The 60,948-nt window shown below is 32.0% G+C and overlaps 1 protein-coding gene and 2 long non-coding RNA genes across 6 annotated transcripts; 2 read left to right on the top strand and 1 right to left on the bottom strand.

Moving 5' to 3' along the window:
* The first annotated feature begins 18,185 nt into the window (after positions 1 to 18,185).
* LOC139523707 (uncharacterized) lies at positions 18,186 to 27,049 on the top strand. Of its 3 annotated transcripts, none has more exons than XM_071317922.1 (2): positions 18,186 to 18,325; positions 26,056 to 27,049. In XM_071317922.1, exon 2 carries the CDS (start codon positions 26,058 to 26,060, stop codon positions 27,042 to 27,044), a length of 987 nt encoding a protein of 328 aa, XP_071174023.1. In that variant the 5' UTR covers positions 18,186 to 18,325; positions 26,056 to 26,057; the 3' UTR covers positions 27,045 to 27,049. The 3 variants fall into 3 exon arrangements, with proteins under 3 accessions (XP_071174023.1, XP_071174021.1, XP_071174024.1); XM_071317920.1 differs by lacking the exon at positions 18,186 to 18,325 and adding an exon at positions 21,344 to 21,454; XM_071317923.1 differs by lacking the exon at positions 18,186 to 18,325 and adding an exon at positions 24,894 to 25,150.
* An 8,314-nt stretch (positions 27,050 to 35,363) lies between these two features.
* Positions 35,364 to 42,607, bottom strand: LOC139523708 (uncharacterized). The gene is made up of 3 exons (XR_011664670.1): positions 42,392 to 42,607; positions 40,684 to 40,767; positions 35,364 to 36,740 (listed from the first exon to the last, which is right to left on the bottom strand). It is a non-coding gene; the product is annotated as an uncharacterized lncRNA (long non-coding RNA).
* Positions 42,608 to 49,125: 6,518 nt separating this feature from the next.
* LOC139523709 (uncharacterized) lies at positions 49,126 to 54,044 on the top strand. Of its 2 annotated transcripts, XR_011664672.1 has the most exons (3): positions 49,126 to 49,455; positions 52,074 to 52,159; positions 53,262 to 54,044. It is a non-coding gene; the product is annotated as an uncharacterized lncRNA (long non-coding RNA). The 2 variants fall into 2 exon arrangements; XR_011664671.1 differs by lacking the exon at positions 49,126 to 49,455 and having other exon boundaries at positions 49,872 to 52,159.
* Positions 54,045 to 60,948: the final 6,904 nt, after the last annotated feature.

Here is a 60,948-nt window from a genome sequence, read left to right on the forward strand (position 1 = left end):
AAGAACCCAAAGAATACAATTTTTGTTGTCTGCACATGACTGCAACATGTTTTTTGTGTAATTCTTTTTAAAAGAGAACTAGCTCATGCACAAAAAGGTAACTAAGGATATTTTGAAAAATGCATTGTTTCAATAGAAAAGCACATCCATGCATTAAATTCTACAGTAGACATGAAAGGCCATAATAACCAAATTACAGAAAAACTGCAAGAACATCCAAAAAAAAATGTGTATGCATAATTAAACAAAACTAATTATGAATGAAAAAATAAAACTATGAACAAATTATATGAACAAAGGGTTTTTAAATACACTTTGATAAATTTTTCAATGAATTTTTTTTTTAATGAATGATAAAAATTTTACAGATTTTCAACTTACTCTCTTGATCAGTTTTGTTTACAAAAATCTAAATCATACAGCTAAACTAGCAATTTATTCAGACTACTCCTTGAAAACACAACCCGTCAATGAATTATACTTATAAGCTAGAAATCGATTTCTATATGCTTTCTTATTTTCAATTTTTGACAGAAAATAAAAACTGATTGGTTGTGGCCTAAGTGAAGAAATTTGAAATTAAAGAAAAAAATCATTACAATATGAACAAAAAAAAAATAACAAAATACAAAGACAGCATTGGTCAAGCTATAAAGAACTAAGGTACCCCAATGGCCATGTACCCCATGTACACTGGACTTACCCATGCTATGAAATATCTAGTTTTTTGTTGTTTTTTCTGGAATTAAAATTAACTAAACTATCTAGTTACCGCTATAAAAACTAATTAACTCTAGTAACATATTCTAGAAGTTTAATTTTCATTTGAAAAAATATGTATATAAATCAATACCAAAGGCAAACCAGATGCTCCGCAGGGCGCAGCTTTATACGACCGCAGATTTTGAACCCTGAACATTGGGGCAAGTATGGACACAACATTCAAGCTTGATACAGCTCTGAATTTGGATTGTGATTAGATAGTTGACACAACACAGGTTTCTGACACATAATAAATGTGGTCTAAGAGCTTAAACTTAAAAACTTTAAATTCTAAATTGGACATTACCTATTATGGTCCAATATCCAAAATCAAAATACATGGTAAGATTCAGCATATCAAAGAACCCCAAGAATCAATTTTTGATGAAATCAAATAAAGTTTAATTTTGGACCCTTTAGACCTCAATGTGGACCAATTTGATAACCGGGCCTAAACATCAAAAATCTAAATACATGGTTAGATTAAGCATATATCAAAGAACCCCATATATACAATTTTTGTTGAAATCAAACAAAGTTTAATTTTGGACCCCGATTTGGTGCAACTTGAAAACAGGGCCAATAATCAAAAATTTAAGTACATGTTTAGATTCAGCATATATCAAAGAACCCCAATTATTCAATTTTTGATGAAATCAAACAAAGTTTAATTTTGGACCCTTTGGGCCCCTTATTCCTAAACTGTTGGGACCAGAACTCCCAAGATCAATCCCAACCTTCTTTTTATGGTCATAGACCTTGTGTTTAAATTTCTATGACGACGACGACGCCAACGTGATACCGATATACGACCAAAAACTTTCATTTTTTGCGGTCGTATAAAAACCATAAACAAATCATTCTTAAAACAGAAATTTCTTTTAGCAGATTCATAACAATATAATAAGACTTTTATATGTCACATATGAATATGACTTGCCATTAAGTGAGAAAATAATATTAACAGTACAGTTTTCCTACTACCCTTGAACCAAAATAAAATAATGGTACTAAAACACACATAAAGACTATGTTCTATTAGAAAAATCTAGGACTCTTTAGTCTCACTACAAGTACTGGAAACACATTTTTAGTATCAGCAAAAACATTTTCTCAAGAAAATTGCACACACAGCTCATTTAGTTACAAATCAGTCTTGTTGGTACTGAATAGCCATTACATAGGGTAATTGACTCATGTTTCATTTCCACAAGACTCGCCTGTAAAGCTTGTATCAAATAAATTGAAAGGTCAAAACAGACATATGAAGATAACACTTAAATTTTGCTAAAGTGATTTAAGCCTGAGGTTTAAAATAACTTTTAAAACACTTAATTTACAGTGCTATGTTTCAAAGTGAATCAGTCAATCACCCATATTAATCAGCATTCACAGTACGAAAATCACTACAAAGACTGATTTTGTTAGAATCAACGTTATGTGTACCATATATGCTAGCAATATGAGTGTTTAGTAATAATGTAAATTCAGAAATTATTGCATGCATTCATAAATGCCAATTCTTCCGCACTGGCAAAAATGGAAACCAAATTTATGATATTGCAAAGGTTTTATGAAGGAAATGGACAACTGAAAGTATGAATGGAAGTTTTCAGAATTTCAAACCTGACACTGTCGAATTTTTTGGCATTAAAAGTAACACCGCAATAATTTCTGAAGCTATGTCATAGTATCAAACAACTATCAATGTACTAAGCAGTGTGACAGTATCAATAGTCTTAAACCTACCACTGGTATAGTAATTTGTAATTTGACGGAACCCATTTCGTTTGTTGAAACAGCGAGTGTCATTGACAAAGCAAAGAAAGGCAAATCTGCTGGATTTAATAATTTACCAGTTGAAGTTTTGCAAAATAAATGCTCAACTTTTTTTGTACCATTTATTTGATTTTTGCTTTAGGTTAAAAAAAAAACCGCCAGAATTATGGAACAAAATTATTATCAATCCTATACCTAAAGCAAACATGACAGATCCGCGCGACCCGTTGTCTTACAGAGGAATTGCATTAGCTTGTGTTTCTTATAAGCTTTATTGTAATATTTTAAACGAAAGGCTTACGCAATGGATAGATGACAATAACTTATTAGTCGTCGAACAAAATGGTTTCCGTCAAATTCGAAGCACTATAGACCAATTATCTTCTCTTACAAACATAATTGAAGTCGGAAAGAAGCTTCGTAAATCTACTTTTTGTGCGTTTATTGATTTTAAAAAGGCATATGATACCATCAATAGAAATATACTATGGTTCAAGTTGAATATAATGGGTGTGGCTGAACATTTTTGTGCTGCTATACAGTCTATTTATTCAAGTGTATTATGTTCAGTACGATTAAACGGCCATTTATCAGAATGGTTTAATGTTAACAATGGTCTTAAACAAGGATGTCCATTATCTCCCTTGTTATTCAATTTATATATTAATGACCTAGTTTCATTCTTGAAATCATATGAGTGTGGTATTGATATTGATGATGAAAAAGTTTGTATTTTGCTTTATGCTGATGATGTGGGTTTTCTTGCAAACGATGAAAAAGAATTACAAATTCTGTTAAATGCATTGGATATATGGTGTGGAGATAATTGTATGACCATTAATTCCAAAAAGTGTAATATTGTGCATTTTAGAACACCTTTTGTTAATAAGTCACATTTTGAATTTAAATGTGGGAATGATATCATTGAATATTCTACTACTTATACATATTTAGGTTTAATTTTCAGTGAATTTTTAGATTATAATGTAACTGCTAAAGCTGTTTCAGCTTCTGCAAATAGAGCACTTGGCCTTGTTATAGCTAAGTGCAAAATCTTAGGTGGTGTTACTCATAATGTCTTTTCAAAATTATATGAGAGTTTGGTGCTGCCAATTGCGGAATATGGTGCTGGTATTTGGGTTGCCAAAATTTTTTCTTTTATAAATGCCATCCATAATAGAGCTTGCAGATTTTTTCTTGGAGTGGGTAAATATACTTCAAATGCTGCAGTTGCAGGGGATATGGGGTGGATACCTATCTTTCACAAACAATGGCAATGCTTACTTCGACTATGGTGCCGTTTAAACAATGTGAGTTCTGATCGTTTAAACAGAAAAATTTTCCTATGGGCAGACATTATGAGTAAAAAACATAAGTGTATAAAAAATTGGAATTTTTACGTAAGGAAAACATTTTGTGGGTATAATGCAGAACATTTGTGTATCATTACAGACTATGTTGATAGTACCTCAGTTGTCAATACTGTTATGTCTAAAATGTTTAGTAAATATGTCGAACAGTGGCAACGCAATTTACAATCAGAGAAAGCTTTATGTGGTAAAGGTGGTATAACAAACTTCGTACATATAATCTATTTAAGAACAGTTTTGAAACGGAAACTTATTGTAAAATTCCAATGCCATTTTCGCAAAGGAGTTCTTTTGCCAAATTTCGATGTGGTGTAGCACCACTAAGAATAGAACCGGGGAGATGAGAAAAAATAATTTTAAAAGATCGAGTCTGTGATAATTGTATGAATATTTTAGAAGATGAAGCCCATGTTATTTTATCGTGTCCTTTATATGACGATTTTAGAAAAAAATTATTTGATGAAGCAACACATTTTAATAGTGATTTTATGTCTTTTGATGATAAACAGAAATTAGTGTTTTTATTTACAGATAAAAATATGATTCGTAGCTGTGCCAAAGCCTGTAATCTTATTTTAAAATAGACGTAGAAATGTTTTATACTGTAAATAATGTTAATGTCAATATGTTTTATAATAGATGCATTCTTTATATAATTTTTAATATTATAGTCTCTTGTAACTCTGTACAGAATGGCTCTCTTTTTATATTTATATATTTTTACATTTAATGTAATGCTGTATTATATATTATTGAGAGATGAGACTTAAATAAAATATTGAATTGAAATTGTTCAGTGTTATTTTTGTTAAGGAACTGACTCCATGGATCAGGAAGGTTATTGTCTGTCTTTAGACTCTCAGCTGTATGGATACTTCTGGAGTTAATGTTTAAAAGATGGCACACATTTGCTCCGTAAGTAGACTTCATACTTTGGTAAATAGCATCCGCTCTGAAATCAAAACCAAATAAGTTAATTCAATTATCTATAATGAACAGTGTATTCAGTTACATGTAAACCACTTTTAAGTTAAAATATTGCCTTGGTGGGTCATGAATATAATTTTGAGTTTGCGGTTAAAAATTCCAAGTATCAACTGATAAGATTTTTATTTTTATTTTTAAAACTTCTTAAAATGTGTACTAGATGATCAAATTGGTATAAATAGAATTTATTAAAATCTAAGGTATCAACTGAAAATTAGTCTGAACATTTATTTACCCCATATAAACTAAATATGAAACCACACTCAGCATAAATTTACCCATTACTAATACGGAATAGTAATTCATATCACTTTCCTTTTGCTAAGAGAATTTTAAATAACTGATAAGTAAGTATTTTCATCCATTTTAAAATGTATAGTGTAAATACAAGTTCCTGTTTTTAACTAATTTTAGTCTTACCCTATTCTAACTCTGTTACTATTATTTTTTTTTAATTTTTAAGTAGAGCATAAAATTTCTAATAACGCAATTTTAAAAATAGACAAAAAAATTTAAATGGAAAAGAAGAAGAAGAAGAAGAAGAAGAAGAAGAAGAAGAAGAAGAAGAAGAAGAAGAAGAAGAAGAAGAAGAAGAAGAAGAAGAAGAAGAAGAAGAAGAAGAAGAAGAAGAAGAAGAAGAAGAAGAAGAAGAAGAATATTCAAACGTCTGATGGGCTTTTAAGAAGTTATTCATGGTAATTCAAGTTCTTGAAAGCCAACCGACTAAACAGGAGGAGATTGGTTGAATGTATCGTGTCATTTTGCGGTACCACGATTTCCCGAAAAATACAAGAACCTTTATAATGTCCCAAAAACCGAGCCAAAAACAAACTGATATATCCCGATAAAAATACTTTTTATGGTGTTATGCCTCTTTTTTATGGTGTTATACTACTTTTCACAATATTAAATAATACACTTTGATTATTTAATTGATTAATTAAGTAAATGATTGTTTGATTTATTGAATGACTGATTGATTGATTTATTGAATGACTGATTGATTGATTAATTGTTCTGATCATATGCTTTAACGCCAATTCCCAAATTACCGGCTGGTGATAGGTTGGAGAAACAGGTAAACTGCGTTTAAAAATTCCATTGAAAAAACCTCTGGATATACAATCTGAATTCACAATAAAAGAAGATTATACGAGGTTCTGCTAATCTCAGCTGTTGGGTCGTTCTATCTAGCGACCTTGATTCAATGTATACCAATTGACAAACGTTCAAATTTTCGGATATATTCTCTTTTAATCTCACATTGTGATGGGAGGATGAGAAAAAGAAGAAATACATGTCTAAATTCATGACACAAAACTGCCAGAAAACGCACAGGAAAATTCGACTATTGGTAGTTCTAGAAACGGAATGGAACGGAATTTCATTGAAGGTATCTCGACATAAAAAAAAAAATCCTTTCATTCATAATACCATGTATATTTAAGAAGACAGACCTTCCATCATCCTTTCCGATAATTAGAAACATTTATTCTAATTAAAACTTTTTATATTGTAATTCCGTTCTGTTCCGTTCGACAAAATATCGAGCGTGGAACATTTCACTGCACGTTATCTAATTTGCTCGACTTTTTTAAGTTTATTTTGTCTGTATTTTAAATATTACTAGAACACACCCGCGAAATCGCGGGCATTCAGAGCGCAGTTGAAATTATGTACAGTGTTGAAGGAAGAATTTTGTAAAAGATTTAATAACTGGAGAATTTCAGGAAAAGTATCAAAAGTCATTTTTTTTTCTATTAATTTCAATATGAACATACATTTAGTATTTTATGAACATTCAAGTCAGGAGCCTTTTATACAGTGGTTGTCGTTTGTTTATGTGTTACATATATATTTTTTTTCGTTCATTTTTTTGTACATAAATAAGGCCGTTAGTTTTCTCGTTTGAATTGTTTTACCTTGCATTTTCGGGGCCTTTTATAGCTGACTATGCGGTTTGGGCTTTGCTCATTGTTCAGTGAAGGCCGTATGGTGACCTATAGTTGTTAATTTCTGTGTCATTTTGGTCTCTTGTGAAGAGTTGTCTCATTGGCAATCATACCACATCTTCTTTTTTTTGTTGTAACCTATGAATTTTTGTAAAAGATTTAATTGATGGAGAATTTCAGAAAAGGTATCAAAAGTCATAGGTGCTTTGGGACAGGACAATTGTTTTTTCTAGCCAAGCTCCTCGTTTATTTTTCAAAAATTCCCATTCTTTTTTATAACACATGCATAATATTAACGCTTAACTGTATCTAGACTTGCTACAATTCCCTTTCTATTATTTCTCTCTGATTAATTTATATGTTTACTGATAAGTGCCAGCCTACTGATTGCCCTCCTGCAGATGTCAGTATAATTGTAATCTCCTAGTTATAGCAGTAAAATTATTAAAGGGGCAAAATTGAAAAAAAAAGAAAAAACATAATTAGGAAGGGACATGTAGCAAGTCTACTGTATATCATGAACATTCATTACTATAAATACAGTGTATTTGCTTTTTACTTTCAATTCTCAGTTTACTAATCGATCCACGGCGATCATTGCTATATTATACAGACTCTCTCTCTATTTGATAAATTCTGTGACCGCTGTGGATAGTAAACTTGAAAATGATAGCAGATAGAAAATACACTTTATTCGTAGTATATGTATGTTCAAAGAATACAGAAAAACGCAAAGGAACGGCGGTCATTGCTATATTATACAGACTCCCTCTATTTAATAAACTCTGTGACCGCCTTGGATAGTAAACTTGAAAATGATAGCAGATAGAAATACACTTTTTACATAGTATATGTATGTTCAAAGAATACAGAAAAACACAAACCGGAAGTCTAATATGACTTAAAATTTCACCCAATGACGGAATCAATATCCGGATGCATTCGTTTTTCTCCCAAATAACTCAATCTGAATAATCATACCCGCGAAATCGCGGGCTTAAATGCTTGGTTGAAAGTATGAAAACTATTTTAGGATGATTTTTATGCCCCACCTACGATAGTAGAGGGGCATTATGTTTTCTGGTCTGTGGCTCCGTTCGTCCGTCCGTCCGTCCGTCCGTTCAGGTTAAAGTTTTTGGTCAAGATAGTTTTCGATGAAGCTGAAGTACAATCAACTTGAAACTTAGTACACTTGTTGCTTATGATATGATCTTTCTAATTTTAAGCCAAATTAGACTTTTGACCCCAATTTCACCGTCCACTGAACATAGAAAATGAAAGTGGGAGTTTCAGGTTAAAGTTTTTGGTCAAGGTAGTTTTTGATGGAGCTGAAGTCCAATCAACTTGAAACTTAGTGCACTTGTTGCTTATGATATGATCTTTCTAATTTTAAGCCAAATTAGACTTTTGACCCCAATTTCACCGTCCACTGAACATAGAAAATGAAAGTGGGAGTTTCAGGTTAAAGTTTTTGGTCAAGGTAGTTTTTGATGAAGCTGAAGTCCAATCAACTTGACACTTAGTAAACTTGTTGCTTATGATATGATCTTTTTAATTTTAAAGCCAAATTAGACTTTTTACCCCAATTTCACGGTCCACTAAACATAGAAAATGAAAGTGGGAGTTTCAGGTTAAAGTTTTTGGTCAAGGTAGTTTTTGATAAAATTGAAGTCCAATCAACTTGAAACTTAGTACATATGTTCCCTATAGTATAATCTTTCTACTTTTAATGCCAAATTGGATTATTACCCAATTTCACGCTCCATGGAACATGGTAAAGGATAGTGCTAGTGGGGCATCCGTGTACTTTGGACACATTCTTGTTTGCAAAAGATTTATGTCTGGAATTTCAGAAATGATATCAAAAGACATATAAGTACATGGAAACAGGACAATATTTTAAAGCCCTCTCTCTTTTTTTCAAATTCCGTTATTATTTTGTTTTCTGTTATATTCCATTATTTTCGCGTTTCTGTATAATATGAACATACGTATGTATACTATAAATAAAGTGTCGTCCTGGACATGCATGAAATGTTTGCCACTGTACGTTTTAGCAACCAACAATCAATCAATCAATAAATATAAATAAAGTGTATTTGCTATTATAATTAACTATTAATTCTAACTTTTCTTCTTACTGGCGATCATGCATGCACGGCTCTTTAGAGTCTATATAGTAAAGTTGTATATTAATCATAGTATACATGCAGATAAACACGAAATTGATTGTTCTGTCCCCGTCCGTGTTCTTATGAAGATAGTGTAAGTTAAAAAAAAAGTTGTTATTACGATCTCAAAACCACGAATTGGACCACGCTCTAATTGGCTTATTTATTTTTCATTTTTGTTATCTATCATACGATTAGTTCTCAATGTTAAAACCGGTAGTCATGACTGACTTAAGGGGGCTCGCGAAACTAAATCAATTTTTTTAATTTAATATAGGATTTCGCAATATTTCTTTTCTAAATAAACTTTATCTTATACTAAATATAAAAATGAAATAAAAATATGGGGTCACCGTTCATTTACGCTCACAATCTGCCTTCGAAAGAAGCATACATTTTTGTTAATGTCCTTTTTTTCTGTTGAACTAATAGACCACTTTCGAGTTCATCCGTCACCGGAAAAAACTCGTCAATTATACGCGCTTTTATCACCGTCATTTGTGCGTTTAGGGGCGTCGTCACTTCCCTTCCAATGTTGAGGCAGTGGTTGGAAAACTATAATTCTATATTATACGAATTATTCGGCAAATTGAATTCTCAAAATTGACAATCAACACTGCTGTCATTAGGGAATTGTCAGTAAGTACCTACAGAGCAACCATTATTTCTAGTTTATCCTGCACAAAGACGATCACTAAGACGCTTGATGAACGTAAATAGTGCAGGGATACAGGCGACCCCTTCTATCTGGTAAATGACGTCATAAAGGCGTGCATAATTGACGAGTTTTTGCCGGTGACGGATGAACTCGAAAGTGGTCTGGAGAAATAGTCGTAATATCGAAATAAAAAAAGAACTAAATTACGGAAATCGCTTAAATTTTACAATCATTTAGTTAATGTACAGCTTATTCGAAAACAACAATAAAAAATATAGGTCACCGATGAGTTAAAAAAGATATTTCAATTTTAATGCCAAAAAATGGCATTTTTGCACCAAAGGGAGATAATTTGGAGCGTTTTCAATGATATCTACATTTTAAAAGTCACCTGGGGCCAACACGAATTGATTTTTTGAAATGATTGTTGTACCATAAGATGAAGTAACAACTACTTAAGGTAATAAATAAAATTTGTAATGAAAAATAAATGTTTAATGTTCTTCTAAAAATCTTATACCCGCGTAGACTGGGATCCCGCTATATATAATCACCTTGTTCTATAAATATATGAAATATGATGCACATTTATCTAGACAGGCGAACCAGTCTTATACTCGCGAGCCTCCTTAAAAGTCGGTCTGATGACGGAAACATATCCGTACGTCTATATTTTCGTTTTTCTCCCTAAATAACCCTAACTGAATTATCATAAGAATGGCTGACAAATGCGACTATGCGTGTACCTATAGAACACAGAGGCATGAGGATTGGTTTATTGTGGAAGAAAAAGAAGCGACACATATAAATAAAGTGTCGTCCTGAACATGCATGAAATATTTGCCACTGGATGTTAAGCAATCAACAATCAATCAATCAATATAAATAAAGTGTATTGCATGGCTATTAACTATTAATTTCTTCTCCATGGCGATCATGCATGCACTGCTTTAGAGTCTCTATATAGTATAGTAGTATATTAGTCATAGTATACATGCAGATAAACGCGAAATTAATTGTTCGGTCCCCGTCCGTGTACTTATGAAGATAAAGTAAGTAAAAGGTGGCACGGTAGTATTTCCTGGCCCATAAGGGATAATGATAGCCTTTTTAGAATTTTCACCACTTTCTATCACTGCAAAAAAATCTACATTCACAGTTAACTGAAGTACTTCCATTTTACTATTCAGAAATGAATTTGAATATGTATCATGACCGTTTACTTTTTTTTGCTATTTTTAAAAACCTAAGGCCGCTAGTACTTTTAGGTCTTTTATGGTGCAGTGAATACAAAATTTAAAAAAATTCTCAAAAATTCATTTTCATTTCTACACCTGATTCATCCCTCAATTTGGGAAAGTATGTTATGTTGAGACTGTATTTTTTGTCCAATCACACTGTTTATATACATTTACCTAAGTAGGGTACACAAAAGAGCAACCTAAATTCTGGAATGCAAATACTACCGTGCCACCTAAAAGAAGTTGTTGTTACGATCTAAAAAACCACGATATGGACCACGCTCTGATTGGCTTATTTATTTTTCATTTTTGTAATCTATAATACGATTGGTTGTTCTTGTGCATGTTTAAAACCGGAAGTCTAATCTATGACTAAAAGTCAGTCTGATAACGGAAACAATATCCGGACTCCTTTTTTGTCGTTTTTTCTTCCAAAATAACTCAATCTGAATAATCATAAGAATGGATGACACATGCGACTATGCATGTTACCTAAAGAACATATAATTTATTGTGGAAGGAAGAGAAGCGACACACAAAATGAGGTCTTCTCGTTTAATAGTATAGATAAGCGATTGCTCAACTTCTGTATGTTGGTGTATTGAATGATTGTAAGGTGTAAATGTTTGTTTAGGAAGTATTATCTGTTTTTGACCTAATTTAATTGGATCCTTGGTCATTGTTAAGTTTTAGTAATGACGTTCTATTCTCTTATCCTATTAGCAATATGTATAATATAAACTATGATTACATTTGGTGTTTGGAATTATTGTAAGGTGTACATGTCTGTCAAGCAGGGTTTATCTGACCTTGTCATCATGTTCATGGTTCATAGGCCAATGTTAAGAATCCTTCGTTAATTCTGCTTATCATATACTATAATAGTAGGGTGCCCAATCAACGAATTTGATCAATTTGCCTTAACGGAATAACACACGGCTATATTTTATCTCATTGGAAAGAGGAGAACAAACCTCATCGAAATACCACTGTCGTCGTTGTCTGTCGTGGTCACGTTTTTTTATAATCAGGGTCGAAGGTGGAAGCAAAAATTCCAGAAAAATGCACAGTCACATTTAGATAGCTTGTTTCTCCTACATATATGCGTTTGGAGCAAAATAAGAACAACTAATTTATAGAAAAATGTCTTTTTTATCTGCATTTAGAACTTAATTTATATTTTTTTCTCCAAAAATGACTTTAGATTGACTTTTTTGGATATAGGGTGAAAATTTGAAATTTTAAAACAGCTGTTAAATAACTGCGACCTTGACCTATTTCAATTTCTAAATTTGAATATTTTGTATTCTATTCAGTACGCTTAATTTTAATAATTTGTCGAAACCAAAATGTGTTTTTCATGTCTTTTGATAGTAAGGTGTTCGTCAATTTCTAGGTAAATATGAAATTGCTGTTATTGGGTGTGAAAGGGTATATGTAAATGATTTGTTTCGAAATTTGTATACCATTCACGTCGAACTTGGTTGAACATAAAACTCTGTGTATATTTTTGCTTTACAGAAGTAAAAAATACTGCAAATGGAGAAATAGGAGGGGGGGGGGGGTTAAAGTTATGAAAACAAAACGTCTATTAGAAGCAGGTAAAAATCCCCATCCTACATATCACTCACTCACTCATCCTCTTCGTGCCTGTCAGCACATAAGGCCTCAACCAGTACTCGCCACATTTGCCTGTCTTTTGCCTTCTTCTCGATCTCCTTCCATGTTTTCCCAAGGTCTTTCATCGCTGATTCTATCATTCTGCGCCAGGTCTCTTTTGGTGTCCCTCTTTTTCGTCTACCATCAGGTGTCCATCTCAAAGCAATCTTGGTGATATCCTCATTTCCTTTCCTCAATACGTGGCCAATCCAACGCCATCTCTTCCTTTTAATATCTGTTTCAATACAACACTGATTGGTTTTGTGGTACAGGTCTTTGTTGGAAATAGTATTGGGCCAGAATATCTTACAGATCTTCCTCAAGCAGGTGTTATGGAATGAGGAAAGCTTTTTCATGTCTGATTGGATAATTCTCCAGCATTCTGCCCCATATAGAAGGACTGACTTCACATTGCTGGTGTATATTCTGATCTTTGTCTTCAGACTGATTGACCTTCTCTTCCATATAGGCTGTAGTTGGCAGAATGCATATCTGGCTTTGCTTATTCTGGCTCTTATATCTTTTGCTGTTCCATTGGTGTTACTTAGCATGCTTCCAAGATATGTAAAGTCCTCAACCTCTTCTATGATGTTATGTCCCAAGTACACTGGTTGAATTGTATTACTGCTGATGTTCATGAGCTTGGTCTTCTTCTCATTAATAGTCAGGCCTATACTTTGTGCTGTTTCATTCAGTCTGGTGGTTTTGTTCTGCAGGTTGTTTCTGTTGCTGGAAAGTAGACAGATATCATCTGCAAAATCTAAATCCTCAAGAAAAGAATTCATGGTCCATCCTACATATACAGATGACTAAATGAGCAACAATTGACTATAATGTTTACAAGTATTCCAAAAATATAACAGCATGCAAAAAAAAAACCGAAAAAAACTCAAACAAAGGCAAATAGTAAATTATGATCGAAGCTACTAGGTTATATGGTCTCCTGTAGATTAAGCCCACCAACCATGGTCAAGGTCAGAAACCATATGGCATTTTTTATATTTTTTTTACATATCTTTCCCCACTAGATGGACTATGAATGTGTGCCATATTCCGGGTCTGAAACGTGACCGAAGGATTTGATTTGTACATTACAATTATAACAATACTATCTATTAAAAAAAACAACAGTAAAAGTTATAAAAACCAACAAAACAACGATCTTCAAACTAACTGGACTATTCAAAACATACAAATCGACAAAAAAGAGAAATGAAGTTAGTGACAATTGTCCTAGTTAATGACCTGAAAGTGTTAGCTACAAAACGATTAACGAAACGAGATAAGGCCTGTTTGAATCAAGGCAGAATGATCACTAATTTATGTTTTAACTTTCTATTTTCTTCGCACCGATTAACATTACACGAAAGATGTTTGCAGGGGCGGATTTAGGGGGGCAGGGGCCCCGGGCCCCCCTTTTTTGGAAAAAAATTGGTTTGCTTATATAGGGAATCACTATATAAAGCGTGACTGGAGCGGTCCCCCTCTTAGGTCAGTCAGTGGGCCCCCACTTATGAAAATTTCTGGATCCGCCACTGATTTGACACACATATGAGCCATGTCTTATTGATGCAATCAGAGTAAAAACCCCGTGAAAGTAACACGCAATCAATTTTCTTTCGTATGGCGCGGAATCAGGATCATAAATATTGATTTTAGTATATCCTAAAATGAATCAGTATATATACTAAATTACATTTTAGAATACCATAAAATTGATTTTAGGGTATCTTAAAATGATTTTAGTTTATACTGAATTGACTTTAGGATACCCTAAAATCAATTTAGGGTATGCTAAAATGTAATTTAGAATAAACTGAAATCATTTTAGGATATACTAAAATCGATATTTATGACCCTGATTCCGCGCCATACTTTCGTTCAAAATGTGGTAAATTTCAGCTAAAAAATAATCTTACTAAAATCATGAAATACTTATACTTAAATTATATAAATCTTTTCAGCTTTCGTTATATGATAAATTTAGTTTAAACAATATTTATTCGGATAAATCAACATTAAACATATTATACAATGAAATAATATTAAGGATTCAGAAACAAGCAATTTGCTTTTACAAATCTGTCTCCCTTTACAGACATAATACACTTATTGAACAATACATAACTATAAATACTGGCATGCTCTGTAATAAATATATGAATATGAAAAAGGTGAAAAAGGAAGAAAAAAAATCATGAGAAAAATAAAATAATAATAATAATAAATAAACGTGAATAATTGTAATTTATACAGTGTGAAATGCTTGAGTTCCTATTGAGTGATGAGGCATTAACATCAATGGTTAAAACGTTTACTTTAAATAATATGTTTTTGCACCAAACTGAATAAAATACTATTTTGCTCATCTGAGAGTACCGTTGATCCAAAAAGCAAAGTTTTTGTGTTTACTTGGACAGGAAGAACTGAAATAGAATCTAATAGTTCATGTCTTAAATTAATGTATGATAAATTTAATTTTGAAGCTAAATGATAAGTATCATTTGAACAAAAAGCACAGAAAGCAATAATTTTATTTTTCGTGTTGAAGATGGCCTGTACAAGGATTTGTATAGTAAGACTATACAAATCCTTGGCCTGTATGATGAGGTATCTTTGGTCACCCTAAGAAACCACAAAATTTTGAAAAATGTGACCACGGGAGTTTACGACGACATTCAATATTTGAAAATATTATGATTTTCCAATAGTTTGCATATAAATATAGCCGTGTGTTAGCCGTTAACTTAAACTCGTGAACTAGACGCCTTGTTCGATATTGGGCACCCTACTATAAGCAATAGTCTCTATATATGTCGTATGGAATGATTATGAATGTATATCATTCCTTATTTTTATTAACTATGACTGTATTTGCATTGTATCACAGATCAAATTTATTCGTTCATTGTGTGTAAATTTGTGTTACTACATTTTTTGATTGAGTTAATGTCATTCCAATTGATATTTCCTGATGGATCTTGCATGACTGTAAGAGGTGTGCCGTATCCTGATCTGCTTCTCCACAAAGACACATTGAAGATGGAACAACTTTTATGACTTTGTGTAGATGTTGGTTGAGTCTGATGTGTCCTGTCCTCAGTCTAAATATGGTGGTGTGTTCAGATCTTGTAAGCTGATGGTAACTGTCTTGTTGCTGTGGAGTGTTGAACAGAGTCATTTCTCTGTGAAGCAGACTGGATGTTCTTCCTGTTGTTGTTCAGCACCATACTTTGCTAATTTATCGGCTTGTTCATTACCCCAAACTCCACAGTGTGAAGGTATCCACTGAATTACTGTTTTTACTGTCTTACCCAGGTTTCTGAAGGGTACTTTTCTTCAAGCATACTCATTGTCAGTGTTTTCTTTACATTGCTGGTCTGTTCATCTTTGGTGGTAATGAGCGGAACTGAGGTCTAGAGGTGACATTTCCAAGTTTATCTTCACAAAGGTTGTTATCAATTGTGAAAGCTATGGGTTCGATATATTTAGGTAGAGCTACCTGGTGTTTTCTTTGTAATGCTCTTGTCTCTAATGTAAAGCTGGATCTTTTGAGTCTGCCTGATGAGAGTTGTTTCAGTCTGGTATTCATTGGGTGGTCTTGTGAATACATAATATTTGGTGGCCTGTATCATGGCTTTGCACTCCCTAATTGATATTTTATGGTCCAAATACTCATATGGTCCGGAACATATATATATTATATATATATATATATATATATATATATATATATATATATATATATATATATATATATATATATATATATATATATAAACGTCTGTATAGTAGTCAACGATTTTCCCCACGAGGGCGCTGGATCGTTACGAGTAACGATACATGTACACAATAAATAAATTATATAAACGCCTAAAAAAGTGTACACAACAACTCCAAATACAAAAAAAGGTAACTATAAATGTAATTATTTATAAATATTTCGGATAACAGATATCCTTCGAAGGATATCTGTTATCCGAAATATTTATAAATAATTACATTTATAGTTACCTTTTTTTGTATTTGGAGTTGTTGTGTACACTTTTTTAGGCGTTTATATATATATATATATATATAATATATATATATATATATATATATATATATATATATATATATATATATATGTTAGCGGCAATAAGTGAAATTAGGCATTAAGCTTAAATCCTAGGCAATAAGCTAATGCCTAGGTAGTAAGTCTATTGCCTAAATAATGTTAGACATTAGTCTTAAATCCTAGGATTTAAGCTTAAATCCTGAAAATTGTGTGCAGGCATTAAGCTTAATGCCTAAAATATAAATGCGAGTAAATAAAAGAAATTTATTCATTTAAATAACATTATAAGAACTGAAGTTTGAATCTACTGGATTAAAATCACTTTTAAAATATGTTATTTATGTCAACTCGTCTAAACATCAACCCAACAATGTTAGATCTGTAAATTTGCTTTCGCAAATTTTTGGTTCTTCCCTCGCCGGGATTCGAACCCATGCTACTGTGATATCGTGACACCAAATCGCCTGCACTGCAGCCGTCCCGCTAGACCACACGACCACCTGGGCTCTCAAAAAAGAGCTTTCGCTGGCCGTGTGTTACCTTTCCTCGTCAGTTTTAATCTAGCGGCGTACTACAGTACATGATATATAAGTCATGAAGATGTTATTGTTACAGATCAGCTAAATTATCTATAGTAAAGGATCCTACAAATAATGTAATATACAGTCACAGAAAATAATTATATTTATAAGTACGTCTGAGTCAGTGACAACTCTTCAACAGACGTATCCATCGGATCGCATTACATTTATAATTTAACCTTGACCTCATTTCATGGTTGATTGACTGATATTAACTTATCATTGTTAGTCTTTTTATAAACTTTTAGCAATATGTCAACTGTATTTGGTTAATGTAATGACTGAATGGTGTACGTGTCTGTCTGACTTGGTTTATGTGACCTTGACCATATTTTCATGGATCATTGATAATGTCAAGTTTATGTGATACGTAAAGTAAAACATTATCTACCGGACTAGCAACATACATTGAATAGTAAAGCAGGAGAGACATTAGGGAGCTACCATTTGATTTTTATGGGGGGGGGGGGGGGGGGGGGGGGGCTAGGATGAAAAATTTTGTCCTTCATTTTTTTTTTAGCTGTAATCTCTGTCCTGCCTATTTATTTTTCACTCTGTTCGGTCCTGCCTTTTTTTTTAGTTTATCCTGACTTTTTTTACCTAAATTGTCGTCCTGACTTTTTTTTTTTGCAAGTGTCTCATCCTGCCTTTTTTTTTACTCAAAACTCCTGTCCTGCCTATTTTTTCAAATTTCATCCTAGCCCCCCCCCCCCCCCCCCCCCCCCCCCCCCCCCCCATAAAAATCAAATGGTAGCTCCCTTACTGCATGTGCACTCTTTTCTTGATTTGCATATAATTATTTCGACAAATTAAACCAAATTGACTTCTTGAAGCCGACGTCCTTTTTAAAGCTTGGGGAAAAAATCCAAACCACTTTTTTATACTGTCGAACGAAATGTAGCTAATGTCACTTTAAGGAAGTAAAGATGTAGCTTAAGTGTGTGTTAACATTCCAGAAGATCTATGATTTAGTCACACTATTTAAAACTAACAATACCTGTTTATAAACATGAAATGAAACTCCCGTACGATTACATTTAAAAGTGACAGGGAAATATTTGGAGGTGTCTTCTAAGGATTACTGCAAACAACGATTAGATTTAAGGTATGTCAATATTTTCGTACAGGTGTTTTGAATTTAATTAATTTTTTGAAAGATAAGTTATGTTTTTAAATCTTATTAAAAAATATTATCCTAATCGGGAATTTCACGTTATCATTATGACATGCAGTACACCCATGTATTAAATTTGATGAAAACAATATAATTTTTTGAATTTGTAATTTTACATTGATTGAACCGACATTATACCGAATGGGATAGAAGATGGTATGTAAAGGGAACTTTGACAGCAAAATCCGTCACTAATCTATACGGCTCCGGTAGTTCGTCCGTCTGAAAATCGCATCCTCTCACCCCAAGCCCCTTCTTACATTTTTAAACATTGAGCGAACCGTTCATTTTCATGATATGGTAAGGCTGTGTATTTTCTCTTATTTATTTTGTGTTTATACTATTATAATTATTTACATTATTATAATGGGATGCAATCTCCATCAGAAATGTGGAATATTTTCACACAAATTAATGGATTTTTATTATGTTGTACCCATTTCTCCTCGTAATTGAAATAGGTCAGATTTATATAAATTTCAAACTCACATTTTTACCAACGTACAGAATATGTTCAATCTCGATTATGTAATCGTCGTAAATTGATATCTTCATGTCATCAAACGGATTTATAACAGGATTGAAAAGTGCATATTTACACGAGGAAATTTTAAATATTTAACGATTTATTTATTGATCAATTAATTACTTTTTATTTGTGTGCTAAACGTCCAGTGGCAAATATTTGAAGGGTCACTTACTTAGAGGTTCCTGCGAAGTGGGTCATATATAATGTTGCGTCTTGAATATATTTCTATTTTGAAAAGGATAATACCCAAAGTCCTTTTTTTAATGACAAGAAAAAATAGATTGAAAGTTTTTTCTATGTGTTTTGAAATGAACAACAAAACAAGTCAGGTGCATACAATCATACTAATTATAATTTGTCCAATTTTCGTGTTGTATTCACGCTTCTAAAGATGATTACTTTCACTTTCTCCTTGTCTTTTATAAAACTTGAAAAGAAAATCTTTATTTAAAGAATATAATAACTATAATTACTGAGGAATTCTTATTTCTTTGTCATAAAATCCGATTTAAAGTTTGATAATATGATGTGTTTGGCATATCGAGAATCTGTTTGTAACAAAAACCCTTTCATACATCAAAATAGTGTTGGCAAACAGACAATCACATATTTAGAACAAACATACTTTCAAAATAAAAAGTAAGACTTTTGATTTATGGTCTTGCGACTATCACATGGAGGTTTATATATAGGGTTGTGTTGGACATCTTTGTGTTTTATGGATACTACAGTCCAGCCCTGGCTTTTTTTTTAAAGTCGATTCATTATTTATCATAGAGTACTATTTTTAGTGGATAAAAAAGTACCACGAATTACAGATTATCTACATATATAAGCTTGTATGCAGTTTTTAGCAAAGCCTAAAAAAATCAAATATTCACGAAAGTGACAGCTTTAATTAATTCACGAAAAATTGCTCCCCAAAAAGTTAACGAATCTGCAATATCTAAAAAAAAGCCTGGTGACCAATATTTTTTACTATCGTGTTAATTGACTATATTTTGGTAAATAATTAAAAAAAAATCTATGTATTTTAATTTAAACCCCATCTATTGTAACTAACTAAATTCAAATTGGATTGATATTTTTTTTGTCGGGTATGGTGTGTACACTTCTTACCATTTACATTTCATGCGTAGTCACGTATTATCATTTTTTTAGGGGAGAGGGATTCTGGTCAGGGTTTTTTTTTGTGTTTTTTTTTAATTATAAGAATGTAAGGAAGTGATATGATTGCCAATCAAACAACTCTCCATCAGAGACAAAATGACATAGCAGTTAACCACTTTAGCCCATTACTGATTAGGTTACCATACGGCCTTCAACAATGAGTAAAACCCATACCGCATGGCCAGCTATAAAATATGTATTCTTTAATTCCATCAAAAGCTTAGTCTTTTAATAATATTCATATTTTTGGAAACGTCAATACCATTTGAAATTACTCTGAAACCGTTCTGCTTTTTATATGTTGGCAAACTTTTATATTTTAAATGAGTAATATTATCCAATAAAGATTTTTGGTTACCTTTCTAAACTTGAACTTTATAAAATTATATATAATACATATGAGAAATGCATGTCGAATGATCAATGAAGAATTCAAAATAAGAACTGTTTGAAGTTTAAAATCCGCCAATTTGAAAAAGAGATCCATTGAATGAATTATTTTCCCGGACTTTTTAAAAGTCAAAATTATAATTTAAGCATTTTCATGTTGCATAGTAATAGGAGTTGAATGTTATTTGGGAAAAGCTTAGAAAGTTTATTATTTTTCACAAAGTTACCGATATTTACACGTGATGTTTTATGTCTATAGCTAGGTATACATACGATAATCATTTGTGACATCTTTTGATGGTAGCAGTAAACATGGATTTCATGATTAAAGACATTGTACTTCTACAGGTACTTAAAAAAATACAACAGGGAAACAGTTTAACTATTCTATTGAATCGCCATTACCTTACATAGTATTGCTCAACGTACCAAATAGGGGATACTAAGATTAGACTCTTGAAATATATTCTAAACTTTAAACCTTTCAATATGCATACGTGAAATTAAACTATGAAGAATATGCCATGGAAACAATATATGGACGTGCTCTCTTTCCGAATATCTGTAAAATAAAAGAACATTCACTGCCCTAGTGCTAGAGTCAATATCTTTTACATGGTATAAATGTTTAAATTTACATTTATTTTTTCATATCTACCCGAAATAAAAATATTGAATTACAATGAAAAGGAAAAATTTTAATTTCTTTAATTTTATCATAGCATGATATTATCCGTATCGAATCGGTTTTCTAATAATCTAAGGTAAAACTAATATAGTTTAAAAGTATAAAGAAATTCGTTGGACCATACCTAAATGTATTTTAAACGAACGACAACATTTCAAATTAAAATAAGCAAAAAATGATGATTCACAGTTTAACACTTTTAATTCACTGTATTTTTGTACTATTTATTACACATAAAACTCATCCCTTTTGTTAAGTAAGATGACTTGGGTGACGTGTCACGGTAAGTTTGTATTAAATGTTAACATTTTTTTTCTTTTAAGGACGTGTTATGTAACGTTGAAGGATAAAATATAATTATATTCCTTGTTGAAATCTTAATTTCACATTATATCGCCATTGCACGTACTGATCCCTACCATTATATTTTCACTGCACCTAAATGTTATTTTTCTATACGCTTTGCGACAAAGGTGCTCTCAAACTAATTCACATCAAATATTGAATATCTAGTAATTATGTCAACCTGAATTCACTTATCAAAAAAAGGAAAATAATTTACATGGGGAGTATATTTTTTTTATTAATTTTTCAATTCAGTGTGGACTATCTTCTTCAATGTATGTTCATGTATCATACTGTATGGAGAGGATAGAGTACATGACTTGATATGTATGTTTTGTTTGTTGTGCTTTTGTTCTGTAGGTTTTAAAAGCTCTTTATAGCTTATGTTTGTAATTGCACTGCTTATATCGACTCTAAACAAAGCTTTATGTCTTATGTCTAACTCCTTCTCAGTGGTACAAATTCTTGTTCGTCACTGAAGACTCATCATGGTTGCCTCGAAAATCTGTCATATTTTCATTGTATTGTTTCTCTTTGGTGTCACATATTTCCGAAATATCCTTCTGTTTATTCCAAGATAGAAACTTGTGTTACTATATTTTCGTTTATTTCTGTTTTGACGTCTTCATTTCACTGCATTATTCGTACTAGTTATGCGAAGATCATTTTTGGTTTTTATGAACATCTAAGATATTCTTTGTTACAAGGCCCATCTTCTATCTTAAAAAAAACAACCTTGCAACAACTCTTATTGCATAATTTATACTTTAGTGTGAAAAAACAGCAATTTTGTTGACTAAATTGAGCACAAATTCAACATTACACCTATTGAAAGATTAGCAAAAATATAACCCAATTTGAAGTCAGTATAATAACAAATGAACAATGATAATTGAAGGTGGATTAGCAACTTAAAACAATAAGATGCACAAACAAATAAAACTAGAAGAAAAAACAGTTTGTACTTCAAATGAAAGCCAAACTTTTACTTATAGTAAAGTCGTATAGGCTGAAAAGAAAGAGGGGGGCAAACTTAGGGGCGATCCACAAACCTCGACCTATTCTCAGTCACATTTTGTTCATAGTTAATTGGTGGGAAAGTTCAAATTTACATATAGACTCGTATTATAACCTGATTTATATCATGTCAATACAAGTGATGCAAGTTAAAAACATAGACATTAGATTAGAATTTTTAAAGTTTGCATTATTTTGATAGGATTTGCTACTGTTATTATGAAAAATTAGTCACTTATTTCACGGTTAATTAACCATCATCTTGATACATAATACAAATAGTAATAATTTAGTAAATAATACAACGTAGAACGTGAACGTCACCTGTTTATTAATAAAAAAAACCAAAACATAATGAATAAATTAACTTAGAAGAGGTCGTTTTGACAGTTAACAAATTATAATATATTAATCAGTTTAAAAGTGTCCAAGCATGTCAGCCCCATTCTGCACTAAGTCCAGATCGTAAACACACATAACTCACTAATGTCCAGTAAGAACTCACGAAAGTTACCAGGCTTATAATTTTGAACGTCAGCTTACGTAAAACTCAGACTCAATCAAAAGTCAAAAGGTCCAAATGAAACTAAAAATTGAGCATAGCCATCCAAAAATCTTAGAAATTTTGATAAATACGCAAAGGTTTCGATCAGGGATATCTATCTATATATATATATATACAACTATTATATATATATAAATTTACAGATCTAACATTGTTGGGTTGATGTTTAGACGAGTTGTATATACATTATGTACACAGCCATGTATCACCATCATTAATGGCGATCCGATGGATACATCTGTTGTAGAGTTGTCACTGACTCAGACGTACTTATAAATATAATTATTTTCTGTGACTGTATATTACATTAATTTGTAGGATCCTTTACTATAGATAATTTAGCTGATCTGAAACAATAACATCTTCATGCCTTATATATCATGTACTGTAGTACGCCGCTAGATTAAAACTGACGAGGAAAGGTAACACACGGCCAGCGAAAGCTCTTTTTTTTGAGAGCCCAGGTGGTCGTGTGGTCTAACTCGTCTAAACATCAACCCAACAATGTTAGATCTGTAAATTTGCTTTCGCAAATTTTTGGTTCTTCCCTCGCCGGGATTTGAACCCGTGCTACTGTGATATCGTGACACCAAATCGCCTGCACTGCAGCCGTACCGCTAGACCACACGACCACCTGGGCTCTCAAAAAAAGAGCTTTCGCTGGCCCTGTGTTACCTTTCCTCGTCAGTTTTTATAATCTAGCGGCGTACTACAGTACATGATATATAAGGCATGAAGATGTTATTGTTACAGATCAGCTAAATTATCTATAGTATATATATATATATATATATATATAACTCGTCTAAACATCAACCCAACAATGTTAGATCTGTAAATCTGCTTTTGTAAATGTTTTGTTCTTCCCTCGCCGGGATTCGAACCCATGCTACTGAGATATCGTGACACGGGAAATGAATCTTCTGTGGATATTATAGGAACAATTTATGTTTGTTTTTGCGGATGCTTTTTTATCATTGCTATAATCGAGACAGGAAATCTTTCACATAGATATGAGAAGACATCGTATCAGTGCACAGTTTTGTGTTGTTTATTCTTTAGTTTTCTATGTTGTGTCATGTGCACTATTGTTTTTCTGTTTGTCTTTTTCATTTTTAGCCATGGCGTTGTCAGTTTATTTTAGATCTATGAGTTTGACTATCCTTTGGTATCTTTCGTCCCTCTTTTTTTTTGCAAGCATGAATCAATATATAAATAAATGAGACTTGAATAAACTTTATATTCAAAAAATGATAATGCACCATACCGTTCTTAAGTATAAAAAAGTGAACCTATATTAAACAAAGTTTCAAGAACAACATACACCAAATTATTAATAGTTATAGTTTAAACATTTTGTATTGTTCAAAAAGGACAACGAATTAGGATTGTCTACAAACGAGTGGCGTTTTTCCAAACCTTGATGATATGTTCCAGTACCTTTGGCTTTTATCTCAGCATTATATCTTTTAAGAGAAGTTCTGTAATAGCATGCCGAATATTCTTCTAAACTCCAAACGTCGAAAACAAATTGTCTTGAGTTTTTTGTTTTGATAATAGCTTGCTTAATCTGTAGAGTAATTATTCAAATTGGATTTTAAAAGTTTCTTTTAGGTTTTAACATTTGATATTTTCAATATTTTCATTTGACAGGATGTCGTATTGCGTAATGAAAATATTATGTTAATTTTCAAATTTAAATGTAAAAATGTTCATACAAAAAAGTGCACACTTAAAATTTAAAAGATAACATTATTCAAATTCATTCTTCCGTGTATGATCACATGTATAGTTATTTTCAAAGAGATGATGTTAGTTAAACATCAATTGCTTTCATTAAACTGCATAATTTGCATACCTGTTAAAATGCCATTTATACAAAATAAATTTCACATGTACGTATACCTTGGCTAGTAAAGCACAAATTCTAATTGCCTGTGGTCCTGGAAAATTAAAATAAACATAATATCTCCTTTTTACTACGAAAAGAATCAAAAGTCAAAATTACTGTAGAGGACGACATAGTCGGACGACAGTGAACTTCACACGCGGGTAAGTGCTGTTCTGTATATTCGCAACTTATTTAAGATATCTGGAACGTGTTGTATTTTTTTTGTGCGTTTTACTTTTACGACGATGGTCTAGAGAGTCACAGTTAGAGGTTTTGGTTAGCGGTAAACTTGATATAACTTCATCCACATTTTGTGTCTGTGCAATGATCTGGTATATTGACTATGTGCTTTTTGATGCTGTTTTTCCTCGATTGTTTTAATTTTGTTTTCTGATGAGTCGGTCATTTGGTTGTTTGTGTAGTCGGCTATACATATAGTAGTGAACAAAAAAAATATAGAATTTTCATAAACAAAAATGAGGTTTGTGAATAAAGAGTCATAATACATAATATAACTATCTATAACACAGGGGAAGCGTTTTCCATAAAAAGTATGAAATCAAACAAATCTATTTACGTACACTTTTTGACGAAGACATAATCCTCACTCCTTAGTTCTTATGCATGTTAAATAAATAACCATATTGAATGATAAGTCTTCTACTTTTGTGAGATTGATGGGCAGATATTCAATTCTGTCTTTTTTCTTTCTAGTATATATTTGACACAGATATTCACTGATATATTGCACTTTACGTAGTCACTTTCAAATATTCTCCTATTTGTCATCAAATATCATTGCTTTTATCATACAAACATATTCATCACCAAAATCCTCCTCTTCAGAAAATAAAATGGTTGTCCTCTTATAAATATCTTTATAAACGGCATACCATAGATGAACATCTATGACCATACACAGCTGGTAAAATGTTTGAGGAGGAAGCTGGTTATTCTTGTTAAAATGATACAAACTCTCAATTATTTGAAAAAAAGTATAGTGTAAGAGAAATTAATTCTTGTTTCAGATGTCTATATGTGTATTTTTTTTATACCTTTCGTTTAGATATGAGTCAATGGTTGTTGAAAAAGAAAAAGAAACATACAGAAAAGTCGACCAAAATCAGGAAAACAGATGCAAAACCAACCATAGAACTACATCAGCATACCTTTAAACAAAATAAATCTTCATTTTCTCTACAAAAATGTCAAATGCAATCAAGACAATGCAACCATAGAAAGGTAGACGATATTTATGGATTTTCAGTGAAAGACTGCAAAACGGAAGACAACAAAAAGAGCAGAAATCCCCATGGTCAAGATGATAAGATTTATAATGATCCATGGGATATTCATTGTAACGTTTTAAATAATGATCAAACGTGTTGTAATGTTTGTTTATCAAAAGAATTAGAACATTCAGATGATGACAAGAGGACGAGAAATACTTCTATAATAGGAACAAGTGCGACAAAATCAAAATCGAAGCCAGGGACTCGCGACAAAGTTAAAAATAAAACACACAGAAATGAACGTCCTGAATATCTAGAAGACAGTGACACCGGATGTGAATTTTCTAACAGTAGCGACGAAGAAAGTGATTACTATGAATTTTTAGAGAATATTGAGCGCAGATTAAAAATAGACAATTCTAATTGCAATCCCGTGATAATGCCAAAATGGGACTCGCCCTTTTATGAAAAAGGCAATCAAAATCGGCCAGTCTTAAGAGGCAATGGCTTCAACGCAAGATGTGCCGATGACGTAATATATAATTCTGGATCTGATCACAGTAGTGGATTCTTTGAAACAAACAGTACAACATTAACAACATATAATATTCCAAATAGTAATATAGTGCCAAAAACCTGTAGTAGTACAGAGGACTTGGATATGTTTTCTTTTCCAGTCGACGAACCAGAGACTATAAGTCAAGAAACGAAATTAGTCAAAAGAAATCCTGGCAAAGTGTATCAAACAGGTTATGGGTTTAAGGGAAATCGTTTATTAGGCGATTTGATTCAAATGAATTATGAAAAACAGCAGTTACATTGATTAAATCAATTAGCCCTTTTAAGTGGTGATCTACAACACATTGTCATGACTGTGATATAAGTATATGCATATATTAGAACATTTGTTTGTCTCTTGCCTTGCAATGTAGACAGGGGACATCAAACACCAGCTTCCACCAGTCTGTACATTCGGTCTTGTAAGCGTTCTCATGTTTGCACTTCTTATATAATTTTCATCAAAGGTTTAAATCAGCAAGGTTTCTTAAAATTCAGAATGTGCAAGGTAGTATTTATGATAGCTCACAAGAATGCCATGTTACATCAAATCTAAAACTTGTAATAACGACTTGCATATGTAATATAAAGTGAAATAATGTGTTCGAACAATAATTTCGTTCGTGATTTTTTTTTACGTAAACATTTGCACTGAAAGTAATAATACGTGTTTTAGGTATACTTTTGAAAATCTTATCAGTGTTATCAGGTTTTTTTATCGAAAATTAGCGCTCTTTCAATATTTTTGTTTGAGTTATGCCCCCTTAGAATCAAACAATACACAGAGAATTTTATGTTAACACGATCACACCTCTACATTTTTTATTTACTTACTTGTAGAATTTAGAAATTCATATCACCAATTTCTCAGATGAGTTCGTAGATAAATACCGACCAACCTTTTTATTGGAGAACACTACTTGGAAATTAAATTATTCGGAAAATTTCACTGTCAGCGCTTTAACGCCTATATTTTATTTTGCTTTTATTGAACACATATCAAAGTTGTTTATAAGCTATCCTTCGGACGATAATATAACTCAGTGCCTATCATAAATACCGATTCTTATGAAAATCAGACGTACTGAATTTTATTTGATCTTTGATAAAGTTTAACAAACACTGGATCGATGAATGCTGATGAACGATTCGTTCCCGAGGATATAACTATTCCAGAGGTCAGATCTTGTTTATACAATATTTTTTGTGTGCATAAAACGTCAAAAGCTTTTTAAACAAGAATTTTCAAAACAGGCATACTAAAGCTGTCAGATATGGACCAGCTTTATTTTGGAACTTCTGGTTTAAACGGCCTTTACCTTTGGAATTGACTTTATCCTTCCAACTTTTTCCCTTAGAGGGCAACTGATGAGTTATATATGTCGACGTACTTAATTGCAAAACTAGTTTCTACTGGAGTTATGCAAATAACAAATTATGCGTTAACGTTAAATTGTAATGTAAGCGCTATTGAACCTGCCAGTTTTTCTTCTTGTAAAATTATTAAAGGTTTATATATATCAGCAAGGAATATGATGTGTTCGAAAACCAACACATATCAATTAGTTTTAAGGGAATATTACCTCTTCGAAATGTAAGTCATATGGAAAATGGCATTACAAGCGCTCTCATGCCTAGACTTCCTGCTGATTTTTATGACTAAAGAACTCAATTTTTTTTTTTTTTTTTTTTTTTTTTTTTTTATTTTATTGCTCTTTGACAAAAAAATTGAAACTTCGTACATATTTGATGTTTGCAAATATGAAATAAACATATAAAACATTTTACAAATGAACAGTTTGATAAATATATGCAGATTGATTCAAAGACGTTTGTTTTTTCAGTAATCGAAAGAGTTAAAAAAAAAAAAAAATAGCGAACGCAAAGGAAAATTCTGAATGGAAAGTTCCTTATCAAATGTCAAAATCAAAAGCTCAAACACATCAAACGAATTGAAAATAGCTGTCATATCCCGGAATTGGTACTGACATTTTCTTTTTTCGAAAATTATGGATTTAACCTGGTTTTATAACTAGCTAAACCTCTCATTTGTATAAGAGTTATAAGATTATACTTTCATTATATTGACAACAATGTGTGTGACCCCCCCCCCCCCCCCCAAAAAAAAAACACCCCAAAACAATAGGTAAAAAATGTCAGCCATTGGGGTACAGCAGTCAACAATGTGCTATACATTTGTAATCTTAATCACTAAAAAACAAACAAACGTGTCAATAAAGAAAAACAAAATGACACACAGACAAAGCATACAGACAGAAAAAAAAATAAAAAAGAATAACCATATATATAGTTAACTACCACAGTAGCGGGAGTCACACGTACGGAAAAATGGCAAATTGACACTACCAAAAAAATGGATCAAACAGTATAGGTTAATAACATAAAAAGACACATAAATGAACACTATAACACATGATTAAGATGATAAACAAAGTCAGTACCTAGAATATTTACTTTAAAACCATCATGTACATAACATGAACTTTACGAATATTAAAAAACAAAAAATTAAAAAAAAGGTTTGTCACATCTTGCTTTGGCTAGTTATGCCTTCATTGGAATAGCAAACCTTACTGTTTCGAAAACTTTAAAAAGCAAATTTTACAAGAAGAAAAAATGAGATTTCATGAGAGGAACAGACTTATACCAGATGCAGTGGCATGGCCGAAGTACGGTAATAAAAGAGAGGCAAAAAATACCAAAGGGAAATTCAAACTAATAAGTTATACATGAAACTGATAAAGCCATGGCTAAAAAGTCAAACAACAGTACATAAAACACATCATAGAAAATTAAAGACTGAGCAACACTAACTCAATCAAACACCGGTGGTGATCTCATGTACTCTGGACTTGCCATTTCCATACATCCATAAAAATAGTAATGAACTATCAATACTGGAAACACCAAACCTTTTTGAAAATGATTTTAGCTATAGTTCGACATTGATTTTAGCATACAATCTTCTAAGGCATCACCCATTCATCTTTCACGTTAGGGTGATAAGACATCTGTAAAAACAAAAAAAAAGCTATTGTTCAAGGACAAGAAACAAGTATCAGTAATTTTTAATTTATGATACTTGTACCAATTTTTTTTATAATTTTGAAACATTTGTTTTTAGTAAATCAAAACCTATGCCCCCCTATCAAAGGATGTATTGTCGATGACTAATGTAATATCAGAATCAGAATTATAAGCTTGTGTTTATAATTGCTCATAAAAAAGAGATGTTATACAAGATCTAATCTTAACTATGACTTGATCGGTAATATCTTTCTTTTTTTAAAGTATACGAACAATTATTTCTATTGGTTTTACATAAACATTTGCAGAACAATTGAAATTTGTGTTTTGGATATACTTTGAAAATCTTATCAATGTTATTGAAATTAACACTGCTTCTTCAGAACCAATGTATTCAAAAATGAAAAAGTGGAAACATTTTTTTAAATGTTATCGTATATTTCAGAAATTGTTTGGTTTAGAATGGATGGTTCTTTTAAATAAAGTAAAATAGAATTCGGATTTAAACACTAAGATTTTCTGATTTTCGTATTTCTATAGACAAAAGTAGATGAGAAACGGACCCAAACAAGAAACAATCTTTATTTTCTGTAATGAAAAAATAATTGATGAATTTCATTTAACATTCAATGTTCAATGTTCAAATGCAAATACTATAAGAATATGTAATTGTTTCTTCTAAGATATCGTGCAAAATTGCCCAAAACCACGAAATCATCAGGCATTTTATCATTGTGAAAGATCGAAATATACAGTTATCTATTCGATTAACACACATGCTGCTTCATACATTAATATTTAATTCAGTATCATATTGTATTTAAAAAAATGTTATCTGGATGAAAGTTAATTAAAAAAGGTGCTTCGGTCACACAAAATGTATAAGGTGTAATTTATATTCATTTGAACTGACTCGACTCCATTGCTAGTGGTCTGTCAGTTCTCCGAGTGTCTCTCCAACCTGGTACTGGTAGTCATAACTTCGATACTGATTGAATTATATAATAATTTATGTTCCTGAATTCTGCGTTGATAAATTGAAAAATTACTAAGAAGCTACAGTTCCAACTCAACCCCTCTGGCACAATGAACTGAGATGAATTGAGTATTCTTTTGATGTTTCAGTTTCAACAATAAATCTCCTGACGTTTCGACGCATTTCCCTTTCCCTGACTTTCAAATGTTTGTAATTGAGCGTTCCTGTTAAAGGTAAGTCAAGAAGGAAGTTACGAATGTTTATTTTCATTTTTATGTATGAGCGTTAATCAGTAAAACTATCAGATGAAACGAGTTTCTTGAGGTTATAATGTTAAGAAAAAAATCTTAACTAATGCATACATACAACTAAAACTTATTATGTGTTAACCTACCATTGATATATACTTAAGGAAGCAACTGTTTCCTATTATGTTAACACAACTCCATAAAATTGAGAACGGAAATAAGGAATGTGCCAAAGAGACAATAACCCGACCTAAGAGCAGAAAATAGTCCAACGCCAGCATTTTGTCTTCAACACAGCGAGAAAAATTCTGCATTCGGAGGCGGGCTCCAGCTGCACCCCAAAACATAACTAAAGCTGTGAAAATGGACGTCATACTAAACTCCGAAACATTTATAAGAACTAAAATTAAAAAATATATACAAGACTAGCAAGGCCAGATGCTCCCGACTTTGGACAGACGCAAAAATTCACAGCTATCAAAAGAATCAGATTATATCATATACCTGAATTCAATTTGTTATTTATCTATGGAACAATATATGCAGACATAATCTACGAACAGACACTTACATAGATAGATTTGAATACACATTTCATCTTTAATAAATCATTAAAGCTCTGGACAAAGGGAAACCACACCTGCTTATAATGATTTTTCAATATATATATATATATGTGTGTGTGTTTAGAGGCAATCTTCTTCATTTTAAATTATTCTTAATCTTAATCTATACTTAACTAAGTCACTTTGTGTATTTTATCTTACATATGAATAAATAACGTATATTGTTAAACATATTTCATAGTGATTCTAACCGTAAACTTCGGCAGCTATTTGTCTTTCGAGTCTTTATTACCTCAACAAACAATCAACACAGAAGCATAAAGTGAATTGGAAGAACGATATTAAAATGTGTTTTTTCTTCAAAATTACATTTTACCGTTTAGTAGAAAAAAATGGAATCACAAAATATTGAACTCCGAGGAAAATTCAAAACGGAAAGTCCCTAATCAAACAGTAAAATCAAATGATAAAACACATGAAACGAATAGAAAACAACTGTCATATTCCTGACTTGTTACAGGCAATTTCAAATGTAGAAAATGGTGGATTGAACCTGGTTTTATAGCGCTAAATATCTCACTTGTATGACAGTCGCCTCACATTCCATTATATTTACAACGATGCATTAACAAAACAGTCATATTAGTAAAATTGTAAAAATAGGGTTACAGCAGTCATCACCGTGTCACAATCTCAATTAGAACCAAAAAAATGTTTCTAGCAAAGAAGCATACAAATGCATCTATCTAATTTAACAACCACATTCATTGCTGACTTACATATGTATTTTTAATCAACCCATAAAGGATTAAAATATTTTAAGTCCTGTGACTGCATGGCACGCAGAGTCGCGTGTTTGACGTCAGAATGTAAACGTCACACAGGAAGTGATATGAAATAATTTTCTTGTTCAAAGTATTTTAAAAATTATGATAGAACAATAACATAATGACATTATAATAGAAAAAAAACACAATGGCATTATAATAGAACAACCACATAATGGCGGGATGTTCAAAAGTACAGAGCCACGTATTATGTACCAAAGAAACACAAAAAGTCACACATTCAAAACACACCAGCAAAAATGAAAGATAATACAAACAATACATTGACGGCATGTATAAGTAACGAGCCAAACGGATATCACCGAAAACAGACCAAACAGTAAAAGTAATATTGATAATAGAACAAAAAACAAATAAAAGATCAATATAATACAATATTAAGATGATAAACAGCGTCAGTATCAAAACCATTAAAAATAAATAAGATATGTATTTTGTAACGTTCTACTTGACAGAGTAACAAAAATAGAGTCATAGAAAGTTCCTGGACCGAATGCGTTCAGATCAACGTCATTATCCGGAATTCAGTTTGCGGAATTTAATAGCGAGTATGACTGCCTCTCGCACCGTCCACAGCTTCACATCTACGACGCATAGATTTAATGACACCTAACGTTATCCAGTTTAGAAGCATGGATGAAACCGCGTTGTCTGATAACAGGCAAACATATAGAACCATTAATTTCATCGCTATATCACAAAACGTCCAAGTTACCACCAACGACTTTTAAATGTGTGCGACCGCTATTACATATAAAGGCAACAGTAGTATACCGCTGTCCGAAGTTCATAAGTCGATTGAGAAAAAAACACATCCCATCTCATAGAATGAAATTCAAAACAGTGTGGCTGTGGCCATTGATTGACACATTAAATTCATTCATTGACTGGAACAATTTAGGTGAACGTTTGTATGTAACGACCACTGCTCACTATGTACTTTTTAAAGACACTTAAACTAAGGGGTCACCAAAGGTTCTCAACACCTTTATAAAGTAATTCGAAAAATATTCAGAAATAACACGATATTTTGATTTATATCAATTATATAAATCAAAACATAAAGGTTATTCCTGATTAATTTGTGGAATTATTTTATAATTAAAGGCGTTAAGAAACCTTTGGTGACCCCACAGTTTAAATGTCTATCGTAGGTACGTCGTGAACAGTGGTCGTTACAGACAAACGTTCACGTAAATTGTCCCAGTCAATGGATGAATTTAATGTGTCAATCAATGGCCACAGCCACACTGTTTTGAATTTCATTCTATCATCAAACATCCGCTCCCTAAACAATCCGTAACCATAACACTAGGGTCAGTAAAACGCTCACCTTGCCATACTGTCAGTCGTCCATCACTAAAAACGGAAAACAAATCGGGACTCATCTGTTACAGGATATGCTGCCAGGTGTGTAACCTCCAACGTCGTCTTGTATGAGCAAATTCCAGTCTTGCAGCCCTATGAAGCTGTCCAAAGAGTGGCTATACGTCTTGGAAGCAGTCCATGTGCTCTGAATCTGAGTGCGGTATTTCAACATTCAATGTACGGTTATGCAAATTGTAAATTACATATCGCGCGGTCTTGACATTGCGACATCTTATCGGGTCTACTGCTACGTGGTCTATCATTTGTTGATCCATATTGTTAAGGCAAATTATTGTCCTTCCCTATGCCTATATCACCCTGCTCTGTCGCTCAGTAAATCTCGTATCAAGACTTCAAAACGAGACCAGGCATTATCAGCGACGTCACAATGTGAAAGGAGAAGTTATCAGCGACGTCACAATGCGAGGGGAGACGTTATCAAGCTTGCTTTCGTCAATAAACTCATCATAGATACCAGGACTAAATTTTGAATACACGCCGTCGCGGGTATCGTCTACAAAAGACTCATCAGTGACGCTCGAATCCAAAAAAGTTAAAACGGCCAAATAAAGTACGAAGTTGAAGAGTATTAAGGACCAAAATTTCTAAAAGTTATGCCAAATACAACTAAGGTAATCGTCAAGCGTAAAACTGTCTTAGGAAGAGGGGAGAATACTAGTAATAGAACAATAAACAGATAATAGAACTTTCTTCGTAAAGATATCGAAAAACATCAGCCGCTCGACACAATGTGACTCTTTTTAGCTCGTTCGACACGCTCACTCGCTAAAAATTACATTGTGACTCGCGGCTGATATTTTACGATATCAATGTGTAGAAAACCCGATGATCTATACTTATCAGTCTAGATATTGTTTTTCTTAAATGAAAATTATTTGCGACGTCAGCGTACACCATCCAAGTTCTGACCATTCAAAGGTGTTAATTTCCTTACCTGATGTAGTACGCAAATTATTGTCACCAAACAATTTCAATGCTTCATTGGTTCACGGTGAACTAGATTGTTGGATTAAAAGGTAAAACTCAGGATTTTAATTAAATGTTTTTGAAAAAAAAGTTTGAACGGATGCTTTATGACGTTGGATACAGAAATAAACAGTGATAAATATATACAAAAACTTTAAATTGAAAAATATAAAAATATTGACAAAATTCACTTTGTATCGTTGTATTTGTAGACTAGTGATTTAATGAACCGATATAAGGGCTACTTGTCATTTGTATCATTATGCAATCATCAATATTATGTGGAAAAGGGGGGCAATTGCACGTGTTTTACAAAGTGTGATGGTAGAGGGGTGCAGCATGAATAAGATATAACATGGTGATCCTCTAATTAAGACATTTCTAAAGTTAAGGATAAATTAAATGATTTTCTTTATAGAAAGTCAATGTCTATGTGTTTTATATATTTAAACATATTTTAGGTTCATGAATAACAAATTCCTGAAATTACATTCCATTGAGTAATTCATTCGCTAATTTATAAATTTAGAATTTGTCATAAAACAGTCTCCGGGACAAGTTTGCAATTCCGCTGAGTGCAAAAGTTGTCACCTTAATTTTTGGAGTTAAGTCAAAATGAAGTTGATAACTTGGTTGGTATTGGTTCCCTGATATTTGTCCTAAAATTTTTTGGCTCTAGCACCACTGTTGAAAAAGTTATGCCCCTTTTTTCAACAATTTCCTCAGAGGAAAAGTAGTTTTCCTCAAGGGAAATCAAATTTCCTTAAGGGAAAAAGATTTTTCCTCAAGGGAAATTGTTTTTTCCTCAAGGGAAAAAGATTTCCCTTAGGGAAATTGCTGCATAAATATTTCCTTTGAGGAAATTCTATTTCCTTAGAGGAAATTCTATTTCCTTTGAGGAAATTCTTTTTCCTTCGAGGAAATTTGCGGCTTCAAATTTTCCTTTGAGGAAAAACTTTTTCCTGTGAGGAAATTTGTAGCTTCAAATTTTCCTTGGAGGAAATACTTTTTCCTGTGAGGAAATTTTTGACAAACACTTTTCCTTGAGGGAAAATTCAAGACAACAAATTTCCTCTAAGGAAATCATTGTTCTTCAAATTTCCTCTAAGGAAATTTCTGAACATCAAATTTCCCTTAAGGAAATGATTTCCCCTATTTTTCCTCTATGGAAACTTCATAACAGTACAAACAGTATAAATATAATTTTTCATAGACTGAATTATTGATACAAAAGATAATTAAAACTTTAATACAAATTTTCATGGTGAGTATTAAACATACAAACATGACAAAAACAAAAGGCTGACTGTTAATAACATGTTTAAGACAATACAATAATAAGCAAAACACTATGAATATCATACCATTTGTGATGTTATTAATATTGTGCTCACATTTGCATATAACTTGTCGTTTGTTTCAGCTGCTGTGTACAATTATTCGACCCCCCACATAACAGTTCAGTGCATAAATAATTCCATCAATAAGACATCATCTTTCAATTGGCTGAATAAATTTTTGCAACTTGTTCTTCAAACATCTTCTCTGTATATTTGATATGATGGAGCCATGTACATGAATGGATAAAGCAGGTGTTTATTTCGACAACAAACATGACAAAGATACTATTTTTTTCTTAATTTCTCCATAATCCATCAGTGAATATGTAGGTTGTTACATTTTACACAATTGTGTTCTTGCGCATCTTTGATAGTACATGTACTCCATTTTGTTTATAGCAATTTTGTAGAATTTTTTCTATTTCTTTTTCCAGAAAAACACACAGTGCAGTTCATTTCACATTAATTAATTTAATTAGCACATTATCATGATTATGTAGAGAAGTATTAACAATTAAGTTTCCTCTTCAGTATAGACCTGCAGGACCTGTTGATGATCATAAAAACCAAGAAATCTGACCTATAAATACACAAAATTAAAAAAAATATGTTATAAATGGAGAAAAAAACAGTAATATAAATAAGCTTATTTTATCATGTTTTAATAAAAATTTTGAGAAACTTTCATTTGATATTCTTACTTATGAGTTCTCTTATTTCAGTGCTTTGTGTCCAAGATTTAATATTCGTTGTTTAGTGGCTTGCAGTGATATTTAAAGTTGAGCCACTTGCAATAGTTGTTATAGAATGTTCATATGTTGTATTATTTGAACCACTGTCCTATATTATGGTAAGGTTGATTGTTATTGACTTTGAATATGTTGAACTTCACAAATAATACACGATGGTCTTGATGTATAGATTCTGCGTACTGATGTTGTTTATCATCTTAACAACGTGTGTTATAGTTCTTTCATTTGTCTTTGTACTATCATTAATATTACTTTTACTGTTGAATGGTTTTATGTGATATCCGTTTGACGTGGCTCTGTACTTATACATCTTGTCAATGTGTTTGTATTGTCTTTCATTTTTTGGTGGCGTGTTTTGTATATGCGACTTTTTGTATTTCTTTGGTTCTTATAACGTGACTCTGTACTTTAAAAGATATTGTTCATTTTATGTCATTATGGTATATTTCTATTATGAATTACAAAATACATTGAACCATAAACGTCAAAATCATTCAATTGCGTAGTGGAATTATCTATTTGTGGATTCTTATAAATTCTATATAACTTTTGGACAACTTTCAATCTCTGTCTATTTCTGAAATTTATTCTTACATACTTTTAATTTTTTTGCCCTATATGCTAACATTGCCTATGTAAATTTTAAAATTGTTTGTATGCACATTGAACGACAAATCTATGTGACGTATAAAACTTTCCGACGTCAGACACACAAATCAATGAACATGATGAATGTGTTTGTAGATAGATGTGTTTGTGTTCTGTAAAATTGTTCCTTTTAAAATTGTTATACGATGATGACTGATGTACCCATATTTGTACTATTTTATTTATTGTGTCTGTTTAGTTATAACGCAACAATGTAAATATAACGGAATTTGATGAGACTGTCATCAAAGTGAAAGGATTAGCGCTATAAAACCAGGTTTAATCCACCATTTTCTACATTTGAAATTGCCTGTACCAAGTCAGGAATATGACAGTTCTTGTCCATTCGTTTTTGATGCGTTTTGTTATTTGATTTTGCCATGTGATTATGGACTTTCCGAATTGATTTTCCTCTAAGTTCAGTATTTTTGTGATTTTACTTTTTCTTTTGGATTGTTTAAATCTTTTCATGTTGGGATCTTTATTGGCTGACCTATAAAGGAAGTGTTGTCTCATTATTGAAGGCCGGCCCATCATTGGCCTTTAATTTCTTGCATTCACTGCATTGAACTCTGGTGGATAAGTCACTCATTTACCATACCACATCTTCTTATTTTTATATATGTCATCATTTAAAGGCAATTATTTTTATTACTGTAATTCAGAAATTATCGAGAGGTTTTTAGTAATGCGAATAATGTGACTGGGTGAGTATCGCAAAAATAAGAACTCATATTTTGATAACAAAAACATATATATATATATATATATATAGATCTTTATGCAGATTTTTTTTGTAATCACAATAAGTTGTCCATTTGTGAACCAGGTGCTCCGCAGGGCGCAGCTTTATACGACCGCAGAGGTCGAACCCTGAACAGTTGGGGCAAGTATGGACAAAACATTCAAGCGTGATACAGCTCTGAATTTGGATTGTGATCAAATTTTTGACATTACATGGTTTTTTTTACACAAAACAAATGTCAAGATTTTACAAATCAATTAAAGATTTCTTCTTATTTAAATCTAAAATTAAATAGTTGACACAGCATAGGTTTCTGACACAGAATAAATGTGGTCTAATGAACTTAAAAGTTTTTTTTTGCCTTTGAGCAATTCACTATGCTGTTGAATATTAATCCTCTCAAAAAAATGTTTGAAGAAATTTTCTTTTTATTTATGAAATCTGAAATGAGAAAAATTTAACCCCCCCCCCCTTTTTTCACATCCCCGTTTCCCTTTTTCCAAAACTGATATCAATTCAAATTTCTAATGGAGTTTGCAACAATAACTACTCTTTTAAATACATCATAAAATATTAAAATGTAAAATAAAGTGCTTGTTATCACTGAATGGTAAAGATTGGTTGGTAGTAAAAGTGAATATACATTGTTTATTGTATAAAACAATAAAAAAAACTTCATCAGCAACATTTTATATTGGCAAATTTCCAATGAAGTTATTTACATAAAGTTATTGGCAAATAAAAATAGAAAATGACATCATAGTCATGTCTGGCAAATTTCCAACATACATTATCTAAAACATTTTAGATAAGATAAGGAAAAAAAGCTTCATCAGCAACATTTTATATTGGCAAATTTCCAATGAAGTTATTAACATAAAGTTATTGGCAAATAAAAATAGAAAATGACATCATAGTCATGTCTGGCAAATTTCCAACATATATTATCAACTACTATTCTATACAAAGAAAGATAACTCCAATTGAAAATTAATTGCTATTGCACAATATTGTGCAATTAGATATTTCTTGCTATTGTGCAATACTGTGCAATTGAAAATTTCTTGCTATTGCACAATACTTGATATGGAATCCTGATTTGGACCAACTTGAAAACTGGGCCCATAATCAAAAATCAAAGTACATATTTAGATAAAGCATATCAAATAAGCCCAAGAATTTAATTTTTGTTAAAATCAAACTTAGTTTAATTTGGACCCTTTGGACCTTAATGTAGACCAATTTGAAAACTGGACCAAAAATTAAGAATCTACATACACAGTTAGATTTGGCATATCAAAGAACCCATTTATTCAATTTTTGAAGAAATCAAACAAAGTTTAATTTTGGACCCCCATTTGGACCAACTTGAAAACTAGGCCAATAATTAAAAATCTAAGTACATTTTTAAATTCAGCATATCAAAGAACCCCAAGGATTCAATTTTTGTTAAAATCAAACTAAGTTTAATTTTGGACCCTTTGGACCTTAATGTAGACCAATTTGAAAACGGGACCAAAAATTAAGAATCTACATACATAGTTAGATTCGGCATATCAAAGAACCCCAATTATTCAATTTTTGATGAAATCACACAAAGTTCAATTTTGGACCCTTTGGGCCCCTTATTCCTAAACTGTTAGGACCAAAACTCCCAAAATCAATACCAACCTTCCTTTTATGGTCATAAACCTTGTGTTTAAATTTCATAGATTTCTATTTACTTATACTAAAGTTATGGTGCAAAAACCAAAAATAATGCTTAATAGGGCCCCTTTTTGGCCCCTAATTCATAAACTGTTGTGACCTCAACTCCAAAAATCAATCCCAACCTTCCTTTTGTGGTCATAAACCTTGTGCTAAAATTTCATTGATTTCTATTTACTTATACTAAAGTTATTGTGCGAAAACCAAGAATAATGCTTATTTGGGCCCTTTTTTGGCCCTTAATTCCTAAACTGTTGAAACCAAAACCCCCAAAATCAATCCCAACCTTCCTTTTGTGGTCATAAACCTTGTGTCAAAATTTCATAGATTTCTATTCACTTAAACTAAAGTTATAGTGCGAAAACCAAGAAAATGCTTATTTGGGCCCTTTTTGGCCCCTAATTCCTAAAATGTTGGGACCAAAACTCCCAAAATCAATACCAACCTTCCTTTTGTGGTCATAAACCTTGTGTTAAAATTTCATAGATTTCCATTCACTTTTACCGGACGACGACGACGACGACGCCGACGACGACGCCAACGTGATAGCAATATACGACGAAAAATTTTTCAAATTTTGCGGTCGTATAAAAATCACAATAATAAATGCAATCAACATATCAATAATTTCTGAATTAACATGATTGTGCAGTATATAGAAGTGGTCTTACCATTTAGGCCTTGTTGTATTCTGTTTTTCTTGTTTTGTCGCTCATTTCTATTTTAACTGTTTATATTTTTCTATATTTCTTGTCCTAAACATAAAAAGGGTAAAAACCATTATTAAACATCAGTATGTGTTTTTCTTTAGGTTGCAGTCTTGTAATTGACTGCTCCATAGGCTTACATGCTAAACAGCTGATCTTTGAAAATAAAAAAATAAAAAATGCTACATAGGAAAACATTTTCATGTTCATATCATGTATGTACTAATGTGAAATTGTGATTTAATCGGGGGAAAAGTGGGTCATGCCACGAAGAATAAAAAGTTATGTAACCCTGAAGTCAAAACATTTTTTTTCTACTTTCTGTTTGCTGTTTTCACTAGGCCACACCACATCCAGTAAACATGAAATCCTTCCACTTTCCTGGATTGATATCTCCAAAAAGATGCAAGATTTTTTTTAAATCTATATACAGATAAATATGTTTCAATTCAGCATAAATCTATAATCAAACAGAAAAAATTGAGTCCCTAAAAAAAATCAGGAAAAAAATGGACTATTTTGTTTCCTAGAACAGTGAGGTAAAATTGGACGGGGGGGGGGGGGGGGGGGGGGGGGGGCAGGGGTTGGAACCACCCCTTTTCTTTTGCCGAGCAATGCATTTCAATGGGAGCATATACAGTAGTTGGACCCCCCCCCCCCCCTTTACTCCCTGGTTAATAATGGCTGGATCCACCCCTGATCAACATTATAGAAAAATCTATAAGCTATAACTCAAAATAAGGATAATTTTATTTTTAAAGGGTCTATAATTAAGTTTGACAACTTCAGACATACTAATATTTTACCTTTTTAAACTTTATCAAATTACTACTTTACCTAAAAAATTTGCCACATTTCATCCAATTTAATTTCATCCTCTTAATTACTTGGTATTTCATCCATAATATTTTTAATAAAGAAATAAATTTGGAAGTAGTATGATTTTAATTTGCAAGTTAAACACTATCCAAACTAGAGACCTAATAGAGTAGACATGGTAGATATACTCGACTAATTTTAATCAAACTTGGCGTGAACTAAGATTTAAGGGAATAGATGACAGTTTACCTACAATGACCTAGTTTCATGGCAATATATAGCATATATACATTAAAAACTATATGGTCATTCTTATGTTTAACTTTAAACAACTTCAACTACACGTATCAAGATTTGATCCTACATTATTTAAGTATTGCAAAAAATAGCTTTTTAAATGGCTCTATATATAATTGTGTATGTCACATATATGTATATATGATGTATATTAATGTAAAGCAGCTGAAAACTTATTAGCCATCTCATATTTATTTCAGTTCTTCAACAGGCAAATTTATATGAGCCTATGCCTGAAAATAGAAATTTCTAATTAAGGGGAAAGCCCCCCCCCCCCCTTTTCGTGTAAAATTTTTTGTTGACTATATAGGGTATCACTGAAGCATGACTGGAGCAAGCATCCACCCCCCCCCCCTTTTTCCAAAAAGAAAATGAAAAGTTCTGGATCCCTCCCCGTCAATCTTACACTCAGAGTTGTCACACAAATTGAATGATACCATATGTTCATATGAATATGTTTTAGGTCGTGTAGGTGTAAGGAGGCAACCATTTGATTTGTAGGGTGAAAAAGGTGAATAATCTTGCCTTGTAAACTTGTGCTATAAATAAAAATTACCATCCATTAAAAATCCGTCAGCCCAATCTCATCCAGTAAAATAAATTATTGTCTGCTTTCGAAATTATATGGAAGTACTTAGTAGTCCAGATAATTATGACGCATTGCAATGCATTTTTTCTAAGGAGCCGTGTTGACTTCCAATTGGGGGAATGGAACCAATAAATTGATCGGATCCGATATGATCTTCCCAGTAACGGAGCACCATAGGTGTAATACCCAGGGTATTAATCGAGGTAAATTTTATTAGTGTCGGTGGTCTCACACAAGTAAATCAGAGTGAATATTATATTGCATGCACATTAATTAGCAGAGAAGAGACAATTATCAACTTGTGTATTATTCATTTTCTCGCAGTTATTTACGGTAAATTAGCTATATGTATATGTATCCCAAAACAGGTGCTCGGATCTAGTACTAGTATGTGACTTTTAAATTACAATTTCATATTCTGTGGCGGGTCGAAGGGGGTGGAATCCGGGGGCTGGACTCCCCTTTTGTGAGCAATCATTTTAACCTACACAATATATGAAATTTAAAAGGTATACACTTTTGAAATCTAAATTTTATGAATAGGGTGAGGCAGAGACATATATACACATATATGTATATATGTCTCTGGTGAGGTCAGAGAAACCCAGCGATAACGACAGCCCTTATTAAATGGAGACATGTAGTTGTTTAATCCCCTTTATCGTGGCTGGATCCGCCCCTGATTTTACATGTAAATCAAGTCCCGGTTTCTGTTGGCATAACGGTAATCACGTAGAGGGGTAATTAAAAGCACGAGGAATTATAAATATACAATTGAACAGGGGTCGAATGCATGGAGGAATGGGAATTAAAATTGTCACTTCACGATGATCGAAAAAAGTATCGTGCACGTTATTTTCATAATCTTGTCTGAAACACTCTGTATAATGAGCTTCAAGGCGAAAACAGGTCATGTGAAATACTAATAACATACACGTTGTATGGACAAACCCTTAAATCCCTCAACAAAAATAGTTAAATTCATGTCATATCAAATAAATTATAGCACGGAAAGGTAACTTTAATTTAATATCAAATCTAAATATTTGTTATATTTTTAAATAAATTTATAAATCTTAATTAGGCATGCGTGAGTTCCATTTCAAGAGACAAGGATTTCTATAAAATAAATTTAAATTATAAATACAGTTTTAATTTTTTCCCGGTATAGATAAAACATATATGTATATAACCTTTTTGGATAATACGATTTGGTTGAATTATTTAACTTCATAATAATGATAAATCCTTTAGTTCTTAAATTTTTAATTAAAATGAATATTTCATTTCGATCTCACGATAAACTTTTTATAGCGTAGTGACATGGTCAGTCAGTCACCAGATTAGTCGCATGGCTGATTACCATCTTACAGGTGACCCAGTAATTTTCCATATGACATTAGCGTGTACCCTTCGGGTGTGTATAACTTATTTTCTTATTTCCACGTGTAATACTTAGTATATATTGCAACAGATGACATTAAACAAATTCTCTTTGTAGCATCGGTGTCAATTTCATGTTCAACCACACAAAAAAAAATCAAAAAAGATATTATGATAAAATCATAAGAGAAAGATTAAAAAATATTAACAAATAAATTTGGCATTGAGTATAAACGGGGATTCGTGTTTTAAAGAGCTTATTTCCAGTGGACAACAACAAATGGAAGTTTTTAACGACCTTGACTAGCTATATATACAGTACTTGCACGGTCGGTCCAGTGGACATATTTCATACTAGATAACTTATAGTAATTCTTTTTATATATACGACAATTAAAAAAAAATGTTCGATCTGATACACGTACATATAATGTACAGAATTTTGAACAGCTTTAGATATATGGCCTTATTATTGGTAATATACTATATTAGTGTCACTGATTGCCTAACGTGTTACCAAATTAAAAAGAAAGAAATTGGCTCAAAACCGCATTTTTTATTAAAGATATTTTTTTTTCAATCCCAAAATAGAGAAGGGGCCGATATATACAGACTAAAGTCCAGATGAGAAGTTTGAGTTGCTTTTCTATATTAGCAAGGATTTATTATTAAATGCATCAATTTATTTGAACATGGGAACCAAATAACGAAACAAATAAACCGGACATTGGCCATACCTTTTTAGTAAGTGGACAAATAGGCAAGGATAATGTTTTTATCATTGTTCAAATATTTTAGAAAAAGTTCTTAACAAATTCACATTCATTACCTTTTTATCAGTTAAGGTAATTCTTTATTAGCCTAACGATGAAGCCATATATGTACCAGTGGCAGTGTGTAGAAATACCGCAAAGGACTACTTAGTGCACTAAGAAGAAAGTTTTTGAACTAAGGACACTAAAACGATGTTTAAGGACCACACAAAACATGGATATAAGAAGATATAAGTATATAACTCATAATTATAAAGTTTGATATCAATAGATATTGTAATTTTGAAGTTAAATGCCTTTTCTTATCAGCGCGTGCCATTCGACACGTGAACAACGGCATATTGCAAATGTATATCACGGCCGACACTCGTCTAACCGAGAGATTGGTCGGTTAATCTATATTTGAGTATGCGGCTATATATGGGCGGTTGGTCTGTTAATCAGTCGGGTTGCCAGTGGTTATACGTCTGTTTTGAGTAAAACGCACAATTTAATATTAAACTCTTTTAAATATGCAGATATTTGGCATATTATGAGAACCAAATCAAAAAAAGAAAAGTGTCTGACAAAATGATATCTATCATAGAACATTTTCCACCTGTAAAAACATTTCAGTCTGTGAAGTTTTCAGAATAACTAAAAGGCGCCGCGCAAGAATAGACAACTTTCGAGTTCATCCGTCACCGGAAAAAACTCGTCAATTATACGCGCCTTTATCGCAGTCATCTGTGCGTTTAGGGGCGTCGTCACTTCCTTACAAGGTTGAGCGAGTGGTTGGAAAATTATAATTCTATATTGTACGAATTATTCGGCAAATTGAATTCTAAAAATAGACAATCAACACTGCTGTCATTAGGGAATTGTCAGTAAGTACCTACAGAGCAACCATTATTTCTAGTTTATCCTGCACAAAAACGATCACTAAGACGCTTGATGAACGTAAATAGTGCAGGGATACAGGCGAGCCCCTCTATCTGGTAAATGACGTCATAAAGGCGTGCATAATTGACGAGTTTTTGCCGGTGACGGATGAACTCGAAAGTGGTCTATTTGTCTTGCATTGGTTTTTCTCTTTTTTAATTAAATAAATAAAAAAAAACCTTTCAAATATAGAGTTCATAAGATACAAATATTCCCTGTGGACACCTCCCCCCTTTTATTTGTGCTCTCTATTTTAAACCCTCGACATAGGCTTTCGAATCTAATTAAAATTAAAACCTTGCTTTATAACAAATCTATTCATGTACCGGACCGGCAACTTTCTTTATTTAATACGAAAATCTACAGTGCCATTATACACATGCATTTTGTTTGCTTGGAGTCCCCGCTCGAAAAGAAAGAAATAGCCCAACTCCAAGATACTATTTTCCTGCATCACGTGATTTTTACCACGTCGAGCTTACATTTGAATAAATACCGAATATGGAAAGTGAAACTACAATTCAAAACATAAAGTCCGAAGGCACAAATAAGAAAAAGAAAGAGTTTTTTTTTGGCAAAGGCCGCCGGTAAATTCTCTCGGTGTTCAAAATATACCTGAAATATTTGCTACTGCCCCTTATCTGTTCTATGAATTCTAACCCTGAGTTTTCTATCTGTTACTCCATGCCAAGAAATCCTCGCTAAAAATTCCGGTCGATCTCTTACGGCAGTCATTAGTAACTAAAGATTTGATTTCCTTTACGAAATTAATTTATGGCCTTCATTTACGTACGTGTCGCTTAGAACACGGCCATATACCAAATGGTCAATATTAATCATCCATGTAATTTGCTCTATGGGGTGTTTGCAGAATTTCAACATAGGCAATTTCTTGGCATGTTATGCGCATAGCAATTTTTTCAATAAAAGGCGATAAAAACAATTTAGATATCATTTAAAGGACACGAAATAGTACTTTGGTTCTAAAAAATAAATTGACATTAGTAAATATTTCATAATTATAATATAACGTGAATAATACCACGATTTAGTGAAAATTATGGGAATAAAGTCTGTTAATGGGTTGGACAATTAAAATTGTGTCAGTTAAGCGTTATTTAGCCACGACAATAGTTTTGCTACCTTTATATTTTCCCATTGAAAAAGTTAAGAATGAAATCTTTTTGAGTAAAAAAAATGACAATACGGTGCAACAGTATCCTTTTAGTAAGAGAATTTTTAGTTCGACTTCTTTGCATTTTATTGAAGGGTGTGTCACTTCAATATATCGTGATATGGATTGACCGCTGGAATATACATGTATTTATTATTAACGTTTTCAATCAGACCTTAATTTTTATGTCTGTTCAAAGTAGCACGTTTTAAAATCCGCCTGAAAGTGTCTTTCTAATACAACACAGGGTACATATAACGTATTGTCGTTCTTATATGCACGATATTTGTCACTGAGCGTTAAACCCTAATTCGTCAGTATCATCCAATTGGTTCTTTTCTTCTATTACTTAATCATATGTTGTTTACAAATCATTCTAGAGAATGAAAAGGAGCGAATGCAGCTACATTTGGTTATCTTAAGTTTTAATTCATTTTATTCCGTTTAGTTCCTTTCTACATAAGTGCAGAGGAGAACTGCAGTTGTCCGCATGTAAGCTGTAAGCTTCTAGCATTTGTCACCAATTTGGGTACATCGCAATCCGTTACTGTTTCAACACCCAGGTGTGTTTCATGTCTGTATTCTTAAACAAGTATTAATTATCTCTCTTTTTAGCAATGCATCACTCTCTATACTGTCGTTTTCTGCTCATGTAGGAGGCTTTTATGTATAAAGTTTACTATACGGTATGGGTATTTCTCATTGTTGAAAGCCGCATTGTTGCATGCCTATACTTGCTTACATGATCATATGCACTTCGTTTTCAATTTGTGGTTTCATTTGCAATCATACATCTCCCTATTCTGACAAAGTAAACATAATGTAACTATTAAATGAATTATAAACCTTATGAATTGGGCCGTTAGTTTTCTCAATTGAATTATTTCTTAAAGTACATATGACCTATTTATTTCTTACATCTACTTTATTTAACTTTTGCGGATAGGATTCTATTATACTTTTTATTTGATGCTGAAAATACGAAAACGAAGGTATTCAAATGCTATAAATAAGCGAAGTAAAATAACCATTATTTTTTTTTCTTTGGTTACATCTTCTGACATCAGACTCGGACAATTTGGAAATTAGTATGGCGTTCATTATCACTGAACTAGTATATATTTGTTTAGGGGCCAGCCGAAGGACGCCTCCGGATGCGGGAATTTCTCGCTACATTGAAGACCTGTTGTTGACCTTCTGCTGTTGTTTTTTTCTATGGTCGGGTTGTTGTCTCTTTGGCACATTCCCCATTTCCATTCTCAATTTTATTATGCATATGAACATTATATATATTTTATTTATTATTTCAAATATCATTTGTGACACCAATTTAATTTATTTCCAAATCTTAAAATCATATATCACCACAGTTCTTTATCGTCTCTTATTATAATGACAGAACGGGCTGTGGAGTTATATGATTATCGGCGATATGAATTTCATATATAAATTTTGAAATATTCTAATTTATCCATGTTATCTTGTCCACTCCATAATTCCATAAATTTGTCCTATTACTGTACTCAAGGATTTGTATAGTTAGAAGGATTAGAATCTTGCTGTACTATATAACGGATTTTTATATATTGAACCAAAAGTTAATTTGAAATTAACTTCTACAACATTGTGAATATATTGGTTTCTCAAACCGCTATGGCTATTACATTATAAAAGAAAATGGTCTTCATCTTCAAATGTTGAAATAAAGATAAATTGTAATAAAAAGGCATTGGCATCAGTAATAAAGGTATCTGTCATAGTACACAGTTATGATGATTCTCTTTTTGAAAAATAAAAAAACGGTATGTTATTTCATAAAATAGTATTTACCTCTTGAAGTCTTTCTATAATAGTTCTGTAATCGGGTTTTGAAGAAACCCACGGACGCCACATTTTTTACTCTCAAATATCTTTCAAGGTATAATAATAGTATGTACACTCTTGTGTTAATAGGAAATGAAATCTCAGAAGCATTTTTTTTCTCAATTTGTATTTCAAAATTGGCTTCTTAAAAAAAAAAGAAAAAAAAAGTTTATTTAGCAATTTCCTTCAAACAAAATAAAACAAAGGCAAAGTAAACACAAAATTCAATTTTTAATTTTTCTTTCATCATCTTGAAATTATACCACGCTAAACCGTTAGGTTTATTCAACAACTACCATTAACTAATCAATTAGTAACGATCAAAGACAATTGTTTATTCGATAAGGTTGATTGGACATGATAATTGTGAATTATAAACGGGTCAAGGTTGAGCGAACATGAATTTCACTGATCGATTACACAGGTGACACTCAATTGATTGAGGCGCGTGTCGTTAAAACATTAAATAACTTTCTAATTACTAAAGATATGATTATAAAATTTGAATTTATGAAATTTTTCAAAGTATAATTATATATGCCATGTCCTTTGTGACCGTTGTATCATTCCATCATTCTGGCGGATTTTTTGTAAGCGTGACACATGAAAGTCAAAGTATTGTGCCGTGAAAACGGGAAATGAAGTTTAGCGGGACACGGGAAATTACAAAAATATCAGAATTGCTTACTTAAATAGTGTAAGCGGGATGCGGGAATCTAAGTAACTAAGCGGGATCCGTGAACAGAACCCCCAATGAGACCCCCATTAGTTGTGGCTTATTTTGGTCTTTTAAGTTAGTTTCTTTCCCCTACATTACTTGATCGTTTTTGTAAAACAACAGAACTCGAGGTCTGATAGTATTTTACCAAGAAATGGACAAAATATCCAAAAAGAAGGCTTAGAAAATTTTAATATTGGTATGCACACATATACTAACCTGTCAGCACAGACAATTATATTTTTGTTAACGCGCCAAACTCGTTTCTTCCACAGTGCGACACTCTTTACAATATTGATTGGTGGTGAAAACCTAGTCCAAATAATTATGACGTCTTGCAAGGCTATTTTATTTCTGGGACGCTTTCCTCCGACGAAGCCGAAATGTGAAACCAAATCAACAAGAAGTCTAACATTTATTATAGAACTGAAAATAAAATTGAAAATGGGGAATGTGTCAAAGTCAAAGAGTTAAAACCTGATCAAAGAGCAGATAACGTCCAAAGGTCACCAATGGGTCGTCAATGCAACGAGAAAATCGCACAACCTGAGGCTGTGGTGGATCCAGCCATTTAATGGAGGGGTTCCTAACCCAGGACAAATGGGGGGGGGGGGGGGGGTTCCAACTACATGTCCCCATTCAAATGCATTGATCGTCCAAAAAAAAAGGGGGGTTCCCACCCTCGGACCCCCCTGGATCCGTGCCTGTGAGGCATGCTTTAGCTTGCCATTAAACAAAAATGTATACTAGTTGAGTGATAATGGACGTGATACTAAACTCCTCAATGTAAAAAAAAGAAACTAAAATAAAAATCATACAAAGGTCACAAAGGCCATAACTTCTGGCCCCTGACTTGGGAAAAGTGCAAAATGCAGTGGGGTTAAAAGCCTTTACTGTAAATTCCTGAAATTACAATTATATAAATCATCTCGCATCTTTCTGAAAATTGGTCATATTAATAAATGCATGCTTTTTTTTCAGAAAATTTCAATATATATATATATATAGGCTTTTAAAAGTCAATCTTGTGCATGATTATCACGATTATACTCGCACAATTAACACATGTGGTTCTCAAATCTAAGAGATGTCTATGCTATTTATGACAACATTTTAATTTAATCAAGTATTTACAAAATATATTTTTTTACATATAAGGCCGTTAGTTTTCTCGTTTGAATTGTTTTACATTGTCTTATCAGGGCCTATTATAGCTGACTATGCGGTATGGGCTTTGCTCATTGTTGAAGGCGGTACGGTGACCTATATTTGTTAATGTCTGTGTCATTTTGGTCTTTTGTGGATAGTTGTCTCATTGGCAATCATACCACATCTTCTTTTTTTATATTTGAGCAATTTTCATTTAACTTGGTGAATTACTTTTGTATAACATAATAATGATAATTTTCCTTTCAATTTTAAAAAATTCTGATTTATGTCATTGTACTATTGGGATTTGGATAGTCTCAAGAATGCTTTCACCAATTTTTATGAAACTTTGGTGAATTGTTTTTAAATCTTGACATAAACTCCCTTTTCATTTTCAGGCGGCGGCTACGGCGGCGGCGTTAGCTAACTTTTTAAAAGCTTTATAATTTAGAAGGTGGAAGACCTGGATGCTTCATACTTTGTATATAGATGCCTCATGTTACGAAGTTTCTGTCAGTCACATGTCAAATGTCCTTGACCTCATTTTCATGGTTCAGTGACCACTTGAAAAAAAAGTTCAAATTTTTTGTAATGTTGAATTCTCTCTTATTATAAGTAATAGGATAATTATATTTGGTATGTGCATACCTTGCAAGGTCCTCATGCCCATCAGACAGTTTTCACTTGACCTTGACCTCATTTCATGGATCAGTGAACAAGGTTAAGTTTTGGTGGTCAAGTCCATATTTCAGATACTATAAGCAATAGGTCTAGTATATTCGGTGTATGGAAGGACTAAGGTGTACATGTCAAACTGGCAGGTGTCATCTGACCTTGACCTCATTTTCATGGTTCAGTGGTTATAGTTAAGTTTTTGTGTTTTGGTCTTTTTGTCTCATACTTCATGTACTTTATGCAATAGATCTACTATATTTGTTGTATGGAATGATTGTAAGGTGTACATGTCTAGCGGGCAAATGTCATCTGACCTTGACCTCATTTTCATGATTGAGTGGTCAAAGTTAAGTTTTTGAGTTTTGGTCTTTTTATTTAATACTATATGCCATAGGTCAACTATATTTGGTGTATGGAAATATTTTATGATCTATATGTCAGTCGCGCAGGTTTTATTTGACCTCAACCTCATTTTCACGGTTCATTGCTCAGTGTTAAGTTTTTGTGTTTTGGTCTATTTTTCTTAAACTATAAGTAATAGGTCAACTATATTTGTTGTATGGAAGCATTGTAAGCTGTACATGTCTGCCTGGCATGGTTCATCTGACCTTGACCTCATTTTCATGGTTCATTGGTCTTTGTTTAGTTATCTTGGTTAATGTTAAGTTTATGTGACAGTTTTTAATAAGGCTTTATACTTAGGACTATCAACATAATATCAATGATTAGTAAAGAAGGCGAGACATTTCAGCGTGTGCACTCTTGTTTGATTTGGAGGGGGGTCTTATTTGTGCAGTGCTCATAGTTTTTCTAGTTGATCATTAAAATTCATTTATAGCATAAAGACCAACTAAAAGTGCAACAAGCTTATCAAGCACTCATGGTACAGATTTTTATTAAACACACATTAATATACATCATGTACATTAAACAGCAAAAAAAACATTGATGCAAGATGTCATTCAATACTAACTTTTACTCTTTTATGTATAGGACAAGAACTATAGAAGAATTAAGAATTATAAACAGCAGAAATGATAGGCAATTTAAAATTTGCACAAGCCAACTAAACCTAAATGGTAAGGCCACTTTTATTTTTAAAAAAGTTATTGAACTTGAAAGACAGTTATCATGATTACTATAATAATTAAAAGATGTGGTATATAAAATATGAAAACTATTGATCATGGCTAAAAGAAAGCAATTGTAGGCCTGTGACGACCTTCAATAATGAGAAAATCCGTACCCTATAGTCAAAGTAGGCAGCTATAAAAGACCCTCAGATGAAAAATTGAAACAATCAAAACTGTAAAACTAAATGCCTAGTTTATAACAAAATAAATTACAAAAAAAAATAAATATGAAAAGTATGAAACAACAACAACCACTAAATTTTAGTGTCAGACTAAACTGACAAAAACTGCAGGCTCTAAACTTTGGACAGGCACAATAGGAATATGGCAAGGTTATATTAAATATAAGATGTGGCATGATTGCCATTAAGACAACCCTCCACCAGACAACCAATGATTTAAATTTCCTGAAAACACAGACTGGACTACTGTAAACCAACTAAATTTTCGCGAATACTTTATTTTGCATTTTATACTTTCTAGTCTACATCACAGCTTTTTTTTTTTTTGTGGTTTTCAATTTTACTTAATGTATTTTAATAAATGAACAATTAAGGAAAGATACATATATGAAAAACAGTCCCGACAATTTATATGTATGTTATATTTTTAAATGCGAAAATAAATTGCTTGTGAAAATAAATCGCTCACGAAAATTAGTTGGTTTACAGTAAGCAAGAAATTTATACATTTCCCTTAATTGAAAAGACACAAAGTTAAGTACTCACAGTAACTGACAGGTTAAGTTAAAAATCCATAAAAACTAATGCATGTAATAAAAAACAGGTTTATGAGCACTCAACCCTACCCTTACTTTAGAACGTGGTTTAACAGCTCAACATATATATATAATATAAAGAACAAACTGCCTCAACTTGAAAGATTGATAAATGCACAAAATCAACTAATATAAGAACTATAGACAAAAGCATTCACAAGTAAGAAAGGAAATATATTTAAAATGTTAATAAACATGACAAAATAAACTTTTATTGCTCTTTCTCTCTCCATTTATAACATTTTATTTTTTTATTTTTTGTATTTATAGGTGATCAGACATCTTGGTTTTCATGATCAATAGGTCATTACTGAAGAGGAAACTTAAAGTTGAAATGTATCTACATAGTGCGCAATTGGATTTATTTGAACTGGAATGTGTGCTTTCCTGCAAAAAAGAAATAGGAAATTTCATCATAATCACATGATAATGGCCATAAACAAAATGGAGTTCTATCCTAGATACACAAAAACACTGTTGTATAAAAGCAACAACATATTATATATATTAGTCGAAAGAAAGGAGAAATGCAGAAAAAAATCTATTTTGTTGTTAAAAAAAGGAATACAGTGTACCAGTTTTATCCACACATTTACATCACTCCCTCATACATTGTTTCATATCAAATATATATATGGAAGAAGATCATTGAAGAACAATTTGCAAAAATGTTTAGTGAATGGAATAATGTATTCACTGAATTCTTACGTAGTGGATTGAATAACTACACAAGCTGAAACAGAAGAAAATTTTAATTTAAAATAACAGGAAAAGACGTGTTTATTTTATTATTTAATCTGCAAATATAAACAAATTCTTTAGAACACCACAAATGGTATGACATTCAAATTGGTTGCTTATTAATGTATTGGATTGAAACAATTACAAAGAAAACAGAATCCTTTGCTACAAATTTTTTTTATCAATCAAAGTTAAAGTTATATAAAAAGTATGAACAATACCTGTCATACCTAGACCTAAACAGTCAGACTGTATGAATTTTCAATGTCATTAAAATGTTGAGTCAAACATTTATTAAAGTTTTAAATATCATTTGTATCAATTATTCAGTCTTGTAAAATTATATTCACACTGTTTGTATACATGGTATAGTGAAGAAATGTTTAACTAGTAAAAATAAGGGAAAACATTTCCTTAAGGGAAATTTGATGTTCAGAAATTTCCTTAGAGGAAATTTGAAGAACAATGATTTCCTTAGAGGAAATTTGTTGTCTTGAATTTTCCCTTAAGGAAAAGTGTTTGTCAAAAATTTCCTCACAGGAAAAAGTATTTCCTCCAAGGAAAATTTGAAGCTACAAATTTCCTCACAGGAAAAAGTTTTTCCTCAAAGGAAAATTTGAAGCCGCAAATTTCCTCGAAGGAAAAAGAATTTCCTCAAAGGAAATAGAATTTCCTCAAAGGAAATATTTATGCAGCAATTTCCCTAAGGGAAATCTTTTTCCCTTGAGGAAAAAACAATTTCCCTTGAGGAAAAATCTTTTTCCCTTAGGGAAATTTGATTTCCCTTGAGGAAAACTACTTTTCCTCTGAGGAAATTGTTGAAAAAAGGGGCATAACTTTTTCAACAGTGGTGCTAGAGCCAAAAAATTTTAGGACAAATATCAGGTAACCAATACTAACCAAGTTATCAACTTCATTTTGACTTAACTCCAAAAATTAAGGTGACAACTTTTGCACTCAGCGGAATTGCAAACTTGTCCCGGAGACTGTTATAACTTAGTGAAAACTCATTGTTTATGAAAACGTCCAAAAGGCGCATTGTGGTAATCAAAAGATTAAACCCAATACATCACTAAGATCACGTGTTTATCTTCTTGTCATTGAGCGTTAAATGTTATTCAATGTAGAAAAGTTGACAAAGGAGTATAGCAAGGATAGATTTATACTTAGGCTGCGAGTAAGTTCGGAAATCTTTTGTTATGAAGTTTAGCTTTTTTATTTTTTTTTATTTTCTATTTTTTCTTTCAGTTGGATTAACATATGTTCTAATTTATCCTCCTTATATTTACTGTGCGTATTACATGTATTACTATGTGTTTCTTTATTTGCTAGAGGTATAGGGGGATGGTTGATATCTCACAAAACATGTTTAACCCCGCCGAATTTTTTAGTGAGTCTTGTATGTTTTTTAATATTAGTTAATTTATATGTTTTGAAGTTTATTATGCTGTCCATTGTCACTGAACTAGTACACATTTTTATCTAGCGGCCAATTGAGGGCAACCTCTGGGTGTGGGATTTTCTCGCTGCGTTGAAGACCAATTGGTGGCCTTCGTCTGTTATCTGCTCTTTGATCGCGTTGTTGTCATATTCCCCATTTACATTACCAATTTTATTCGTATACATATTTAATCATTATATTGTTGCACGTTTATTTTAAGATGTCTCATTCATGGCTTAATATTGTTATAAATAAAAAAATAAATAAAAACATTTAAAGAAGGTTTTTCTCTCTCTCTCTCAAACTTCTGTCTGATAGGAGTCGTAATTATGTCATTCATGACATTGCATGCCAAGTAAGCTTAGCTGTTTCCACTATCAAGTACGCTTGATAACGACAGAAATGGTTTGAAAATAAATAATGGAAATAACACTATATGGCACCCAACAAAGATACTGTATAATGTTATTGGATCTAGTTAGTATGATCGAACTGCTTTATTGACAAAATTTGAATTATGATAAATGATACCCTCAAATCAGACATAAATCAGTTCCAATGAAATTACAAAATCTGAGGTTTTGAAACTAAAGGTAAAGAACCTCCACTTACAATAGTCAACACTTCTGTGTTGATGCGAATAATTATGGTCATATTTAATTTAACAAATTTTCAAATAAGTCGAAATACTAAGGATTTCTACCCTAGGAATTTATTACAGTAGACGTCAAAACTTTCATGACTTTTGGCTCTAAATGCTGTTCAACTTTATACTGTATTTGGCCTTTTAACTATTTTTAGTGGATCGTTACTAGTGAGTTATTTCTAAACAGAACGCAAGTCTGGCTAACAAAAGTATTAGTTTATTCTAAAATGTTGATCGAGATGCGAACATTGTGGCATCGGTGACTGGCCATTCCCATTAAAACCCTGTAAACACCGTATCGACTAATAGAACTTAAGAGGCAAAAGGTAATACATATCAAATCTGCAGTTCATTATAGCAAAACCATTATTGTTGAAGGCAATCGGGAACACCGATCATGTTGTATATATGGCGTATTGATAGACAGTAATAAGGCGTGCTACTGCAATTCAGATCTTTTTATTTTACGAAAAATACGTTGTGTATATATTGACATTTATAGCAAATAATTGCATCTGAAATACTATTAGAAATTTTATTTTCATCGGGTTTTACAAAAATACAAGGCTAACTTTTCAGGGATGATGCATTCGAAGTCTGCTGCAAACGAACCTCCTTTGGTATTATTGTTTAAATATGCCCACCAGAAACATTATTTGATTCAAATTGAGGTTAAGATATGAAACTTCTTATCAATATCCCGGCGATTTTTGGACATTAAACTTTAAAAATAATCTTAAAATTGGCATAGTCAATCGATAATTACTAATATTGAAAGCAAAGCTAGTAATTGTACTATTTTCCTCGAGTTTAATTGATTGATTATCAAAGAATATTATTAGAAGACCAAGCATAGGTTTTATATGACTTGAACAAGGGTTTATATATGTAGTACATGATACATTCGATTTAAAGAATACTATAGTATTTTAGTTTTTGATTACTTTTCAGTTTTTATAAATTATGTATGTGGTAGTGGATGTCATTTGCTCAATTTGAAAAAATGAGCACATTGAAACGAAAAACAACGTTTTTAAAAATTAGTTTATTTGATTTGCGAATATGTGGTTCATATGAGTTGCTACTAATGACAATAAGTCCCTATACATCTAATAATATAAATGAAGTAACTGCTAAGAATAGAAAAATGCCGTAACGTATGAACCAGTCTTTATATAGCATAGGAGACAAAAGAATATGAGATAGTAGTGTTTAGTTTCACCTAAGAATCTTACTGTATTTAAAGGTATATATATACTCAGGTTTACCCGACCGATGAATGTTCATTTAGGAATGTTACATTTTCTGAAAGATGATTCTGTTTGTGTCATTTAAGATATTATAACATTATTTTTTTTGGCGATTTTATCATTTTGTCATTGTGAAGTTTTATAAGACCTTTTTAAATAAAGTATTTGTAAAGAATATTTAAATCACTTACGAAACAGCATTTATAGTTTGAATGAAAATTTTAAAATCCAGAAAAGAGAATAAACCCAGATTTAAGCACTTTTACGTGTAAGGTAGTCTTAGGTTTAGAAAGATGAATGTGCATTTAATATAAATGTTACATTTGTCTGACAGATGATACAATTGACTATATGCCATTAGATATATTATAAAACAACATAATAGTGACTATATATTCGAACTGTTAATCGTGAAAGATTAACCTGGTCATTATCAGATGGTTTTTGTTTGTTAAAAAAAGAAATTCTTAGTAATTTGACAATACTTTGGAACAATAACTTGTTAAAACAAATTACATACTCCTAAAATATTTAACACATACTTTTAACTCAAAATCTCAAATAAACATTGTTAAAATAAATTTGTGACCCACATTGCTACAGTACGTGGATTACTGATATTAAATTGTTTGCTTCAATAGGCAAATTTACGAAATCGTACCTGATACGCTTTGTAACTCTTTACAGAGCGTGTTTAGGTAAATAAGCTCATCACAGATACCAGGATTAAATTTTGTATTTACGGTAGTCGCGCGTTTCGTCTACAAAAGACTCACCAGTGACGCTCGAATCCAAAACAGATAACAAGGCCAAATAAAGTACGAAGTTGAAGAGCATTAAGGATCAAAATTCCTAAATGTTTGGACAAAAACAGCTAAGGTAATCTATTCTTGAGGTAGAGAAGCCCTAGTATTCAAATTTTAGTTTCTTGTGTACAATTTGGAAATTAGTATGGCGTTCATTATCACTGAACTAGTATATATTTGTTTAGGGGCAAGTTGAAGGACGCCTCCGGGTGCGGGAATTTCTCGCTTCATTGAAGACCTGTTGGTGACCTTCTGCTGTTGTTTTTTTTTCTATGGTCGGGTTGTTGTCTCTTTGGCACATTCCCCATTTCCTTTCTCAATTTTAAATATTCAAAAGTTTTATAAAAAGTAATTTTTAAATATTAAAATTCTTGTTTGGTTTGATATAAGTAATTAGATTTATTTTAAAACATTAAAATGTTTATCCGAGAATGAAAGAAAGGAATTGTTAAATACTGATGAAATAAAACTTCTAACTCTTTTTGGCCAAAAATCACTCAAACACAAAAGCAAATCTGAAATTTTTAATATTGCAATTCATGAACTAAATTTTGGCCCCTACTGAAAAGGCAGATTTTAACAATTGTTTAGCTCAATATTATCAAGAAAATATTTTGTTTATGAATATATCATTCCCCAAAGTATTCAAATATGAACATTGTAGTATAAAGTGAAGACTCTAGTACCCAAATGGGGTCGTACACAAACACTTTGGATTAAAATAGCTTTTAAGCAAGGTAAGCAATGCTCTTCAACTTCTTACTTTATTTGGCCTTTTATTACATTTTTGAATCGAGCATCACTGATGAGTCTTTTGTAGACGAAACGCGCGTCTTGCGTAAATATTAAATTCTATTCCTGGTATCTATGATGAGTTTATTTGCAACCACTGGGTCAATGCAACTGCTGGTGAAGATTTATTTCCCCGACGGTATCACCAGCCCAGTAGTCAGCACTTCTGTGTTGACTTGAGTTATCATTGATATGTTTATAAATATAAATTAACTGTTAACAAAACTTTGAATTTTTAAAAACGACGGCTTTTCTACCTCAGGAATAAATTACCATAGCTGTATAAGACAAATCTTTTAGGAATTTTTGGTTCTCAATGCTCTTCAACTTCTTACTTTATTTGGCATTTTATTACATTTTTTATTCGAGCGTCACTGATGAGTCTTTTGTAGACGAAACGCGCATCTGACGTAAATATTAAATTTTATTCCTGGTATCTATGATGAGCTTATTTCCTTAGTAACGGATTTCAATTTATAATAACCGAGTCCACACAATATTCTAAAAAAGAAAATATCATATTAGTATGATGAGCAGTTTATAAGCTTTTTTAATCAATTTGTTTTGTATAATTTGTACCTTATATATTAATTTGAAAATAAAGTCAGGTTTATTTGTAATTATTCAAAAGGGAAGGTTTTAACGTAACAACAAAATGAACAATAACAATAAGATTATATGACCCAGCAAATATTTGAAATATTTTTGTCCAATGTATTTAAATATATGTTATATTATATTATTTTTAATGTATCTAAACATGATTTTTACTTTCAATAAGTATTTTAAGACAGCAGATATGTACAAATTATTAAACCTTATAAAAAACTGCACTACCTTTCAACAAATATTTTCTCCTTGATTCTGAAAGTACATATAAGCCACTGAAAGATCTAAACCTCTCTATTATGTTGACACGGATATTGAGTAGAAAAAAGTTATAGTTAATATTGGTTATTTTGTTAAACTCAGATCTTATTGTTTCCATATTATATTCTTTGACATTTTTTTAGATTTATACCGCATTTAGAAAATTAATCAATTATTGAGGGATGATAAATTAGTCAGAACCTAGCAATTGCAAGACTATTATCGGAGCAAACTTTTATCTACTGAGTTGACCTTTGTTAGATATGAGTATTGTTAGGTTCTTTTTGGGCATAAAGCTCTTTAACTTTTCGATTTTTACATCACTGGCTTTCAAAATTTCCACTTTGAGCCTTCCTAAAGAATGTAAATTCTCGAACGCATACAATTTATAAGATGTTGTTTTCATTTCTTATATCTTTTGAAATCCAAGTCCAATATTCACTGTATTTTCCTGGAAAGTCCATTCTGGTTTTGTGCCTGAATTTTTCAAATAATAATTTTGAACACACACTTAAATCATGCCACATGTATGCAAAGTACTAAATTTTGTAAGAAGTTGCAATGCGATAAAATAGAATTTTTTCCCTCGGTATGCCTCTTCATAAAAGGCTATTCGATGTATGCAAAGTTATAGAAAATCAAATCTTATTTCGTACACTGAAAATGTAACCACAGCAATATATGTGAAATAGTCTCAGCTTCGAAAATGGAAAATTACAAAAATACTGAACTCCGTAGAAAATTTAAAACGGAAAGTCCCTAATTAAATGGCGAAATCAAAAGCTGAAACGCATCAAACGTCGAATGGATAACAACTGTCATATTCCTGACTTGGTACAGGCATTTTTCTATTGTAGAAAATGGTGAATTTAACTTGGTTTGATAGCGAACTAAACCTCTCACTTGAATGACAGTCACATCAAGTTCCATTATATTGACAACGATGTGTGAACAAATAAAAGGTCACAAATAGGGGTACAGCAGTCGAAACGAGACATCATACAATCAAAGATTTTGATATGAGTAGAGCAATAGAGAAAAAAGCTACCATTACCGCCTACTGGAAAGGAACTGTGCATCTTAACAAAATTTACTCTCAAACTTGTCAAGGCTAATCTTTGACCAGAAAATAATGCAGCTGTTTATTTAAATGAAATTTAACAGCCAACTCGCAGTGTTTCGTAGTTTATCAAAAACTTAAAGAGTTGACGCTGACAAGTAAAAAAATCATCTTTATGTTTGTATCTATCAATCTTAGTTTTTGTCTTTCCTGTGATTAAAAGGGTTGTTAATTTAGCAGCGGCAGTGTGAAACGTTTGAATACAGTTCAATATTTCAGAAGGTAGAAAATATATGGATAAATCATACCTTTTATACAGATCTCTCATGTTACGAGGTTTCTGTTTTTCAT

The sequence above is a fragment of the Mytilus edulis genome, chromosome 5, assembly GCF_963676685.1.
Source record: "Mytilus edulis chromosome 5, xbMytEdul2.2, whole genome shotgun sequence".
NCBI classification, from domain to species: Eukaryota; Metazoa; Mollusca; class Bivalvia; order Mytilida; family Mytilidae; genus Mytilus; species Mytilus edulis.

Bases quoted from the DNA above. Each gene is read 5' to 3' on its own strand.
- LOC139523707 (XM_071317920.1), top strand. From the start codon at position 21,433: ATGACTTGGGTGACGTGTCACG. The intron at 21,455-26,055 runs GTAAGTTTGTAT...CCTTTCGTTTAG, and splicing joins GACTTGGGTGACGTGTCACG to ATATGAGTCAATGGTTGTTG.